The sequence below is a fragment of the Pleurodeles waltl genome, chromosome 3_1 (assembly GCF_031143425.1).
Source record: "Pleurodeles waltl isolate 20211129_DDA chromosome 3_1, aPleWal1.hap1.20221129, whole genome shotgun sequence".
Lineage (NCBI taxonomy): Eukaryota > Metazoa > Chordata > Amphibia > Caudata > Salamandridae > Pleurodeles > Pleurodeles waltl.
The window spans coordinates 216,744,348-216,816,436 of NC_090440.1; positions in this window are offsets into that span (position 1 = coordinate 216,744,348).

Below are 72,089 nucleotides of genomic sequence, written 5' to 3' on the forward strand. Positions count from 1 at the left end.
AGCACGTGCAGAAGGATGGCAACAGTGTAGTATGATGAACGACCGGTATACCAGAGCAGGCGCATAAAGAGGGCAGCACTGTAGCAAGGCGAGTGACTGATAAACCTGAGCAGGCGTAGAAGGATGGCAGCATTGTAGCATGGTGAGTAACCAATAAGCGTACAGACAGGAGGTAGCAGTGTATTATGATGATCGACTGATAGACTTGAGCAGAAGCAGCAGTGACGTATGACTGGTGTACCAGGGAACGTCTACATCTGATTGGATCAGCTGTCCCATCACGCTGTGTCGTCATTTCATTGAAGTTTCCAGAACCATAGCACACTCTCATCGCATGGGCCCATAGTGTGAGACATGAAGATCAAGTTCATCATGATTCAGAATTATGTCCCCTGTACTCTGTTAGTAACACAGGCGTTGGCCTTTGCACTATAGTAATAATGTTTGATTCTGTGTTTTCATTAATACACTTCTTCAAAACTGCATGTGTTTGTGTGTCGCGTTTATTTTCAGTGCATAACATGGTGTAAGAGAGGAGTTCCTAAATCATTGAACTCGGGCTGTTGGGAAGATAGATAAGGAGAGTATAAGTGGGTTTGGGTGAGCCTCCTATTTATGACCGCCTGCAGTTGGCTTACCTGGTGTGTAGATTGACAGCCACGTAGGCATGGAGGGAGTTGGCATAGTTAAGTTCGGCCTTCATGAGAGAGACCAACAAGACTTGGAGTTTGGAGGAAACACAGATTTTGTTTTTGAAAGGTGGCAGAGTAAACATTCTGGTCCATCGGCAGTGGTGTTACCGCGCTGGTGCATGTGCAACTTTTTTAAAACAGATGCCTAGATATTTATAGACCGTCAAGTATATGGCTACTCTCAGCATCTTCTAAACCAGAGGACATACATTATAGCACATAGAAAGGTGGGTATTCATTCATAAAAAAGTGTATATCAGTAAATTCTAAAACTATTGCACCTCGATTATTAGAGGATCTCACAAAACGATCTTCTTGACCAAAGAGGATCAGAGATGGGGACGGGTTATCTCATCAGGTGATGTGGAACATCTTTAGTCGATCCACGTAATCCGTCCCTCCAAAATCTGCAGTCTTCTGGGCCCTGGAATGGAGACCACAGTGTCATTGATGAAGACAAAAGGCCTGAAATAGAACTAAGCGGATGGGTTCCTCTGTCACAAAATTGACAGATATCCCATCTGCCAAAATCTAAATCCCATTATGTCCTCTGGGATTTAGATGTTAGTGGACAGGATATCCATCACAGTTGTGAAGGAGTAACCCATCCGCAGAGTTCTAAACCAGGCCCATAGTCTGTCTCAGAGTGGTATCATGAACAGCAGCAAAAAGTTTTGACAGTGGATATCAGTATACTCTTCAATAGTCTGGGGCAAGAATGAATACTAAAAACTGCTAGCCACATTTACTACAAAGTGGTGCAGCACAACGGTACACCACATTTGGCAGCGCCAGGCTGCATCACTTCAGAAATGCAGGGATGTACGATATTTAGGGCAATATAGTGTACCTCTGTGTTTTGCCTAGTTCTGGCACTAAATTTAGCTGCCTAGCGCCAATGGAAAGAAAGCGAAAAGGAGGAAATAAAAGTATTTCTCCTTGTTGCTCTGCCTCAGGTTTCTGATTTCTCGTCAGTCTGGGTCAGCGTCAAAATACAATGGGTGTTGCAGTGGAACGTCCACAGCAACACCCATTGCATGTTAAGTGATGCATATAAAGGGGCTCTATTTACATGGCAGCGTTAATTCACAAAAAGTGGCTTAATGCTGCGTTGTAAATATGGCGCCCTACAACAACTGGAGTTGGAAAAACTGAACTAAGCCTGAACTAAGCCTGAACACTGTCCAAAGCCCCTGTGTACTGTGTCAAAGGAGCCAGGAAAATGTATGGTATAGTGTTATCAAAGGAGGCTGTCAGATCTAGACTATGATGGAGACCAAGATGAACACAGTGCCCTAATTTTGGAGGAACTTAATTTCTTTTACTCTTTCTAATTTTCTGCTATTCTATTGATTCATCTACCAGCATCAATTAATGAATCTGTGTCTCAATGACTGCTCTTGACATTGTTTGAGGCCAGCTTGATTGCTGTCTTCCATGAGCTCCGTGTTGCTCACTGAGTGCTAGCAGCGAAAATACTCCTCCTCCTACAGCCTTTGGTTCAAGGCCACAGGCAGGTGTTTTTGTGGAACATGTTTTCGACCTCGGGTTATTCTTGTGTCTCCCTCTCTCCAGACACAAGGACACAACAGGACAATTTCCCAAAGAAAGTCATAAATCTACCTTCCTATATTTACTACCTCGTTGAATGGAGATTTACTACTTTCTGAAATTCACAAGAATGTCCATAGGTATGCCTGGAAAGCTATTTTGAATGATATTTTAAAGAACATGCACAAATACATTCACACAAACCAGTTCCAATACCCCCCAGACGGTTTCTCCCCCTTCCCATCATGGAAAGTGTTTTATGCATTCCCTTGGCTGTGAAAATGGTGTAGGATGGTTTGTGTACACCCACAAATGAGTACATTTTGGATATGTGCAATAGTCCTGGGCATTTCTGCCCTGGAATGTGCACCACACCCTCAGAAGTAGAATTTCTCACACATACACTGATATGTTAGTAAATCTGTTTACAGGCTTGAAAACCACATTTTTCAATTTGAAGTTTGGTTAAGCAAATAGTAAAAACCTTTTTGTGTTTTAAGCCAACCTTGCACACGCAAATAGCTATGTCAGTCAGGACAAATATATTATTGTCTTTTTGAAGTGGAGATGGAGATGGAGTATAGGATCTGCAATCAATCTACTCAATTCATCATTGGAAAAATCGAGGGTGATCTGGTATGTTTCTAGCTTCCTTCTATGGATACTAGTTTGTCAATCTTTATACATTTTATTGTTAAAGGACTCTTGCATTTTTATTACAAGCTGATTTTCTAGCCTGGGATAAAGAATGTGTGCATGCCTTTTTAGGGTCGCATGCGCTTGCGCATGCATATCGCTAGCGAGACACTTTAGGAATTAGAAAAGGGCTCCGAGCCCCGTCCACGCCACGTCAGTGTCTTTCATTGGTTCATGGGCTTGCCGGTTAGAATCTGCCTGCTTTCATTAGTGGAAGGCACACCTTTTCTGGTGGTTAGCCCTCCTCGAGCGCAGCGACCAAATCCAGAAAACATGCGAGGCTCGCTGTTTCCCGTCAGGTTTGTGGACTACTTTTTCTCTATTTTCACAGCGCAAGCTCGCTTGGCAGAAGTTGAGTGCTTTGCATAATATCGACCCTGTTACACAGTTAATTGCACTTTTACCGGTTATGTACATAATTGCCCTTTTGCCGATAGGTTTAATTATGAGTGAACTGTAGCACCACGATTGCACAGTTTTTTTCTTTTAATGTGGCAAAAAAAATCCGGTTGGGAGTTTACAACTGGTAATAGCTGTAACTCGGACAAATGCGAGACCCGTTGCTTTGCAAAAGCTTGTTTCAAATGGGGTTCTGGTTGGCTAGGGTATGCACCTAAGCCAGGCAGAACCCACCACTCTAGTCAGGGCAAGTAAGCTACACACCAAAGATAACTTGTGCTCATCCTCGTTAGCTTGGCACAGAGCAGTCAGGCTTATCCCCAGAGGTCATATGTAAAGCTTTTGCACCACTCACTCACACCGATGACACAATAAATACACCACAGAAGTGACTCCACATAGGATGTATAAACATATTTTTCTGTTTAGTAAATATATTACCAGACCAAAAGGACATAAATTAGAAACCTGGTGCACATTATGTAAATACTGACATAGTATTCATTAACTTGGATTCTAGGAGAACCAAAATGGCATGGATTAACAATATTCAAGGCATAAAATGCAGCAGAAAAGAATATGAATCATCACAGTTTAAAAGACAGCATGAATCACCTGCAATCAGATTAGGCCTAATACGGTAATCTCTACTCGAGTCTTCAAGCAATTTGTTTGTTAAGAATGACCTTGTGCCATTCTTGAGGTCCTCTGCAGAGGTTTCCCCTGATAGCGTCAAGAGACAGGAATGCCCCCCGCAGTCCCTACTCCAAGAAAGAAGAGTGGAAGCACAACAGCAGCACCACGTGGAGAGACCTTGTTCTGTTACCCACAAGTTAGATTTACAACTGCTGTGGCACAGGAATGCGTGGTATCTTGTAAGCAGGGCTGTGCCTGCTGGAGACATCAGTGGACCTTGCCCATGGAGCCCAAAGCACGAAGGCAGGACTAGGGTAAGTCATGGATGGTGCCGACACGCCTCAGTCATGGGACCGTGTCTTTGTAAATGAAGAGTTACATTATTACATGGCTCCTTTGGGCTGACAGCGGAATTGAAGGGGGATGACGGCTGGTGTCAGTGGGCATCAGCTATGGGCGCACATGTTTGTAGCAGGAGTGTGGTACAGTTGCCCCTTAACCAGGCAGTGGCAGTTGCATACGCTGGGTCGGTGTGGTGTCACAATGCACTCCCTGTTGCCTGGGAAACCCAGACAGGGGGTGTCTGTGAGTCCATTGCTCTGACATCTCGGATTTAGTTCCAGACACGGTGCGGTGCTGCACGGAATGAGTTGCTGAGGAATGAAGTGCTGCAGTCCTTGCGGGTAATCAGATAGACTCCTCACAATGAAGCGCTCAGCAGGGTACAACAATTCCTGTGCTATGGGGGTGGAGACAATGTGCAGGTAGCAAGGTTTTTTTCATCCTTGTAAAGCACAGGGGGGCAGACAGACAAGCTTTTGGAGGGCGTTGGGGCACAGAGCAGGGCGCAGGCAGGTCAACATAAGGGTCTTCTTGGAAAAGTGGCAGGCCTCTCAGCTCAGCCGGCAGCAAGTCAGCACTACAAAGCAAGTAAGTCCAATTGCAGTTCCTCCTGGCAGTCCAATAGTGCTTGTGACCTACAGTCAAGGAGCAGCTTGCAGCAGGGCCACAAGCAGAAAAGCAATCTGGGGAGTCCTTTATGCCACCCAGCAAGTAGTAGGCAGCAGCGCAACAAGAGAAGAGCAGTCCAGATGAGTCCTTTGGTGCAGCACAGCTGTCCTACTGACAGAGGATCAGTCCCAGTTCCAAAAGTGTTGTAAAACCATGGTGTCAGAGCCCCTGTATTTATACTCCAAAATGTCTTTGTTCAGGGGGTGACTTTAAAGGTACCCTTTCAAGTATAACATAACTCCTTTCAATGCAGCCCTAGCTCCAGACATCAGTAGGGGGTATATCAGTCCATTGTGTGCGGCATGGACACAGCCTATACAAATATAAGTGCACCCGCCTCCCTGTCTTCAAGCCTAGGAAGGGTATCAGTAGGCAGATGAATGCAGATACCTCTCTTGTCACGCCTAGCCCATCTGTTTTGTGGCTGCCTGGAAAATATTCACAAGTAGTAGTGTAGCTGTCACTCTGCCTTAGACGTGGATTGGTATCAGGCTTCAAAGCACATAGAGTTAGAAGCACAAAGAAATGCCCATTTTCTAAAAGGGCCTACCTCAAGGATGATGTAGGTATAGTAAAAAAGGGAGTTTAGGTCTTGGCAAGTAGTTTAAATTGCCAAGTCAATGTAGCAGTAAACTGCGCACCCAGGCACTGCAGTGGCAGGCCTGAGACAAGTTTGAAAGGCTATTTCTGTGGGTGGTGCAATCAGTGCTGCAGGCCCACTAGTAGCATTTAATGCACAGGGCCTACATATATGGTATACCACTTTATAAGGGGATTACAGGTAAATTAAATAAGCCATACAGGTGTAAGCCAGTCATACCAAGTTTTAGGGAAGACACCATGGCCCTCATTCTGACCCTGGCGGTTCCCTACCGCCAGGGCCAACGGGGGCGGGAGCACCGCCGACAGGCCGGCGGTGCTCCCTTGGTCATTCTGACCGCGGTGCTTTGGCCGCGGTCAGAACGGGAAAACCGGCGGTCTCCCGCCGGTTTTCCACTGACCCTTAGAATCCTCCAAGGCGGCGCAGCTCGCTGCGCCGCCGAGGGGATTCTGACCCCCCCTACCGCCATCCTGTTCATGGCGGGAAAGCCGCCATGAACAGGATGGCGGTAGGGGGGGTCGCGGTGCCCCTGGGGGCCCCTGCCGTGCCCATGCCCATGGCATGGGCACGGCAGGGGCCCCCTAACAGGGCCCAACTAGGCTTTTCAGTGTCTGCGATGCAGACACTGAAAAGCGCGACGGGTGCTGCTGCACCCGTCGCACGCCTTCCACTCCGCCGGCTCGATTCCGAGCCGGCTTCCTTGTGGAAGGCGCTTTCCCGCTGGGCCGGCGGGCGATCTGAATCAGATCGCCCGCCGGCCCAGCGGGAAAGTCAGAATACCCCTCGCGGTCAATTGACCGCGGGGCGGTATTCAGGCGGATTCCGACGGGCGGGCGGCAACCGCCGCCCGCCTAGGTCGGAATGACCACCCATATGTCCTTTAGCACTGATTAGCAGTGGTAAAGTGCCCAGAGTCCTGAAGCTAACAAAAAGAGGGCCAAAAATAGGAGAAGAAAGGCAAAAGATTGTGGCTAACCCTGTAGAAAGGGCCATTTCCAACAATGCCTCAAACTCTTGTTGCTCAAATCCTGAGACACCTTTCAGAATTTGTTCACCTAGCTGTTTATCTGAGGTTTTCCTGCAAAATGACATAAGCCTCATGAGTACTTTGCAGAAACACAGTGTTATTGACAGAGTGATCAGCATGTTTTTAGAGGACACGGGTCCAGCAGGGCCATAGTGGGACACATAGCACATATGTCTTGAATGTGACTGAAGCAGTTCAGACCACAATGGACTTTCATACTCAACATGTAATTAGAAAGTGCCTATGTCTGCTGCCTTTGTCTGAGACTTTATGTTAAAGACTGCATCTTCAGTTACCTAGACTCTTTGTCTTTGCCAGTGGGATGTATGTCTGTGTTCATACCCCACATGATGTGCTATTCAACAGAAAATGGAGGTAATTTGGCACCAGAATGAATGGGTTGTTTCAATTGTGTTTTTCAGCCCAGTGCTGTGCATTTAAGATAGTACATGTTTGTTCATACTCCTGTCTTATCTCTTGGTTCTTCTTGACCTATATGCTTAGCTCTCCCTTCAAGCTTAAATTACATTCAAGACTAGCAGCATCAACTACCAGGCCATCCACATTGGCACCCCTTCCTATCTGGTTGAGAAAACCTCAGGCTGGCACCACCAAACCATAATCTAGGACACCCCCAGGTTCAATTGAAAAAACACATGAAAGAAACAACTAGAAGGCAAGCGTTTTCTATGTATCCAGGATCGAGAATGACATCTGAACCAACATCAAAAGAGCTCTACCCTCCTGCAGTTTCGAAAGAAATGTAAAACCCATTTCTTCAAAAAGCTCTACCTGCCCATAAACAGCATGCCTCCTGTAAACTATCTTGAATCTTACTCCTGGGATCACCTCCAATGTTCTGTGTACATTTCTTCTCTGGCTAGGATATTGTTAAAGAGGTATTTCATCCCACATATTTACTCAATTCTATGAAACATCCAAGGCGCTGTTGGCAGATTAAGCAAATACAGTGAATATAGCACTCACCTACAGTGATACCTCTTGCTGATCACTGAGGTTGAGGCTGCATAAGAGACCATTAAACAAAGTCTACTAAAGGCCAAGAAAGTCTGTGGTTCACTGACAATAATGCTTGTGAAATCACTTGAGAGACATCACATCACAAAGAGTCACTTCAAAGTGTTAATTGGGAATGGAATATCGATGGAAGTAATAGAGCTCAAATTTTACTCATACATTAGTGGCATAGAAGTTAGTATATTGTGACTTATAAACCTTCATTTAAACGTCGTACAGACAAATTACCACTACATGTAAAATATGCACATTTAAACTATGGGCGACAATGTGGCCTTCATTCATATTTGCCATCATGTTTTAACATGAAATATATAGTCCATTTATATTCGAGTGAACTACTGACATGTATTTATATTTAAAGTATTATTTTTTAGAGAAACAGTAGAAACGAAGTAGATTTTCTGTATTAAATTAACATAAATTAATCGTACTTATGTGGTAACATGAGTTACATGGGTGCAGAAAAATAAATGCACGTTTACACTGTTTCTAATATGTCGTGAATAATGTTTGCAATTAAATAATTTGCTTTACATATTTGATTCTAATTGTAAGGTGCTCAGTAGGTTTTATAAGTGTTAATTGTATTAATGTGAATTTGGACTTTCTAGCTAGTCTATGCCTGAAGATTAATTTTTGCATCAGTAGAGGAATATTACTTGTTTATTCTGATTCCCTCTGATCTGAATTATTTTCTAGGTTGCATGTTGTTGAATGTCCTGTTGTACTAAAGACAGAGAACATGTCTTTATAAATTATAAATGTAACAGTATTTGTTCTAGCTATCAAAAAAGACAGGAAGCCTTATTAACTTCATATGAGAACTGGAAATTTATGGACACTTCTAGTTAGGGAGAGACTTTTGAAATGTGCAGTCAGTCGAGTTAGTTAGTTTGCTGATGACCCTTGGTGTGGTGCTGCTCTCTCTCTTCTCCTCAATCCCTAAGATTCTTAGAAGTCCTATGAAGAATAAAAGCTATCTTTTCTAATTTCCCATTCACCTATGCAGTTCAGTACTAATATGCCCAAATAAATCCTGAACTGCAGACCTGTCCTATGTGCAGCCTGAGTGCTGCACTGTCCTGATGCTGCTGTCTTCTGATATTGTGCAACAGTGAACGCTCTTCTTGATTAAACTTTCCTGTCTGCTATTCCATGAGAAGAGACATAAACTAAATGTGTTTTTTTGTTTCCTTTTCAGCTCAGATAATTACGCCAGTGTATTTTTTTAGTGAGCCACCCTAGATAGATGATTTTTCCAAATTATATTTGTCTTTTCTTTGTTTTGCCTGCATTAGTTAGCCCGTTACTACACATGCTAATCCAAATTTGTTTTAGAGATTAGGATGGCCCAGCTCTGACTTTTGATGAAATCTGACTTTAATGTGCATATTATAGTCATGTTAATCTGTGTTATACTTTTGGAGTGTTTAATAGAAGTGATGTTTGTTAGACTTAGGGGCATATTTATCATGCTGTAGAGCCACCTTGCACCACATTAACATCATTATTTTTTACGGTAATGTGTCCCCAAAAACCTGAAATCCCTGCTCTGTATTTACAGGGTGGGGCAATGCATACATTGCACCACTCTGTAACCCTTTGCGCTACATTATGCCTGCGCCAGGCATAATGTATGCAAAGGGGGTGTTCCCCAGATAATGGAGCCGGAAAAATAGCGTAAGGAAATCTATGGGATTTCGTTGTGCCATTTTTTATGGCACTTTTAATGCCTGCTCAAGAGCAGGCGTTAAAAGGGGACTTCCATTCTTAGAATGGTGCCCTATGTACTCTTCAGGAGTAGCCCCAATATTTTGGTACTACTCCTGCAGAGTACATCAATAGCGTCATGAGAAATGATGCTATTGCCCCCTACCTTGCACCATGGTGCGCTGTATTTTAAATATAGCGCACACATGGTGGCGGTAGGGGGGTGCTAAGGGGTGCAGGGAAAGTGGCGTTTCACTCAGTGCAGCGCCACTTTCCATAAATCTGTCCCTTAATCTCTTTAGACATTTTGGTTAGCCTATGGTTTTCATGTATGTTTATAAGTTAGTTTTGCATTGCAAGCTCTGAAATTGTATCCAGTTTTGGAGTTTTGTCTTATGGTTAAAATTGGTTATGGTGTTTAAAGTATTTCTGTTTTTTGTGTTATTGATTTGTGATAAATGAACCAAAATACCACACTCCTTACTGAGTCCAAATTGCCAGTCGACTTGCGAGTGCTTGTGGTTTCTGATCCCAAGGTGGTAAGAAGACCTCAGTTGACACTCCAGCAGAAGGAAGTAGGAAGAAACTGAAGAAACAAGTGAGGGTAGAGGAGAGGGAGGAAGGAAAAGATGCAAAGGAGGGAAGAAAGAGAAGAAGGTGAAGAGGAATGAAAGAAAAGGAGAATTTTCCAAGGGCGCAGAGCACATAATGTTACGTCACAATGGCACCAGTTTCAAGCATGCATTGCTGGTTTAATAATTTTTCAGTTGAACAGGAAACATTGAATCCAGCATGTGTTTCAATTTCAGGCATGGTGAAGTCATACTTTTATCCTTCCTGGGTAGATAAAATGTCAGTTTTCTACTTGAACGACTGGACATGAACCCAAATATAGAGGACTAGTTCTAGCCTTTGTCCTTCCTTTCACCATCAACGACAAGGTGATGGATGGAATGCTTGAGTTATCAGGCTTGACTGTTCCCATGAGGAGCACGTCAAGACTGATTTGCATTTGGCTGGGTCTGTACTGAGGTGGCTTGGTGGGTGAAAAACAATGGATTGGGGTGCAGCCCAAGTGATTGCCAGTGGCTGAGATTAATTCAAGCATTCCATCCATCAGCTTATTGTTGTTGCAGTTGACGTCCTTTCACCATGGCCATCCAGAATTGGGCAAGTTCTCTCTCAATGGATGGAATAAGAAGAGCCACAGTGGGGTGAGATGCTGTCTGTGGGTTCAATTTGCCAAAATAACATATTTTTAAGTTTGTCATGTTGGCAAGTAACCATATTCTCCACTAATGATAGTCTCCAAAAAATAGATGATATGCGTTTTACCAGTGCATCAGCAAAATTTGTTGTCTAAGAACAGTGCACAGATCTTATCAAGGCCTGGGGAATTTTTTACTTATGCCGGATAATTGGAATCATTTCAGCAATTACACATAACTCTTTTGATGCAAAATTACCAAAACTATGTGATTACCGCAGCTTGAATAACTAAGAGTAATTTGGGGAAAAATCCTAAGGCAGGAGCATAGCATCAACGAACAAAGAGAGAGTGACCAGCATCTGTTTGTGTCTTGTGGCTTTTGGTGCTATTTTCGTAGCCTAAAGTACATCCTCCGGCACATTTTGGACGCAAAAGTGCATTTTGCACTGAGAGATAAAATGCTAAACGCTCGATTACGCTTACCACACAATTACGCATAATTTTGCAGTAATTACGAAAAGCTACACCAGAGGGAATTACGCCAGTTATGCCCACCCCTAATCTTATCCCATGTACATAGTACTCAGCATAGCAACAAGCTAAATATCTCATTCTAACCTCTCTTCCGACTGTCTTGCACTGTACGGCTGTGTCACGAGTCATGCATAGTCAGGTCAATCCACACTCAAGTTGACTATAAAATAGAACATGGCTGAGTATACCATAATCTTTAACTGCTATACATTGGAGTCTGAAGCAGTGATCTAAAGACCTGCGTCACATTCGCTGTCTATTGTCAACATACTTACCTGTAGCGAGAAATGACATTATTACTATACTTTAATAACCTAATACATATGCGCTCTGATGTCTCAATGCATGGACCAGATACCGCAGACTATTGAAAGCACCTTCCTGTCCACAAAAGCAACTGTTATGTTTGCACTTCATTTTATTTAATTTATCACTTTTTTCACATTCTTTTAGTGTGAGCATTCCTTTTCTGATAGGCCACAGCCAATACGTGGCAAATAGACATTCAGTGCTTCTGGTTAGTCCTCTGAGCATCTCACCATAAGTAAATAATGATAAGTAGCTGCCATTGAAAGCTACCTACATTAGCAGGCTCAGTTTGACACAAGCCGTAAATGCACATTTCTGTTTTTACACCTACATTACCAATACAGCGTCATTTATAGGTTCTTCTTCCTACAGCTCTTGCATTAGAGAGAGCAATAAAGGCGGGAGCGAGTGGTCCCTGTGTATTCCAAAGTACTCCGTAGGTCAAAAAGAATATTTCACGTACCGTGGAGTTCAATGGTAGTAATAACAACATGAACAAAAGCCTCTTTCCATCGAGTCTGATCTTGAAAAACTCAATACATTTTCTTCTGCCTCTGCTCTTGATCAATGTCCAGTTAAAACTTTGAAACACTGGGTTCCATTCATTGCCTTCATCGTCCTTCAGATTGAAACCTGTCTTTTCTGGGCTTGTACCTTACTCCTAGAAACAGGCCTTAGTGAGATTTAATTGAAACCTACCATCTTCTTGATCACCATCAATCTGGTTTCCATCCCTCCACTGCAGGGCTTATTTTGAGCTGGTGGTTGCAGGTGGTCTCCACCTGTATTCCTTTCTGGTTGGCACTAACTTTCCTCAGCAGCCTTTGATCCAGAGAAAGACAAATACAGAAAAGGTAGAAAGAAGGAGGAAGGTAAAGATGGAAAACCAGTGCCAAAGGGAAAAGGAGGAATGAAAAAGAACCTTCAAGATTGGCAAGAGAGTCTCTTGGCATCTCCTGTGCTGCCCCTCAGGGCTCATCCATCAGTACAGACTTATTCAGTGTTTACGTAGCCCTACTTGCTTTACAGACTTGTTTGGACCCTCTTGCTTTCCCTATGCACACAAAATAAAGCTCATCTTCGGGCTTGATGATGATATTGTGTCACTTCAATCTCAATGCCTCTCAGCCACTGTGGTTGGGATGAACAGCTATTCCATATGTTGTAATTGTTACAAAACAAAAGTCATCATATTTTGCCCACGTTCAATTTGGGACTACCACTGGTAGCCAGTAGATCTAGGTCCTACCCCTTCACCTGCCCCTGCTGCCCTTAATCTTGGGGTGAGTTTGACTATAAAGTTTCCTTTGATAGCTATATCTCCAATTGACACAAACTCGTTAGGGTCGAGCCTGCGTTGCATGCGCTCGCGCATGCGTATTGCAGCGAGACGCTTTAGTATTTAGAAAAGGGCTCGGAGCCCTGTCAACTTCACGTCTGTGTTTTTTATTGGTTCATGGGCTTGCCTAATAAAATCTGCTTGCTTTCATTAGTCGAAAGCACGCATACGTCATGCCTTTTCCGGTAGCTAGCCCTCCTCGAGCGCAGCGACCAAGTACAGAAAACATGCGAGGCTCGCTGTTTTCCATCGGGCTCGTGGACTTCTTTTTCTCTAATTTACGAGCGCGATCTCGCTTGGGAGAAGTCGAGCGCTTTACATACTTAATTTCACTTTTTCGGGTTATGTACATAAATGCACTTTTGCCCGATAGGTGAAAAGTCGGGTTAGGAGTTTACAACGCGATCAGCTCTAACATGAGCAAACGCGAGACCCGTTGCATTGTAAATGCTTGTTTTTACTCTTGAAATGGTTAAGGAAAACTCTTACTTATTTCCCCTTCTCTATTGTAAAACTCTTGTCCAGGTGCTGCCTTTAATACTACAATTTATTTTTTCTAGGGCTTCCCTAATGTTTGCATATAGCAACCCACTTCACACTGGGCTTAGAGAAGCACTGCTATATTTCTCCTCATCTTTGATCTCTGTATTGGCCGTCTATCTCCAAACACTGTCTTTTCAAAGCCCACTGTCTCTGAGATCAAGCTTTTCATTCAACTGGTCCCATGATTAATCTGAATCTTTTTACTTATTATCACCAAAATACAAATGGCCAAAGCTTGGAGGTTCATCTTTTGTGGTCCTCCCCTCCCAGGTCTCGAATTCTCTTCTATTTTCTCTCCTCTCTGCTCCTCCATCAAAGACATCCATAAGCTACCTAAAACTCATCTATTCATAGTGCCTCTGGGTAGTCACAGACTTCATAATTATCAAACAATTTTTGAAGAAAGATGTATCAGCAATGAAGTTAAGTTGTGTGTATTTATAAAGCATGCTATCACCCACAAAGGTATTCTGCCAATGAGCAGGTGTGTATGTCAGCCCTGCATATGGGAGGTTAGTTAATTGAAAAGCAAGGTATGCAACTTCTTGTGGAATTCAATAAGAGAGGAGGAGGATCTGATGTGTAGTGGGGAATTGTTCCATGCATTAGGAGCTATGTAAGAGAATGCCTGTCCCGCTGATCTGGTTCGGTGTATGCACGGGAGGTGTGCGAGTAGGAGGCATGCAGAGTGGAAGTGTCTGAGTGGCTGGCAGGAGATGCACCTGTTCAGGTAGGTGGGGCCTGAGTTGTGTAGTGCCGTGAATGTGTGTGCAAACAATTTGATTGATTGTGTTTGTGTATTTGGAGCCAGTGTAGATCCCTAAGAGGGATACACATCACAAGAAAAATCCCACCAACTTAGAAAAATAGAATACAATCCTTGAGGCATTCTGTAGATGAGTTTGCAGGCTTCTGAGGAGGAAGGTGTCAGACTGATAACTTGTGTTCTATCCGTTGGGAAGGTGCAGATCTATTGGAGAGCGTGTCCTTGGTAGAGGTGGGCTGAATTTAATGAGTTCTACTCCATGGAATTTCCGTGGAGTTATTTTTAGAACTGGGGTCTTTGGTTGACAGTCAGGTTACCCCCTGTTTAAGCAAGGACCTTCACTCTAGTCAGGGTAAAAGAGAATCACCCTCAGCTAACCCCTGCTTACCCCCTTGGTAGCTTGGCAGAGCAGTAGGCTTAACTTCAGAGTGCCAGGTGTAAAGTATTTGTACCAACACACACTGTAACTTAATAAAAACATTACAAAATGACACAACACCAGTTTAAAACAATTGGAAATATTTATCTAAACAAAACAAGACCAAAATGACAAAAATACACAATACACAAGTCAAGTTATCAATTAAAAAGTAAAAAGAGTCTTTCTGTAGTTTAAAACACACACTAACACTGATAGCATGAAAATGTACCTTGGGTGCGTCAAAAATAACCCCGCACGGGCGATTGTGCATCAAAAAGGGCTTGCGATGCATCAAGTTCACTCATGAGCGGGACCTTGCGTCGTTTCTCCTTTCGTCGGGTCGGGGCCCACTGTTTCTTCTCTCCGCAGATGAGCGATCCGGTCAGCACTCTCGGGTCCGGGCAGGCCTTGCGTTGTTTTTACATGCCCAGCGGTGTTTGCATTGGAAATCCAGCCGCACGATGATCCAAAAACCACGCAGTGCAGGTTGCGATCTTCCAGCCTCCGTCAGCGATGCTGCGCGTCGTTTCTTCTGCTCCGTGCGCTGATTCTTCGGTCGCGTTCCTGGCAAACGTCGATTTTCAGCCGCGGAGCCGGCGGCACGTCGTTTCTTCAGCCGCAGATCGGAGTTGCGTCGATCTTTTCCCCACACAGTGCTCTGTGCGTGGAATTCCTCCCCTTAGGCTGCCAGCTTCTCCTTTCAGGGTCCCAGGAACTGGATGGGCACTACAGGGCAGAGTAGGAGTCTCTCCAGGGACTCCAGGTGCTGGCAGAGAGAAATCTTTGCTGTCCCTGAAACGTCAAACAACAGGAGGCAAGCTCTAAATCAAGCCCTTGGAGATCCTCACAAGAAGGAAGGCAACACAAAGACCAGTCTTTATCCTCTAGCACAGGCAGAAGCAGCAACTGCAGGATAGCTCCACAAAGCACAGTCACAGGCAGGGCAGCTCTTCTTCCTCAGCTCTTCAGCTCTTCTCCAGGCAGAGGTACCTCTTGGTTTCCAGAAGTGTTCTAAAGTCTGTGGTTTTGGGTGCCCTTCTTATACCCAATTTCTCCCTTGAAGTAGGCCTACTTCAAAGTAAAGTCTCTTTTGAATGTGAAATCCTGCCTTGCCCAGGCCAGGCCCCAGACACTCACCAGGGGATTGGAGACTGCATTGTGTGAGGCAGGCACAGCCCTTTCAGGTGTGAGTGACCATTCCTCTCCTCCCTCCTAGCACAGGTGGCTCATCAGGATATACAGGCTACTCCCCAGCTCCCTTTGTGTCACTGTCTAGTGTGAAGTGCAACCCGCCCAACTGTCAAACTGACCCAGACAGGGAATCCACAAATAGGCAGAGTCACAGAATTTCTAAAAGTGGCATTTTCAAACACACAATCTTAAAATCAACTTTACTAAAAGATGTATTTTTAAATTGTGAGCTCAGAGACCCCAAACTCCACATGTCCATCCGCTCCCAAAGGGAATCTACACTTGAATCAGAAAAACGAATTTAGCAATATTTCACTGTCAGGACATTTAAAACACATTACTATATGTCCTTCCTTAACCATACACTGCACCCTGCCCTTGGGGCTACCAAGGACCTACCTTAGGGGTGTCTGACATGTAAGAAAAGGGAAGGTTTAGGCCCGGCAAGTGGCTACACTTGCCAAGTCGAATTTACAGTTAAAACTGCACACACAGACACTGCAATGGCAGGTCTGAGACCTGATTACAGAGCTACTTATGTGGGTGGCACAACCAGTGCTGCAGGCCCACTAGTACCATTTGATTTACAGGCCCTGGCACCTCTAGGGCACTTTACTAGGGACTTAGTAGTGAATCAAATATGCCAATCATGGATAAGCCAAATACATACACATTTTGTAAAGGAGCACTTGCACTTTAGCACTGGTTAGCAGTGGTAAAGTTCCCAGAGTAACAAAAACAGTAAAATCAGAGTCCAGCACACATCAACAACCTGGGGAACAGAGGCAAAACGTTAAGGGAAACCACTCCAAAGATGAAAAGTCTAACAGTTATCTAAAAACTCCCTGAGATTCCGCAGAGTTCTGCATGCAGCAGAATGCCACCTAGTCCTCATGTCCTGTGTCCATTATCATATGAAGTGTGGAAATGGGGAGCTGGAGGTGCATATTTAATGTTTAAAAGAACAAGCAAGGGGCATCTGTACACCAGGGAACCAGGGAACACGGCAGAGATATAGAGTGGAACCAATTCTGCAATTTAGTACCAAGTGTTTGTTTGAAAGCAGCATGACATTACCATTTTAATTTAATACTACTTTTTTTGCTAATTTGTACACAAGTCATTCCATCACCAGTCCATGAGGAAATCTTTTTATTTCTGAAGCAACATCTGGATTTCTTGCAGTCCCCCATTTGATCATTCACCCTCCTGGGCACTGGCTGAAGACTATGAGGGTCATTCCGACCCCGGCGGGCGCCGCCCGCCGGGCGGAGACCGCCAGAAGACCGCACTGCGGTCAAATGACCGCGGCGGTCATTCTGACTTTCCCGCTGGGCGGGCGGGCGACCGCCAAAAGGCCGCCCGCCCGCCCAGCGGGAAAGCCCCAGCAACGATGAAGCCGGCTCCGAATGGAGCCGGCGGAGTTGCTGGTGTGTGACGGGTGCAGTGGCACCCGTCGCGATTTTCAGTGTCTGCTAGGCAGACACTGAAAATCATTATGGGGCCCTGTTAGGGGGCCCCACGACACCCGTTCCCGCCATCCTGTTCCTGGCGGTTTTTACCGCCAGGACCAGGATGGCGGGAAGGGGGTCGGAATCCCCATGGCGGAGCTGCTTGCAGCGCCGCCGTGGAGGATTCTCTGGAGCAGGGGAAAACCGGCGGGAAACCGCCGGTTTCCGTCAGAATTGCCCCTGAAGCACCGCCAGCCTGTTGGCGGTGCTTCCTCCGTCCCCGGCCCTGGCGGTCCATGACCGCCAGGGTCGGAATGACCCCCTATGTGCGGGAGACACCTGACAGCAGCAGTGCAAGGAAGGCAGCAGAGGAGTAGAAGGAAGCCAAAGGTGGTGCGAGCAGATGTCTCCGGTCATTTACATTGCCAGCATGTGGACCCCGGTCTCAGTTTCCCCTCACTTCTCTGCTGTTCTCCTGGTGGTAGAAAAACAGGAGGCACTTTGCAGCCGACAATGAAACCTTGGCAGTTAATTACAGCTCTGGGAGATGCCCTTCAGGTGGGTCAGGAGACGGAAGCTTTAAACATTGTGATGGAGGGCGGGGAGTAGGGAGAGGACGAGGCACAAATGATGCAAAGTATATGCAGTGACAGGGATGCTGGGATAGAGGACATGAGGCAGGGAGGGTGATACAGGAGGAGAGGAATTGATATATTTGGCTCCTGTTATTGTGTGGCTGCCTCCAGAGCTGCCCAAAGTTAATGCAGACATCTCCATGTTTGATTGGAATAGGGATTGAATGTCTGGTGGCTAGGGACACAACTCTATTGTCAGGCTGAGCCTCAGCAACACCCTAGCTCAGCTCCCTTTAATTCATTGACCCGGAGGCTACACTCTGGAGTTGCACTGGAAGCTCTGAAACCTACCTTTTTTTCCAGAAGTATTGTCTGAGAGCAGCCTAGGGCAGTTACCTTCCCCTCCAGTGCCTTAACCCACAAGAACTCAATCGGAGTCAAATGTAAAGCCCAGTCCACGTAAGAGTACGTTCCCTACCTCTTACCATAGTACCCTGTGTCACATGCATCTCTTCTCTGCTGAATAGTTTTCTAAATGCTTTTAGCAAGTGGTGTGGTGAGAGTGAGACCCGCGGCCATCTATGATTCTCAGCTCTCTCACCCTGCTGTGTCATGGGATGGGATAACATTTTCATCTCTTTCACATTCAGAGGGATAGATGATGGCTGACTCCAGGCTTCAATGGTGAAGGCAAGGCCTGAGCACAGGTAAACTCCGCCACGTGGTATAGGCAGAGTTTTTGTCAAACTGAGTGGCAAAACTCCAGCGGAGTGGCACTTACCGCCGAGGCCTAGATCTTGAATACCAATCTCACGCAGGCAAGTGATAAGAATGCGGTGTGCAACTGAGTCCGATACTGCAGAGAGGTCCAGGAGAATGAGGGCTGTCATGTCTTCTCTGTCAAGGATAATGGGCTGTCATCTATAGAGGTGGGAATGAGTGCTGTTTATATACTGTGGTTGGGCCTGAATCTGCACTGCGTGGCATTGAAGAGCTGGTGATTGCTGAGGTGGTCCATGAGGCACCAGTTTATTAGTTTTTCTAAGACCTTTGCTGGGTGTGGCAGGAGGGAGAGGGGTCTGTAATTAGAAAGCATGGCTCGGTTAGTGGATGGGTTCTTGAGTAGGGGCATTATGATGGCATGTTTCCAGGTGTCCGGAAATGTGGCTGAGTTGATGGAGGCACTGAGGATGGGTATAAGTGCTTTGCTGATTGGTAGGAGTCCTTTGGAGAAGGGGTTGTGGAGCAAGGGTCAGATTGAGCCACCGAGTGGATGATCTTCATGGTTGCAGTGATTTTGATGGTGTTGACAGCTGGCAATGAGGTCAGTGTTCATTTATTGGCAAGATGAGAAGCAACAGTAATGGAGTCCAGTTGAGAATCGAAGTTGTTGAATATGGAGGTGATTTTGTTACAGGCAAATTCAGAGATTTCAGAGAGCTTGTTGCAATCCTCCTGGTATTGTGTGGTGGTGATGCTGCTGGAAGAGCAGGAGGTGTGGGAAAATCATTGATGGTGGCAAAGATTTCCTTGCTGGCATTGATGTGATCTGCAACAGCTGTGGGCTTGGCATTCCACATCTGTTGGTGGTAGCATCTTAGGGCTGATTGAAGTTGTCTTTATCTGTGGCATCTTAACTTTTTCTCCATTTGTGCACGAGTTGTTGGCAGTGGAATTTCATCAGCTTGAGTATCTCTGTGTACCATCTGACCTTTGGTTGGGCTCTTCCTGTTGGGTTGTGCTTGAGGGGAGCCAGGGTGTTGGTCCATGCATAGATTCAGCAGTTGATCTTTTTGATGGCTTTCAGCAAGTTACTGGTTTGTGTGGGGTGGTGCTTGGAGAGGGTGGAAGTCCATTCCTCTTCAGAAATGCTTTTCCAGTTGTGGTGGGTGGTTCCATGATGGTAGGTCTGTGATGGTGCCACATGGGTTCCGAAATTGATGATAGTGTGGTCTGTCCAGGTCACATTTCTTGGTTTGTTGACTGTGATGTTGCAAATTGAGGAGAAAATCAGGGCGAGTAGGTGTCTAGCGGTGTGGGTGGGCTCAGTAACATGCTGGGTGAGACCAACATTTCTAAACTTTTCTAGAAGAGTTTCTAGGTGAAAGTTAGGGTTTCCAAGACGAATGAAGGTGCTGATGAGGATGATGACTTCCTACCAAGTCTGTGATGTTGCTGGCAAAACAGTTGCAGGGTCCAGGTGGTCAGTATAGAGGGGTTCTGGCAAGGAAAAAGTTGTCAGTGATGTGTATCTTGAGCGTAAGGTGTTACATGTAGCTGGTGGGGGTATCTGTATTGGTGGTGCAGTTGGTGTTATCTTTGAATGTGATGTCAACTCCACCTCTGGGCTTCTGACGAGTCTTCTAGCTGGTGGGGATGGCTCCAGGTATGCTGATCAGGTCCACAGCGTGGTCACGCAGTATATCTAATTTCTCTGTGGTGTGTTTGATGACAGAGAGGGTGTTGAGGAGCATCCATGCAAGTGTGGCGTATTCTTTGGGTGGTGTTTGATTTGTGTGAGCATGAGCAGGTGGCTGGTTTGTGTGAGTGGGAGTGAGTGGGGTGCTGTATGCTGTTGGTGCGCTAGTGATTAGTGTAGGGTGTGGTAGAAAGCATGAGATCCTGCAGGAGGCACATGTAAACACTCCCTCTGTATTGTGTTGTGTGGCGTGGCAGCAGTCTGGTGAGCATCTGTTCGGGTTAGGAGCATGGAGGAGTTCAGTAGGGTATCATGGGTAGGGTGTGAACTGGTGCTGGGTGCCATCCAGGTGCAGTTGGGCATACACAGGCTTGCATTTGACATGCCTTTGGTGTGCCAGTGGGGCATCTGCGCTGCAGCCGCCATTATAGGGATCCAGAGAGGAGGGAGGAGCACATGGTACAGAAGGTAGGCAAACAGTAATGTCACTTCCTGTGCAGATATATGATAGGAAATCTAGTGATGTCACTTTCTGTGCAGGTGAATGATGGGGAATCCAGTGATGTCACAGAACTCAGCACAGAACTTTAAAGTGAATTCGCTTCTCGAATGGAAACCAATAGAGATCATGAAGGAGCATGGAAGTGGAAGTATATATATAGAGGGTGGAGTAGTAGTCTGATGGTGCCTAAGTTAAGCCTTGGAGAACCCTGATAAAGAATGTTGCCATAATCCAACCTGGAGATAATCAGTACCTTTATTACTGTTCTTTGGGCAGAGGCGGGAAGGCTCCTCAGGACACAGACCAGTTCTCAACATCAGTAGCAGCAACTGGACTAGTGGCACTGGTACAGGACACACAGGAGACCAGCACCCCGACCCATGCAGCCCAGCACCAGACCCTCCAATGGTCCCTCAGACCCAGATATGGCACAGGAACACCTGCCACGACCAAGGCCCCCACTAAGAAGTGACTCTGACATGGACTGTCTCCAAAGTGTGCCACTGTGCTATCATCCTCACTCGCCAATAGCAACTTAACAACTTGCAAGGGACATATGGACCTATACCCACTGCCACCAATCGCTGAGCCCATGTACCTAGTATGGACATCCACCATTAGCCCACTCTCTATCACTGTACAGTTCACCAATGCATTTGTGACACCAAATAAAACACATTTACACCAATTTGTATGTCCCCTGTCATTATGTAGAATCAATTGTAAATGTGAATGCATATGCCAGTCAATTCCATAATCAGACCTTTCTTTCAGGAATGGTACCCCATGCACAACATTTTCTGGAGTAAACCAAAATTTACACCATGTATGTGTCCATTGCACCTGCCACCTAATTCTGCAGGTCACAGTGTCAATGACTACAGACACCACATCACCAAAAACATAAGTCAGACAGACATTATGCAGTGCAGAAGACATCAGTGAACAGTACCCCATAGTCCCTGAAAGTATAGTTGGATCAGCTGATTCCTGTAGTGGACATCTTCCCCCCTCTTCATCCTCACCATCACTCTCATCCACTCTCAGAGGTAGCAGGTCTGGATGTACAGCACCCTCCTCCTCTAGAAGGGGGATAGCTCTCCTCACAGCCACGTTGTGCAGCATGCAGCAGGCCACCACTATTCTACACACCTTCTCAGGGCCATAGCACAGGGAACCCCCAGAGAGATGGAGGCAACGGAATCTAGCCTTCAGGAGACCTATAGTGCACTCAATCACACTCCTAGTACGTCCTAGTACGTCCACGGGCCTCATTATAATTCCTCTCTGCATCTGTCCTGGGATTTCTCAGATGTGTCAGGAGCCATTGCATGTTGGAGTAGCCAGAATCACCTGCAAAAGTGGTTGAAACAGGACTGTAACAAACTGCCATTACTTGCAGACAGCCTGGCTGTGAGCTATGTACTGATCAAGTGTCATACACACCTACCTATGAGCCATCCTCTGTCCCCTTGTAGTTGTTCCATCATGTGTGGCACACTGCTGTTCCTCAGGACAAAGGAATCATGAACTGATCTTGGAAACATGGCATTCACATGTGAGATGTACTGGTCAGCAGTACACATCAATTATATGTTCATTGAGTGGAAGTTCTTCCTGTACACATGTTCATTCACTCTTGGGGGGACGAGGGCTATGTGGGTGCCATTATTGGCTCCTATCACATGCGGAATGTTAGCAAAGGCATAAAATTCAGACTTGATGGCAGGGAGTTCAGCCCTTTGGGGAAACTTTACATATGTCTGCAGGTGTTGTACAAATGCATCCAGGAATTTGGACAGGATGAGGCTAAACATTGGCTGTGAGAACCCTGCACCCATGCCCACTGTCACCTGAAATGAGCCCATAGCCAAAAAATGGAGTACAGAGAGCACTTGCACTTGAGTAGGGATGGCATGCTGATTCCGATCAGCCAATCTCAGTACAGGATCCAGTAATCCACATAGGTCATGGATTGCTGTACGATTGACTCTGTCAGTGACAATGATGTGACGTTACACCATGGTATCCAAATCAACAAGAGGTCTGTACACAAATGGGGCCCTCCATCGCCACATGGGGAGGAGAGAACACATGTGAGGGACACACATACACATGCAAAACATGTTGTGTAAGAATAACTGCTGCACAATATGCAGGTTACACAAACAGGTGATGTGTGATGTACTATGTTAGGGACATGTATGCAGTTATATCTCCGGACTGATGTGAGTAACAGACACTCATGTGGGCGACTAAGGGCTGGGATTCATAGGGCCTGAATGGGGCCTCTGACCATGAAATATTTACGTGATGCTAGCAAAATGGCAGCCTCCTGCCATCCAGATATGTAGAGTGGAAGTGACCTCATTCCGCTGGCGGTTGTTGTCATGGCGTAAGGTGGTCTTCACCACCGTGCACGCATTCATTGGTTAACATGGTTGTCAGTGGGAAACCTGGGCCTATCATGATCGCTGCTGGTGATGACGGTGCACACTGCCGTGGAGCGTACGCCATGTTGTCACCCTGATTTCACTTGACTCCCGGATACAGTCCATGGAAGTACTCCACTGAGTGTGCTGCTGTTTCCTGACTCTGGTTACTCAAATGGAACGAGTCACGGGGGAAAGGGCCCCGGCCTTCACCACAGAGGAGCTCGAAACACTAGTGGACGGGGTCCTACCCCTGTATGCCAAATTATATGGGCGACCAGAGAAGCAGGTGAGTAGGCGGTTGCCTTGCATGGATGTGTGTGATGGTGGCGGATGCCTGTATGCATGTGTGGTCGATATGAAACTGCACAGGTGTATAATGTGTGGCAAGTACTGTGAGCGAGGTGGTGAAATTATCTTGTGAAGTGTCCATCCCATAGGGGATGTGAAGTCAGCTATATCATATGGACATATCCTGAACTCAGGGGTCTACAACCGGTGTAGCACCCACTGCAGGAAGCGGTGGGAGGACCTGCGGCACTGGACCTGGAAGACCTGCGAGGGCCAGCTGGGGAAGGCCTCCCAACGAGGAATGGGTGCCCGTCGGACCCCGACCCTCCTAATGTGTCACATTCTGGCAGTGGCATATCCAGATTTGGATGGACGCTTGAAGGCAGCACAGCAGACATAAGGGGGTGATTACCAACACCGTTTCATGCCTCTTTGATGGATGTCTGGGGTGCTGTTGTATGTATGCTGTCTGGTGCCAGGAACTCTGAGAGGTGTCTACCAGTAGTCCTGCCCCTTATGGACACAGAGATGATTTGGGCAGGTCTAACAGTTCCTCAGCTCCTTGTGTCATGTGGGAAATAAGTTGCATGCTGGGGTAGTGGCCACTAGTCAGGGACATAGTCATGACTATCATTGTAGGTGCTGCGTGTAGGTGTGTAAGCTGGGTGTGTGTGTGTGTGCACCAAGTATGTAATCCATTCAGGTATTTACAGATTTCTCTCATGTTTTGTCTCCCCAGCCCTGTGCTCTTTTGTTCTTTGTGTACATCAGCATCATCTGGCGAGGGAGCAGTGGCACCGAGGAGTGGGGATGAAGCGGCCCACGGTTCCAAGGAGGCAGAGCCTACCGACACCAAAGGGACCAGTGGGTTGGAGGGCTAGGGTAGTACCACTGGCAGTAGTGACCGTGATTCCTCCTCTGATGGGAGCTCCCTGGAGGTGGCGGACCATAGTGGGCCCACCCATTCTTTGCCACCTTCCGCCATCTCCCTTACCATCACCACCCTCCCAGTTGCTCCCTACCCAGTTGCCTGTGCCCGCTCACCCAGAAGGTTGGGTGTCTCCTTCACCCCAGGCACCTCATTTCCTGCCCCAGTCAGCCCTGCTGCTGTCACGGAGGAGACTATTGACCACCTGAGGATCATCTCTTTAGGGCACACAACCATGGTGAATGCCATCCAAAGGCTAGCATCCCAGATGCAGCAATGCAATGCAGACCTGGAAGGCATGTCTGGCCTACAGAGATCTTTTCAGGCTCTGGCCTCCTCTTTGATGGCAGCCAGTGTCCCAGGTCTTTCCGTCCCCCCTCCAACCACCTCTACCCCTTCCAGCACCCCACTCTCTTCACCTATCCCAAGCACACGTTCAGACAGCCATGCACACACCTCAACACACAAGAAGCACACACAGAAACACAAACACCACACTTCCCAATACAAGCATACACACAGCCAACATATAAAGGCACAAACAACAACATCCACTTCCCCCAGTGTGTCCACTTCTCCCGCCTCCCTTTCTGTCACCTCAACATGTATACCCACAAGCACTGCACCCTCAGTCACTGTTGCTGGCCCCATCCTTGCAGTCACCACAACATCAGACATCTAGTCATGCACCCCAGATACCACACCTGCACTCATCACAAACAACATTGACTGTCACATGCGGCACACTCACCAGACCTGCAGACACCCAGACAACATCCATGTACAGTTGCAGCCTGTCTTGTCCCACTGTGTCCACCCCCCCTCCTCCCAAAACATTTAAACGTTCCCAGACACCCACCCAACACACATCATCACACCTCAGCCTACTGTACAGGCACCTGCATCGACGTCCAGCACACCTACACCAGTTACAAGCACTCCCTCTACCTCCACTCCCACACCTTCCTCCATGTCCACCCCAACTGCCCCTAAAAAACGTTTCCTGTCCCGTGTTGAACTATTCGAACCCACTGGCCCACCCCATGTCGTCCCTAAACGTGCCCACCTCCTTGCCCTGTCCTCTCCTTCCACGTCAAAGTCCACCCCAGTCCACCCTTCTCATTCCAGTGCCCCTTCTCCAGAGAGGAAGAAGCCCCGTGCTGGCCCTGGTCCACCTGTCACCCCCCAGTCCAAGCCCACTCCACCACGTCCCCAAGGGCAAACCCAAACCTCCTCCGCCTCCCAAATGTAAGCCCAAGCCCCCCCTCCCAGACGTAAGTCCCCACCCCGCCACCCCATTCCCCTGTTCTCTGAGGTGCCTGACTGTCCCATAGATGTCCCTTTATGGTGGAGTACTATGTGCACACGTGGGAGTCAAGTTCGGGCCATTTGGGCCCTTCAGCCTGTTACACATGGACTGGCCAATGGCCTTATTTGGACATTGCATTTTTCTTTATTTATTAAAGTTTGTGTGCCCAGTGTTGCTGTTGGCACAATTTGGAGACGTGGTTCATCGTTTCATTGTGGGGGTGTGGTGTGCACATGTGTGTACTTTGGCCAGGTTGTTTTGGCCTTGTGTGGGGTAAGTTCCTCTTGTTCTGGTGTGTATGGCTTGTGATGGTGTGAGGGGTTGGGAGTGCGTTGCATGGGTGTGTAACTGTGCCCTTTGTTTCCTTGTTTACTAGGTTGCAGTACTTACCGTCGTCGTCTTCGTCGGCGGTCACGGTCATGGAGGTATATTGCAAGGAGCATGACTGGCATTATTTGCAACTCTCTCTCCATGTCTGCTTCAGCGTGTTGTGTGTGCCTACAGTGAGTGTTTCCTTTTATTTGGTTCATTTCCATTCCCGCCCCGGAACTGACAGTGGTCTTGTGCTTCATTATTTGTTGGGCAGGTGGGGCCTTTCCGTCGGCCTGTGGGCGGCCTCTTCGGTCGCTGTCGACACTCCTACACTGGCGGTGTGTGGATTTCACGCTGGCTGTTTCTCATGTGCTTCATTATTTGGCAGTCTGGACCGCCAGCCTGTTGGTGGTAGTTACCGCCACCTCCGGTGGTGCGGTGTTTACCGCCATGTTCATAATGTGGGCCTTAGATCTCTGGTGGTGCCTTACCTGCCTAATCATTCTCTTCGATCATGCAATAGTAATCTCTAAAGAGTTCCCAGAGTGAGGAGAACTCATCAAGGAGGCCAGTCCTTCTCCTACTTGGGTTCCACGTTGTGAATACCTTGTCTGCTTCTATGAGGTCCTGCTGATCTTTATCAGTTTTCCAAAAGCTTCTAAAGACCTGGCTCTTCTTAATTAGTGTGTGCTGTTAGACCTTGTTGGTATACCTCAAAGTGCTCAGCACTGGAAAACTCTATTTTGGGGAGTTATGCACTTCCTGTACAGATGGATGAAGATGGTTTACTGTGTATCTAAGTTTAAAATAAACTGTACATACTCTACTTATGCTGTTTATCTATGGCTTAGGGGTTTTGAGTCTTCGGTTTATAGCATACAGTAAGGAGAGGATATTGGTTTGCACTTGTATTTAATAGAACATTAGGTGAGCTTTCTCTTGGACGTATCCTTTGAATTTCTTTGTGCGATGAAGGCTGTTTCTAAATCAGCCATTATAGTTCTGTGCACATTGACGGCTATAGAATAGTCTTAGACATGAAGGTTATGAATTCCTTGAAATCCATTGTAAGGATGGTGGCTTTGTGAGACGTTTATCCCACTTACACCTGAAAGGTGCCACCTCTGTATATGTATTCATCCACTGACACAACAACACCTAAGAGTCTGCACAATGGGACTTAATTTTCATTTTTGTGTGCTGCCTTTCAGCTTCGCCTCACCCAAAGTTTTGACTCCTCTGGTGGGCATTCTTCACAAAAGAGGTCTTTCTGTGTTTCCTTAGTTGAATTACTGGCTAATATGTGTAGCTTCTTTTTTAAAGGCATGTGGGACTGTTGTAAAAGTGTGCAGGCTTTTCCAATCCCAGAGATATATTTGGACCTTTTACATCACATCTCAGAACTTGCAATTTATAGAGGGTCTTTTCAGAACAGATCTGGGGTGAATGCTTCTACCTCCAGTTCATCAATTGAAGATCAAATGCTTGTTCATGCCAGGAAGCATCAGCCTGCAATTGCCAGGGGTTCAGTGGAACGTAACTGCTCACCTTCTCCTAGTCCTTTGTCCATAAATGTATCTGCATGACCCGGTTCAACATCTGGGATCCAGCCCATCAGAATAATAAACTATTATCCGAGTTGCACCTCAGGTCAGCCAAAAACCTTAGTGGTGGTTATTTCCTGATCATCTGATGAGTGGGTCCCTCTCCCTCTATCTCCTCCCTCTCTGTTAATAGTGATAACAGTAATACCAGCAGTCAGGTTTAGAGAGTAATGCTAAGAGATCTGTCTGTCCAGGGACAGTGGTCATTAGGGGAGGTGGGAGATTCCTCCAACTGGAGGGCTCAAGCTCCATTATTTGAGCACTTCTTTAGTTTAATCTGTTCTTGCAGAATTAATCTGTATAGATCCGCCAAGGCAACCAGATAGTGAGAGCTTTTGTAAACTGACAGCGGAACGATAGTCCCAGCTCTTGCTCTGCTTGTTCAGCAGACTGATGTCTGGCGGACCATAGTGGGCCCACCCATTCTTTGCCATCTTCCGCCATCTCCCTTACCATCACCACCCTCCCAGTTGCTCCCCACCCAGTTGCCCGTGCCCGCTCACCCAGAAGGGTGGGTGTCTCCTTCACCCCAGGCACCTCATCTCCTGCCCCAGTCAGCCCTGCTGCTGTCACGGAGGAGACTATTGACCACCTGAGGATCATCTCTTTAGGGCACACAACCATGGTGAATGCCATCCAAAGGCTAGCATCCCAGATGCAGCAATGCAATGCAGACCTGGAACGCATTCACTGTGCCATGTCTGGCCTACAGAGATCTTTTCAGGCTCTGGCCTCCTCTTTGATGGCAGCCAGTGTCCCAGGTCTTTCCGTCCCCCCTCCAACCACCTCTACCCCTTCCAGCACCCCACTCTCTTCACCTATCCCAAGCACACGTTCAGACAGCCATGCACACACCTCAACACACAAGAAGCACACACAGAAACACAAACACCACACTTCCCAATACAAGCATACACACAGCCAACATATAAAGGCACAAACGACAACATCCACTTCCCCCAGTGTGTCCACTTCTCCCGCCTCCCTTTCTGTCACCTCAACATGTATACCCACAAGCACTGCACCCTCAGTCACTGTTGCTGGCCCCATCCTTGCAGTCACCACAACATCAGACATCTAGTCATGCACCCCAGATACCACACCTGCACTCATCACAAACAACATTGACTGTCACATGCGGCACACTCACCAGACCTGCAGACACCCAGACAACATCCATGTACAGTTGCAGCCTGTCTTGTCCCACTGTGTCCACCCCCCCCTCCCAAAACATTTAAACGTTCCTAGACACCCACCCAACACACATCATCACACCTCAGCCTACTGTACAGGCACCTGCATCGACGTCCAGCACACCTACACCAGTTACAAGCAATCCCTCTACCTCCACTCCCACACCTTCCTCCATGTCCACCCCAACTGCCCCTAAAAAACGTTTCCTGTCCCGTGTTGACCTATTCGAACCCACTGGCCCACCCCATGTCGTCCCTAAACGTGCCCACCTCCTTGCCCTGTCCTCTCCTTCCACGTCAAAGTCCACCCCAGTCCACCCTTCTCATTCCAGTGCCCCTTCTCCAGAGAGGAAGAAGCCCCGTGCTGGCCCTGGTCCACCTGTCACCCCCCAGTCCAAGCCCACTCCACCACGTCCCCAAGGGCAAACCCAAACCTCCTCCGCCTCCCAAATGTAAGCCCAAGCCCCCCCTCCCAGACGTAAGTCCCCACCCCGCCACCCCATTCCCCTGTTCTCTGAGGTGCCTGACTGTCCCATAGATGTCCCTTTATGGTGGAGTACTATGTGCACACGTGGGAGTCAAGTTCGGGCCATTTGGGCCCTTCAGCCTGTTACACATGGACTGGCCAATGGCCTTATTTGGACATTGCATTTTTCTTTATTTATTAAAGTTTGTGTGCCCAGTGTTGCTGTTGGCACAATTTGGAGACGTGGTTCATCGTTTCATTGTGGGGGTGTGATGTGCACATGTGTGTACTTTGGCCAGGTTGTATTGGCCTTGTGTGGGGTAAGTTCCTCTTGTTCTGGTGTGTATGGCTTGTGATGGTGTGAGGGGTTGGGAGTGCGTTGCATGGGTGGGTAACTGTGCCCTTTGTTTCCTTGTTTACTAGGTTGCAGTACTTACCGTCGTTGTCTTCGTCGGCGGTCACGGTCATGGAGGTATATTGCAAGGAGCATGACTGGCATTATTTGCAACTCTCTCTCCATGTCTGCTTCAGCGTGTTGTGTGTGCCTACAGTGAGTGTTTCCTTTTATTTGGTTCATTTCCATTCCCGCCCCGGAACTGACAGTGGTCTTGTGCTTCATTATTTGTTGGGCAGGTGGGGCCTTTCCGTCGGCCTGTGGGCGGCCTCTTCGGTCGCTGTCGACACTCCTACACTGGCGGTGTGTGGATTTCACGCTGGCTGTTTCTCATGTGCTTCATTATTTGGCAGTCTGGACCGCCAGCCTGTTGGTGGTAGTTACCGCCACCTCCGGTGGTGCGGTGTTTACCGCCATGTGCATAATGTGGGCCTTAGATCTCTGGTGGTGCCTTACCTGCCTAATCATTCTCTTCGATCATGCAATAGTAATCTCTAAAGAGTTCCCAGAGTGAGGAGAACTCATCAAGGAGGCCAGTCCTTCTCCTACTTGGGTTCCACGTTGTGAATACCTTGTCTGCTTCTATGAGGTCCTGCTGATCTTTATCAGTTTTCCAAAAGCTTCTAAAGACCTGGCTCTTCTTAATTAGTGTATGCTGTTAGACCTTGTTGGTATACCTCAAAGTGCTCAGCACTGGAAAACTCTATTTTGGGGAGTTATGCACTTCCTGTACAGATGGATGAAGATGGTTTACTGTGCATCTAAGTTTAAAATAAACTGTACATACTCTACTTATGCTGTTTATCTATAGCTTAGGGGTTTTCAGTCTTCGGTTTATAGCATACAGTAAGGACAGGATATTGGATTGCACTTGTATTTAATAGAACATTAGGTGAGCTTTCTCTTGGACGTATCCTTTGAATTTCTTTGTGCGATGAAGGCTGTTTCTAAATCAGCCATTATAGTTCTGTGCCACATTGACGGCTATAGAATAGTCTTAGACATGAAGGTTATGAATTCCTTGAAATCCATTGTAAGGATGGTGGCTCTGTGAGACGTTTATCCCACTTACACCTGAAAGGTGCCACCTCTGTATCTGTATTCATCCACTGACACAACAACACCTAAGAGTCTGCACAATGGGACTTAATTTTCATTTTTGTGTGCTGCCTTTCAGCTTCGCCTCACCCAAAGTTTTGACTCCTCTGGTGGGCATTCTTCACAAAAGAGGTCTTTCTGTGTTTCCTTAGTTGAATTACTGGCTAATATGTGTAGCTTCTTTTTTAAAGGCATGTGGTACTGTTGTAAAAGTGTGCAGGCTTTTCCAATCCCAGAGATATATTTGGACCTTTTACATCACATCTCAGAACTTGCAATTTATAGAGGGTCTTTTCAGAACAGATCTGGGGTGAATGCTTCTACCTCCAGTTCATCAATTGAAGATTAAATGCTTGTTTATGCCAGGAAGCATCAGCCTGCAATTGCCAGGGGTTCAGTGGAACGTAACTGCTCACCTTCTCCTAGTCCTTTGTCCATAAATGTATCTGCATGACCCGGTTCAACATCTGGGATCCAGCCCATCAGAATAATAAACTATTATCCGAGTTGCACCTCAGGTCAGCCAAAAACCTTAGTGGTGGTTATTTCCTGATCATCTGATGAGTGGGTCCCTCTCCCTCTATCTCCTCCCTCTCTGTTAATAGTGATAACAGTAATACCAGCAGTCAGGTTTAGAGAGTAATGCTAAGAGATCTGTCTGTCCAGGGACAGTGGTCATTAGGGGAGGTGGGAGATTCCTCCAACTGGAGGGCTCAAGCTCCATTATTTGAGCACTTCTTTAGTTTAATCTGTTCTTGCAGAATTAATCTGTATAGATCCGCCAAGGCAACCAGATAGTGAGAGCTTTTGTAAACTGACAGCGGAACGATAGTCCCAGCTCTTGCTCTGCTTGTTCAGCAGACTGATGTCTGGGTAGAGTCCAATCTCTTATCAGTGCTTAATTTGTAGAAATAGAAGTGCCAGGACCCGAGGTATTTCTCTTGAGGCCACTGAGTTTGGCACTGCCCGCTGTCCTATGCCAGCACTGTCAAATACTAAATATTACACAATACAAGTGTGATGTTTTGTATCATTTCAGGTCACCTCAAGCTGAAAGGACAGCCTGGGCCTCTGGTTTTTCTTTTTTTTTAAAAAAAAGCTAAACACTGTAGTGATCAGCACTGCTCAAACATAGAGAGACAGCACCATCACGTGGTAGACTGTCTTAAAAAGTGCTGGTATTTAGTCATAAATGCCTATACCAAGCCTTGACAAACACCAGAACAAATTAAGCACTGTTTTACTACATTTGATAAATAACAATTTACCCAAAGTAGTGTATTTTTTAGTGCAGCAAGGACACATCTCTCTTTTTCAGGGTATTGATTCTGGAAATTTGCAATTACTCATTTTGTGCTGTATTGAAAGCACCACATTTTGCATTTCGTGCCTTTATTACAACATGCATTTTGTCTTGCCCTAAATCTGCCACAATCTATCACTAACCTTGCAGGCATACAGTGGTTTACTGCTGGTTTTCAGGAATTTACAAAGGGGTGGGAGCTCTCCTCTCCACGTGGAATCAGGACCATAGCCATTATTTTACTTAAATTGCTGTCTTTTTCTCAAGGCTTGTAAAAATATTGGGAAAACCAACAGCTGTTATATTCCTCTTGAATTATAATTTTGATGTCACCTTTAACACCATTGTAGGAAGTTGGCTCTGTATGTGCTATTTCAAAGTAAGGAATAGCATGCACAGAGTCCAAGGGTTCCCCTTAGAGGTAAAATAGTGGTAAAAAGAGATAATACTAATGCTCTATTTTGTGGTAGTGTGGTCGAGCAGTAGGCTTATCCAAGGAGTAGTGTTAAGCATTTGTTGTACATACACATAGACAATAAATGAGGTACACACACTCAGAGACAAATCCAGCCAATAGGTTTTGTTATAGAAAAATATCTTTTCTTAGTTTATTTTAAGAACCACAGGTTCAAATTTAACATGTAATATCTTGTTTGAAAGGTATTGCAGGTAAGTACATTAGGAACTTTGAATCATTTCAATTGCATGTATACTTTTCAAGTTATTCACAAATAGCTATTTCAAAAGTGGACACAGTGCAATTTTCACAGTTCCTGGGGGAGGTAAGTTTTTGTTAGTTTTACCAGGTAAGTAAGACACTTACAGGGTTCAGTTCTTGGTCCAAGGTAGCCCACCGTTGGGGGTTCAGAGCAACCCCAAAGTCACCACACCAGCAGCTCAGGGCCGGTCAGGTGCAGAGTTCAAAGCGGTGCCCAAAACGCATAGGCTAGAATGGAGAGAAGGGGGTGCCCCGGTTCCGGTCTGCTTGCAGGTAAGTACCCGCGTCTTCGGAGGGCAGACCAGGGGGGTTTTGTAGGGCACCGGGGGGGACACAAGCCCACACAGAAATTTCACCCTCAGCGGCGCGGGGGCGGCCGGGTGCAGTGTAGAAACAAGCGTCGGGTTCGCAATGTTAGTCAATGAGAGATCACGGGATCTCTTCAGCGCTGCAGGCAGGCAAGGGGGGGGTTCCTCGGGGAAACCTCCACCTGGGCAAGGGAGAGGGACTCCTGGGGGTCACTTCTCCAGTGAAAGTTCAGTCCTTCAGGTCCTGGGGGCTGCGGGTGCAGGGTCTGTTCCAGGCGTCGGGACTTAGGTTTCAGAGAGTCGCGGTCAGGGGAAGCCTCGGGATTGGAGGTGTTGGATCTCCACCAGCCGAGTCGGGGTCGCCGGGTGCAGTGTTGCAAGTCTCACGCTTCTTGCGGGGAGCTTGCAGGGTTCTTTCAAGGCTGCTGGAAACAAAGTTGCAGCCTTTCTTGGAGCAGGTCCGCTGTCCTCGGGAGTTTCTTGTCTTTTCGAAGCAGGGGCAGTCCTCAGAGGATGTCGAGGTCGCTGGTCCCTTTGGAAGGCGTCGCTGGAGCAGGATCTTTGGAAGGCAGGAGACAGGCCGGTGAGTTTCTGGAGCCAAGGCAGTTGTCGTCTTCTGGTCTTCCTCTGCAGGGGTTTTCAGCTGGGCAGTCCTTCTTCTTGTAGTTTGCAGGAATCTAATTTTCTAGGGTTCAGGGTAGCCCTTAAATACTAAATTTAAGGGCGTGTTTAGGTCTGGGGGGTTAGTAGCCAATGGCTACTAGCCCTGAGGGTGGGTACACCCTCTTTGGGCCTCCTCCCAAGGGGAGGGGGTCACAATCCTAACCCTATTGGGGGAATCCTCCATCTGCAAGATGGAGGATTTCTAAAAGTTAGAGTCACCCCAGCTCAGGACACCTTAGGGGCTGTCCTGACTGGCCAGTGACTCCTCCTTGTTATTCTCATTATTTTCTCCGGCCTTGCCGCCAAAAGTGGGGGCCGGGCCGGAGGGGGCGGGCAACTCCACTAGCTGGAGTGTCCTGCGGTGCTGTGACAAAGGGGTGAGCCTTTGAGGCTCACCGCCAGGTGTTACAGTTCCTGCCTGGGGGAGGTGTTAGCATCTCCACCCAGTGCAGGCTTTGTTACTGGCCTCAGAGTGACAAAGGCACTCTCCCCATGGGGCCAGCAACATGTCTCTAGTGTGGCAGGCTGCTGGAACTAGTCAGCCTACACAGATAGTCGGTTAAGTTTCAGGGGGCACCTCTAAGGTGCCCTCTGGGGTGTATTTTGCAATAAAATGTACACTGGCATCAGTGTGCATTTATTGTGCTGAGAAGTTTGATACCAAACTTCCCAGTTTTCAGTGTAGCGATTATGGTGCTCTGGAGTTCGTGTTTGACAAACTCCCAGACCATATACTCTTATGGCTACCCTGCACTTACAATGTCTAAGGTTTTGTTTAGACACTGTAGGGGTACCACGCTCATGCACTGGTACCCTCACCTATGGTATAGTGCACCCTGCCTTAGGGCTGTAAGGCCTGCTAGAGGGGTGTCTTACCTATACTGCATAGGCAGTGAGAGGCTGGCATGGCACCCTGAGGGGAGTGCCATGTCGACTTACTCGTTTTGTCCTCACTAGCACACACAAGCTGGCAAGCAGTGTGTCTGTGCTGAGTGAGAGGTCTCCAGGGTGGCATAAGACATGCTGCAGCCCTTAGAGACCTTCCTTGGCATCAGGGCCCTTGGTACTAGAAGTACCAGTTACAAGGGACTTATCTGGATGCCAGGGTCTGCCAATTGTGGATACAAAAGTACAGGTTAGGGAAAGAACACTGGTGCTGGGGCCTGGTTAGCAGGCCTCAGCACACTTTCAATTGTAAACATAGCATCAGCAAAGGCAAAAAGTCAGGGGGCAACCATGCCAAGGAGGCATTTCCTTACACAACCCCCCCCCAAACGAAAGAGGATGAGACTAACCTTTCCCAAGAGAGTCTTCATTTTCTAAGTGGAAGAACCTGGAAAGGCCATCTGCATTGGCATGGGCAGTCCCAGGTCTGTGTTCCACTATAAAGTCCATTCCCTGTAGGGAGATGGACCACCTCAACAGTTTAGGGTTTTCACCTTTCATTTGCATCAGCCATTTGAGAGGTCTGTGGTCAGTTTGAACTAGGAAGTGAGTCCCAAAGAGGTATGGTCTCAGCTTCTTCAGGGACCAAACCACAGCAAAGGCCTCCCTCTCAATGGCACTCCAACGCTGCTCCCTGGGGAGTAACCTCCTGCTAATGAAAGCAACAGGCTGGTCAAGGCCATCATCATTTGTTTGGGACAAAACTGCCCCTATCCCATGTTCAGAGGCATCTGTCTGCACAATGAACTGCTTAGAATAATCTGGAGCTTTTAGAACTGGTGCTGAGCACATTGCTTGTTTCAGGGTGTCAAAGGCCTGTTGGCATTCCACAGTCCAGTTCACTTTCTTGGGCATTTTCTTGGAGGTGAGTTCAGTGAGGGCTGTCACAATGGATCCATATCCCTTCACAAACCTCCTGTAATACCCAGTCAAGCCAAGGAATGCCCTGACTTGAGTCTGGGTTTTTGGAGCTACCCAGTCCAGAATAGTCTGGATCTTGGGTTGGAGTGGCTGAACTTGGCCTCCACCTACAAGGTGGCCCAAGTAAACCACAGTTCCCTGCCCTATCTGGCATTTGGATGCCTTGATAGAGAGGCCTGCAGATTGCAGAGCCTTCAAAACCTTCTTCAGGTGGACCAGGTGATCCTGCCAGGTGGAGCTAAAGACAGCAATATCATCAAGATAAGCTGTGCTAAAGGACTCCAAGCCAGCAAGGACTTGATTCACCAACCTTTGGAAGGTGGCAGGGGCATTCTTTAAACCAAAGGGCATAACAGTAAACTGATAATGCCCATCAGGTGTGGAGAATGCTGTTTTCTCTTTTGCTCCAGGTGCCATTTTTATTTGCCAGTACCCTGCTGTCAAGTCAAAGGTACTTAAGAATTTGGCAGCACCTAATTTATCTATGAGCTCATCAGCTCTAGGAATTGGATGAGCATCTGTCTTGGTGACAGAATTGAGCCCTCTGTAATCCACACAAAACCTCATCTCTTTCTTTCCATCTTTGGTGTGAGGTTTGGGGACTAAGACCACTGGGCTAGCCCAGGGGCTGTCAGAGCGCTCAATTACTCCCAATTCCAGCATCTTGTGGACTTCCACCTTGACGCTTTCCTTAACATGGTCAGACTGTCTAAAGATTTTGTTTTTGACAGGCATGCTGTCTCCTGTGTCCACATCATGGGTACACAGGGGTGTCTGACCAGGGGTTAAGGAGAAGAGTTCAGGAAACTGTTGTAGGACTCTCCTACAATCAGCTTGCTGTTGGCTAGAGAGGGTGTCTGAGTAGATCACTCCATCTACTGAGCCATCTTTTGGGTCTGATGACAGAAGATCAGGGAGAGGTTCACTCTCTGCCTCCTGATCCTCATCTGTTACCATCAACAGATTCACATCAGCCCTGTCATGGAAGAGCTTAAGGCGGTTCACATGGATCACCCTCTTGGGGCTCCTGCTTGTGCCCAGGTCCACCAGGTAGGTGACCTGACTCTTCCTTTCTAGCACTGGGTAAGGGCCACTCCATTTGTCCTGGAGTGCCCTGGGAGCCACAGGCTCCAGAACCCAGACTTTCTGCCCTGGTTGGAACTCAACCAGTGCAGCCTTTTGGTCATACCAAAACTTCTGGAGCTGTTGGCTTGCCTCAAGGTTTTTGGTTGCCTTTTCCATGTACTCTGCCATTCTAGAGCGAAGGCCAAGTACATAGTCCACTATGTCTGGTTTAGGCTCATGAAGAGGTCTCTCCCAGCCTTCTTTAACAAGAGCAAGTGGTCCCCTTACAGGGTGGCCAAACAGAAGTTCAAAGGGTGAGAATCCTACTCCCTTCTGTGGCACCTCTCTGTAAGCAAAAAGCAGACATGGCAAGAGGACATCCCATCTCCTTTTGAGTTTTTCTGGGAGCCCCATGATCATGCCTTTTAATGTCTTGTTGAATCTCTCAACTAAGCCATTAGTTTGTGGATGGTATGGTGTAGTGAATTTGTAAGTCACTCCACACTCATTCCACATGTGTTTTAGGTATGCTGACATGAAGTTGGTACCTCTGTCAGACACCACCTCCTTAGGGAAACCCACTCTGGTAAAGATACCAATGAGGGCCTTGGCTACTGCAGGGGCAGTAGTCGACCTAAGGGGAATAGCTTCAGGATACCTAGTAGCATGATCCACTACTACTAGGATGTACATATTTCCTGAGGCTGTGGGAGGTTCCAGTGGACCAACTATGTCCACACCCACTCTTTCAAAGGGGACCCCCACCACTGGAAGTGGAATGAGGGGGGCCTTTGGGTGCCCACCTGTCTTACCACTGGATTGACAGGTGGGGCAGGAGAGGCAAAACTCCTTAACCTTCTGGGACATATTGGGCCAGTAGAAGTGGTTGACTAACCTGTCCCACGTCTTGGTTTGTCCCAAATGCCCAGCAAGGGGAATATCATGGGCTAAGGTCAGAATAAACTCTCTGAACGACTGAGGCACTACCACTCTCCTAGTGGCACCAGGTTTGGGGTCTCTGGCCTCAGTGTACAGGAGTCCATCTTCCCAATAGACCCTATGTGTTCCATTTTTCTTGCCCTTGGACTCTTCAGCAGCTTGCTGCCTAAGGCCTTCAAGAGAGGGACAGGTTTCTTGTCCCTTACACAGCTCCTCCCTTGAGGGTCCCCCTGGGCCTAAGAGCTCAACCTGATAAGGTTCAAGTTCCAAAGGCTCAGTTCCCTCAGAGGGCAGAACTTCTTCCTGAGAAGAGAGGTTCCCTTTTTCTGACTGTGTTGCAGTTGGTTTCCCAACTGACTTTCCTTTTCTCTTGGTAGGCTGGGCCATTTTTCCAGACTCCAGCTCTACTTTTTCACCCTGTGCCTTGCATTGTGCTCTTGTTTTTACACACACCAGTTCAGGGATACCCAGCATGGCTGCATGGGTTTTTAGCTCTACCTCAGCCCATGCTGAGGACTCCAGGTCATTTCCAAGCAGACAGTCTACTGGGATGTTTGAGGAGACCACCACCTGTTTCAGGCCATTGACCCCTCCCCATTCTAAAGTTACCATTGCCATGGGATGTGCTTTAGTTTGATTGTCAGCATTGGTGACTGTATAAGTTTTTCCAGTCAGGTATTGGCCAGGGGAAACCAGTTTTTCTGTCACCATGGTGACACTGGCACCTGTATCCCTCAGGCCCTCTACACTTGTCCCATTAATAAAGAGCTGCTGCCTGTATTTTTGCATGTTAGGGGGCCAGGCAGCTAGTGTGGCTAAATCCACCCCACCCTCAGAGACTAGAGTAGCTTCAGTGTGGACCCTGATTTGCTCTGGGCACACTGTTGATCCCACTTGGAGACTAGCCATTCCAGTGTTACCTGGATTGGAGTTTGGAGTGGAACTTTTCTTGGGACAGGCCTTGTCTCCAGTTTGGTGTCCAGACTGACTACAGTTTCGACACCAGGCCTTTTTGGGATCAAAGTTTTTACCCTTGTACCCAGGATTGTTTTGTGAAGAGGCTCTGGGCCCACCCTCCTGTGCAGGTTTTTGGGGGCCTTTAGAAGACTCTTGACTATTTTTATTTTTGGCTGTCTCACCACCTTTCCCCTGGGGAGGTTTTGTGACCCCTTTCTTTTGGTCACCCCCTGTGGAAGTTTTGGACACCCTAGTCTTGACCCAATGGTCCGCCTTCTTTCCCAATTCTTGGGGAGAAATTGGTCCTAGGTCTACCAGATGCTGATGCAGTTTATCATTGAAACAATTACTTAACAGGTGTTCTTTCACAAATAAATTGTACAGCCCATCATAATTACTTACACCACTGCCTTGAATCCAACCATCTAGAGTTTTTACTGAGTAGTCTACAAAGTCAACCCAGGTCTGGCTCGAGGATTTTTGAGCCCCCCTGAATCTAATCCTATACTCCTCAGTGGAGAATCCAAAGCCCTCAATCAGGGTACCCTTCATGAGGTCATAAGATTCTGCATCTTGTCCAGAGAGTGTGAGGAGTCTATCCCTACACTTTCCTGTGAACATTTCCCAAAGGAGAGCACCCCAGTGAGATCTGTTCACTTTTCTGGTTACACAAGCCCTCTCAAAAGCTGTGAACCATTTGGTGATGTCATCACCATCTTCATATTTAGTTACAATCCCTTTAGGGATTTTCAACATGTCAGGAGAATCTCTGACCCTATTTATGTTGCTGCCACCATTGATGGGTCCTAGGCCCATCTCTTGTCTTTCCCTCTCTATGGCTAGGATCTGTCTTTCCAAAGCCAATCTTTTGGCCATCCTGGCTAACTGGATGTCCTCTTCACTGGAGTTATCCTCAGTGATTTCAGAGGTGTTGGTCTCTCCTGTGAGGGAACCAGCATCTCTGACTATTATTTTTGGAGTCAGGGTTTGAGAGACCCTGTTCTCCCTAGATAGGACTGGTAGGGGGGAATTTTCCTCCAAGTCACTATCCTCTTCCTCTGAGTTGCCACCCTCAGAGGGGTTGGCCTTTTCAAACTCTGCCAGAAGCTCCTGGAGCTGTATTTTGGTAGGTTTGGGGCCCATTGTTATTTTCTTTATTTTACAGAGTGACCTTAGCTCCCTCATCTTAAGATGGAGGTAAGGTGTGGTGTCGAGTTCCACCACAGTCACATCTGTGCTAGACATTTTGCTTCTAAAAGTTGGAATACTTTTTAAGAATCTACAACTGGTTCTAGAATCTAATTCAAACTTTTACAAACTTTTAAACTCTAAAAGAAATGCTAAACAGGATCTAACACAAGGCCCTAGCAGGTCTTTTAAGAATTTAGAAAACTTTTCAAATTGCAAAAATCAATTTCTAATGACAATTTTGGAATTTGTCGTGTGATCAGGTATTGGCTGAGTAGTCCAGCAAATGCAAAGTCTTGTACCCCACCGCTGATCCACCAATGTAGGAAGTTGGCTCTGTATGTGCTATTTCAAAGTAAGGAATAGCATGCACAGAGTCCAAGGGTTCCCCTTAGAGGTAAAATAGTGGTAAAAAGAGATAATACTAATGCTCTATTTTGTGGTAGTGTGGTCGAGCAGTAGGCTTATCCAAGGAGTAGTGTTAAGCATTTGTTGTACATACACATAGACAATAAATGAGGTACACACACTCAGAGACAAATCCAGCCAATAGGTTTTGTTATAGAAAAATATCTTTTCTTAGTTTATTTTAAGAACCACAGGTTCAAATTTAACATGTAATATCTTGTTTGAAAGGTATTGCAGGTAAGTACATTAGGAACTTTGAATCATTTCAATTGCATGTATACTTTTCAAGTTATTCACAAATAGCTATTTCAAAAGTGGACACAGTGCAATTTTCACAGTTCCTGGGGGAGGTAAGTTTTTGTTAGTTTTACCAGGTAAGTAAGACACTTACAGGGTTCAGTTCTTGGTCCAAGGTAGCCCACCGTTGGGGGTTCAGAGCAACCCCAAAGTCACCACACCAGCAGCTCAGGGCCGGTCAGGTGCAGAGTTCAAAGCGGTGCCCAAAACGCATAGGCTAGAATGGAGAGAAGGGGGTGCCCCGGTTCCGGTCTGCTTGCAGGTAAGTACCCGCGTCTTCGGAGGGCAGACCAGGGGGGTTTTGTAGGGCACCGGGGGGGACACAAGCCCACACAGAAATTTCACCCTCAGCGGCGCGGGGGCGGCCGGGTGCAGTGTAGAAACAAGCGTCGGGTTCGCAATGTTAGTCAATGAGAGATCACGGGATCTCTTCAGCGCTGCAGGCAGGCAAGGGGGGGGTTCCTCGGGGAAACCTCCACCTGGGCAAGGGAGAGGGACTCCTGGGGGTCACTTCTCCAGTGAAAGTTCAGTCCTTCAGGTCCTGGGGGCTGCGGGTGCAGGGTCTGTTCCAGGCGTCGGGACTTAGGTTTCAGAGAGTCGCGGTCAGGGGAAGCCTCGGGATTCCCTCTGCAGGCGGCGCTGTGGGGGCTCAGGGGGGACAGGTTTTTGTACTCACAGTATCAGAGTAGTCCTGGGGTCCCTCCTGAGGTGTTGGATCTCCACCAGCCGAGTCGGGGTCGCCGGGTGCAGTGTTGCAAGTCTCACGCTTCTTGCGGGGAGCTTGCAGGGTTCTTTCAAGGCTGCTGGAAACAAAGTTGCAGCCTTTCTTGGAGCAGGTCCGCTGTCCTCGGGAGTTTCTTGTCTTTTCGAAGCAGGGGCAGTCCTCAGAGGATGTCGAGGTCGCTGGTCCCTTTGGAAGGCGTCGCTGGAGCAGGATCTTTGGAAGGCAGGAGACAGGCCGGTGAGTTTCTGGAGCCAAGGCAGTTGTCGTCTTCTGGTCTTCCTCTGCAGGGGTTTTCAGCTGGGCAGTCCTTCTTCTTGTAGTTTGCAGGAATCTAATTTTCTAGGGTTCAGGGTAGCCCTTAAATACTAAATTTAAGGGCGTGTTTAGGTCTGGGGGGTTAGTAGCCAATGGCTACTAGCCCTGAGGGTGGGTACACCCTCTTTGTGCCTCCTCCCAAGGGGAGGGGGTCACAATCCTAACCCTATTGGGGGAATCCTCCATCTGCAAGATGGAGGATTTCTAAAAGTTAGAGTCACCTCAGCTCAGGACACCTTAGGGGCTGTCCTGACTGGCCAGTGACTCCTCCTTGTTATTCTCATTATTTTCTCCGGCCTTGCCGCCAAAAGTGGGGGCCGGGCCGGAGGGGGCGGGCAACTCCACTAGCTGGAGTGTCCTGCGGTGCTGTGACAAAGGGGTGAGCCTTTGAGGCTCACCGCCAGGTGTTACAGTTCCTGCCTGGGGGAGGTGTTAGCATCTCCACCCAGTGCAGGCTTTGTTACTGGCCTCAGAGTGACAAAGGCACTCTCCCCATGGGGCCAGCAACATGTCTCTAGTGTGGCAGGCTGCTGGAACTAGTCAGCCTACACAGATAGTCGGTTAAGTTTCAGGGGGCACCTCTAAGGTGCCCTCTGGGGTGTATTTTGCAATAAAATGTACACTGGCATCAGTGTGCATTTATTGTGCTGAGAAGTTTGATACCAAACTTCCCAGTTTTCAGTGTAGCCATTATGGTGCTGTGGAGTTCGTGTTTGACAAACTCCCAGACCATATACTCTTATGGCTACCCTGCACTTACAATGTCTAAGGTTTTGTTTAGACACTGTAGGGGTACCACGCTCATGCACTGGTACCCTCACCTATGGTATAGTGCACCCTGCCTTAGGGCTGTAAGGCCTGCTAGAGGGGTGTCTTACCTATACTGCATAGGCAGTGAGAGGCTGGCATGGCACCCTGAGGGGAGTGCCATGTCGACTTACTCGTTTTGTCCTCACTAGCACACACAAGCTGGCAAGCAGTGTGTCTGTGCTGAGTGAGAGGTCTCCAGGGTGGCATAAGACATGCTGCAGCCCTTAGAGACCTTCCTTGGCATCAGGGCCCTTGGTACTAGAAGTACCAGTTACAAGGGACTTATCTGGATGCCAGGGTCTGCCAATTGTGGATACAAAAGTACAGGTTAGGGAAAGAACACTGGTGCTGGGGCCTGGTTAGCAGGCCTCAGCACACTTTCAATTGTAAACATAGCATCAGCAAAGGCAAAAAGTCAGGGGGCAACCATGCCAAGGAGGCATTTCCTTACAACCATCTTTCTTATTCCTAAGTATCTTTGACAAACCCAACCTGTCTGTGAATCCTCGTCGTTGTCTCTTCTCACTCCCAATCTGCATTTGCACTTGCTCTTGCCTACTTCTTCTCTAATGGACACTGTTCATCAATGTAGGAACCATTTGAACAAAGACCAGAGATTGCAGGGTGGCTAACATATACAGACCTGCAGCTTACTTTGGTGTTTTTTCAGGCTGGACACACTATGAAACTTTTCTCTGTTTTTGGGGTAGCATTCAACTCATCGACCTAGTGCAAAAGTGACTACACCTAGATCCATTTCTGACTCTCAGGCCAGAAGCTTATCACTCACTTACATAGGTCAAGTGATAAGTGCTCCTGGGGCACTTCACATCACTAATCAGTGCTTACTTTGTAAAATAATAAGTGCTAGGCCCCCTAGTATGTCTCAGGAGAGTACTGCTGCTTGCACCACCAGGGCTATACTAGATGCAGCCTGAGTACTATGGTATTATTATTTTTTTCAATTGTAATTTGAATTTATAAGCACCTTTGTCAAGCGCTTTTTTTTAAAAATAGATTGACAGCGTCACTATCTTTTGGGCTGTCATAAATATGTGTCAGTAGTATGAAGTATTGCCAGTGCCAAGCTCCAGCAAACACAGGCAAAAATTAAGCACTGACTCCTATCCATTAGAGTAATTTATGCTCAAGAGAAGAAAAATAGGCATGTCAAGTATCTGAGTAAGACTTTTCCATCCCCAAGCTCTCTTTGTATTTTCCCTCTTCTTTGCATGGCCTATTTGAGACCTTCAGTCCTCACTGGCTAGACTTTGCTTCCCCTCAAAGTGTGCTACTTGCTCAAATCTGGTCTCTTCTTCCTGATCAGGATGAGAAAGCAGTAGATACAATTTCAGTCATTTGGCTCAGAGGTCTCTTGTCCAATGCCCTTGTTGGGCAGGGGACTCAGGAAGATCAGGGATGAGCGGGTAGAAGTCCTTGTGACGGATCCTACTAGACGTGGAGACATAGGTTTTCTCTTCTCCTCCAAAAGATGGTCCATCCTCATTGAATATCCCTAATCTCTCCTTATTTCTTTGAGATCCACGACTGTCAGAGATATCAATTCAGGGGTTGAAATTGGTGGCCTGGAGCTTGAGAAGCGGATTGTAAAGTTGATAGTTTGCTCAGAGGAGGTTGAAACTTGCTAGATCTCTAGATCTATATGTACGTTGAAATTATTTGCCCAGCATTGGCATTGTTATTTGAATTGGAGCTGCTTTATGAGAGTCAATGCAAGTTCTTGACTTCTTGATAGATGGTTTTGAACTGGGGGGTTAGCAACCTCCACTCCCAGAAACCAATGGCCAGCTATTCCTACCACTAGAGGCTCTCAGCTTCCACAGATTCAGACGCTGGTCGTTCAGAAGTTTTTTTTTTTTTAATTAAAAGCGGGCCATGCTTCAGTCTCATCTTGGTGTGTCCTTTAGTGCTTCAGTTGCTTCAAAAAGCTTTAGGTGAGCCTTTAAAGACTATCAGCCTAAAATCCCTTAGTCTTGTGTTTTTTTATTGGTCACCTTAACATCTACGAAACCTCTAGGGAAAATGGGAGCATATTTATTCCATTAGCCCTTCCTTTGTATTTTCTGACAGAGTTAAATGACATCCAGACCCTAGCTCCTTCTATAAAGGTATAGCCTCAGTGTGATGTCCTATACCACTAATGACGTCTCTCTGCAAATGCCTTTTGAGCAAGGGGAAAATTAAGGGGTTTAGGGGCCCCTGATGAAACTAATGAGGCCAACCACAATGGCCATTGAAGAAGAGCACACAGAGGTGTGCTTCTTTGTGCTTTTGTGTATGTGTGAGGTGTAATACCTCTGTATAATAAGTAAGCATAGCAGCACTGCCCTCAACACATTCTTCACACTGTGGGTCTCATTCTACATAACCCGTTCTTCTGCAACCCTGGGAAAATGGCGAATCAGAATTAAAACTCAGGAGCTCATAGCACAAGTGAAGCGGACACTATTTTCACCAGTTCAAATGTAGCGTAAGTGACCACATTACACGTATTCCCTAGTTTTTGCATTGCAGAACAGAGGCAGACACATGCTATGAGCATGGTATCTCATCGTTCGAGAAATTAGACTCTGAATGGTGAAGTAACTGCGCTCCTTGTAAATTGCACATCTGGCACTATCAATATTTATGAGGAGTGTAATTACTAACTGGTATTGTGTAATATGTAGAATGAGCACTTGTATCTTTTCAATAACTTTGTATCTTTATGTACATGCTCACTTAGAACTATTAATGATTAGCCTACACCCTTCCTCTACTGTCACACACATAAAGTGATTCACAGATATTGAAGGCACATTTATACCCAGTTGCGTTAAATTTGATTTGAGACAAGAGTTTAGCGGTGGCGTACTATTTTTTGAGTGACAGTGGCATCTGCAGGCTAGAATGTGCCATATGGCACTGACACTCAGTGACACAATTTGATAGATAAAAAACATATTTTATATGTGTTGGCACTGCGTGACATATCTGGGCTTTAAAGGCCTTACTCGCACCCAAAAATTACACGTTAGCTCTGTTGGTGGAAAAGCCAGCTTGGCATCACGTGTGTGTATGTGTGTGTGTATATATATTTTCACTGAAAAAAACAAACGTTACAGGGGGGTTTTGAATCAACTCGTAGAAAACCATAGGAAGATAGAGTTATTTCAAGTAACTATGGGGGTCATTACAACCCTGGCGGAAGGCGGAGAACCGGCGGTAAGACCGCCAACAGGCTGGCGGTCTTACCTTGTGGAATTACCGCCATGGTCATCCGCCGGTTCTCCGTTCCGCCTGCCGGCCTGGAGACCTGGGTCTCCAGCCCGGCGGCCGTCACTATACCGCAGACGGTATTTGGACCCGGCTTACCGCCGTGGATTTCCAGTGGTTTGAACCGCCATGAAATCCATGGCCGTAAGCACTATCAGTGCCAGGGAATTCCTTCCCTGGCACTGATAGGGGTCTCCCCCACCCCGCCCCCACCCCGACTCCCTCCCGTACCCCCTCAACACCCCTGCCTCCCCCCAAAGGTGGCAGGGCCCCCCTCCCCACCCCGACCCCAACATCACTTCACCCATACCCACACGACACGCATGCAGGCACCACCTACATACTTACACGCACACACACCGACATACATGCCTACATCCACACACACAGTCATACATGCACACCCACATTCAAACATACACGCACACATCCATACAGACATACCCACAGACATACATGCACTCATTCCCATATACACAACATCCCCGCAGGCATACACGCACTCACACCCCCCCTCTACATACACACACGCACACCCCCATGCACCCACACAACACACAACACCCCCCACCCTCCTCCTCTCATGGACGATCGACTTACCTGGTCCAACGATCCTCCGGGAGGGGACGGGAGCCATGGGGGCAGCTCCGCCGACACCACACCGCCAACAGAACACTGCCACAGTGAATCACAGGACGTGATTCGCTGGGCGGTGTTCTGTTGGCGTGGAGGTGGAGCAACCTCCACTTCCCCGCCTCCCGCCAGTATGGCTGTTGGCGGCTCTCCATCTGTAAAAGGATGGAGAGCTGCCAACGGTCATAATAGGCCGAGCGGCCAACCGCCACCAATGGCGGTCTTCCGCACGGCGGTCCCTCTGCGGTCTTTAGAAAAGACCGCTGAGGTCAAAATTACCCCCTATAACTCACGCCCTATAGTAACCATAACTCGGGCCCTTGCCATGCACATCAATAACTTCTCATCAATAATTTTGTTGCAAATGTTGTGGTGATAATGTCAAAGATGGCAGAGCAGATGTCATCAATGATATAGTATGTAGAGCCATTAGCTGTGCATGGCGAAGGCACGAGTTATAGTTACCTTAGGATGTGAGTTATAGTTAATTGAAATAACTATAACTATAACTGCAAAATTTCGATGATTTTGTAAATTCAGATCCTAACTATAATGTCACTGTAACCTTTGTTTTTTTCAGTGAATTACTATGTTTTTTTAATGTAATTTTAATTACTATGGGGGTCATTACAACCCTAGTGGAAGGCGGAGAACCGGCGGTAAGACCGCCAAGAGGCTGGCGGTCTTACCTTGTGGAATTATGACCATGGCGGTTAGCGCCATGGTCATCCGCCGGTTCTCCGTTCTGCCCGCCAAGGCGGAGACGACCGCCGGCCTGGAGACCTGGGTCTCCAGCCCGGCGGCCGTCACTATACCGCCGGCGGTATTTGGACCCGGCTTACCGCCGTGGATTTCCAGCGGTTTGAACCGCCATGAAATCCATGGCGGTAAGCACTATCAGTGCCAGGGAATTCCTTCCCTGGCACTGATAGGGGTCTCACCCACCCCCCACCCGACTCCCTCCCCTACCCCCCCAACACCCCTGCCACCCCCCAAAGATGGCAGGGCCCCCCTCCCCACCCCGACCCCCAACATCACTTCACCCATACCCACACGACACGCATGCAGGCACCCCCTACATACTTACATGCACACACGCGACATACATGCCTACATCCACACACACAGTCATACACGCACACCCACATTCACATACACGCACACATCCATACAGACATACCCACAGACTTACATGCACTCATTCCCATACACACAACACCCCCGCAGGCATACACGCACTCACATACCCCCTCTACATACACACACGCACACCCCCATGCACCCACACAACACCTCCCCACCCCCCTCACGGACGATCGACTTACCTGGTCCGACGATCCTCCGGGAGGAGACGGAAGCCATGGGGGCAGCTCCGCCGACACCACACCGCCAACAGAACACCGCCACGGTGAATCACAGGACGTGATTCACTGGGCGGTGTTCTGTTGGCATGGCGGTGGAGGTGGAGCAACCTCCACTTCCCCGCCTCCCAACAGTATGGCTGTTGGTGGCTCTCCATCTGTAAAAGGACGGAGAGCTGTCAACGGTCATAATAGGCCGAGCGGCAAACCGCCACCAATGGCGGTCTTCCGCACGGCGGTCCCTCGGTGGTCTTTAAAAAAGACCGCCGAGGTCAAAATGACCCCCTATAACTCGCGCCCTACAGTAACCATAACTCGGGCCCTTGCGATGCACATCAATAACTTCTCATCAATAATTTTGTTGCAAATGTTGTGGCGATAATGTCAAAGATGGCAGAGCAGATGTCATCAATGATATAGTATGTGGAGCAATTAGCTGTGCATGGCGAAGGCACGAGTTATAGTTACCTTAGGATGTGAGTTATAGTTACTTGAAATAACTATAACTATAACTGCAAAATGTCTATGATTTTGTAAATTCATATCCTAACTATAATGTCACTGTAACCTTTGTTTTTTTCAGTGAATTACTATGGTTTTTTAATGTAATTTTAATTACTATGGGGGTCATTACAACCCTGGCGGAAGGCGGAGAACCGGCGGTAAGACCGCCAACAGGCTGGCGGTCTTACCTTGTGGAATTATGACCATGGCGGTTACCGCCATGGTCATCCGCAGGTTCTCCGTTCCGCCCGCCAGGGCGGAGGCGACCGCCTGCCTTGAGACCTGGGTCTCCAGCCCGGCGGCCGTCACTATACCGCTGGCGGTATTTGGACCCGGCTTACCGTCGTCGATTTCCAGCGGTTTGAACCGCCATGAAATCCATGGCAGTAAGCACTATCAGTGCCAGGGAATTCCTTCCCTGGCACTGATAGGGGTCTCCCCCACCCCCCGCCCCCACCCCAACTCCCTCCCCTACCCCCCCAACACCCCTGCCACCCCCTAAAGGTGGCATGGCCCCCCTCCCCACCCCGACCCCCAACAGCACTTCACCCATACCCACACGACACGCACGCAGGCACCACCTACATACTTACACACACATGCCGACATACATGCCTACATCCACACACACAGTCATACACGCACACCCACAATCACATACATGCACACATCCATACAGACATACCCACAGACATACATGCACTCATTCCCATACACACAACACCCTGCAGGCATACACGCACTCACACACCCCCTCTACATAAACACACGCACACCCCCATGCACCCACCCAACACACAACACCTCCCCACCCCCCTCCCCTCACGGACGATCGACTTACCTGGTCCGACGATCCTCCAGGAGGGGACAGGAGCCATGGGGGCAGCTCCGCCGACACCACACTGCCAACAGAACACCGCCACGGCGAATCACAGGACGTGATTCACTGGGCGGTGTTCTGTTGGTGTGGCGGTGGCGGTGGAGGTGGAGCAACCTCCACTTCCCCGCCCCCGCCAGTATGGCTGTTGGCGGCTCTCCATCCATAAAAGGACAGAGAGCTGCCAACGGTCATAATAGGCCGAGCGGCAGACCGCCACCAATGGCGGTCTTCCGCACGGCGGTCCCTCGTGGTCTTTAAAAAAAGACAGCTGAGGTCAAAATTACCCCCTATAACTCGCGCCCTACAGTAACCATAACTCGGGCCCTTGCCATGCACATCAATAACTTCTCATCAATAATTTTGTTGCAAATGTTGTGGCGATAATGTCAAAGATGGCTGAGCAGATTTCATCAATGATATAGTATGTGGAGCAATTGCTGTGCATGGCGAAGGCACGAGTTATAGTTACCTTAGGATGTGAGTTATAGTTACTTGAAATAACTATAACTGTAACTGCAAAATTTCGATGATTTTGTAAATTCAGATCCTAACTATAATGTCACTGTAACCCAGAGGTCTTCAAACTTTTTGATGCCGGGACCCCCTGTTAAAAAAATTTAGGTGAAAGGACCCCCTTCTGATAAAAATTTCTAGAACCTGGTACTCCTCATCATCAACAACAATAATAAACGTCCCCATTTCCCACAGCAAATCATTTTTACTGTGAGGAAATAATATTAAACAGTGTTTAGCAAACCAAAGGTCAGTGAGTGTGGGGGCGTTGTCAAGGGTGTGACTAAAAACAAAGGTACTCATTTATGAGGATTTGGCATAGGACAGTGCCACAAGTCTTCTTGCTACACTGCCCCACGCCAATACAAAAGGGCAGGAACGCACTGTATTTATGAAATACAGTGCATTTCTGTCCTTTCCCCCCGCTCTGGCGCACAATTGTTGCCTAGCGCCAATATAGGCAGGATTGTATTTGTGCAGGAAGGGACACCTTCCGGCACAAAAACAATCCAGAGAGGCATTGTGCCTCTTTCTATGTGTGCGGCAGATAGCAACACGCATGGAAAGAGGAAAAAACAAGGAGAAATGAAAACATTTCTCCTCAGTACGCCTGCTCTGGGAGGCGTAAGGTTTTGGCACTGCTCCAGTTTACGTGATTTTGTAAATCTGGGGCAGTGTCAAAATCCATGCGTGTTGCATGGGAACACCCACCACTACTCCCATGGAACACCTCTTCGACGCAAAGTTAGGCAATGCAGCTGTTTTGCCTTTCTCCATATTTACAACGCCATTCAAAGCCACTCAGGAAGGCTTTGCGTCACCTCATAGGTATGACTGAGAGGCTTGTGCCACTGGAGCATCAAAAAAAAGTGATGCTCCAGCAGCGCAAGCCTCCATAAATAAACTAAAAATATTCTCTACGTTTTTTTTTAGGTCTTTCACTGTCAGGTAGCTACATATAAAATAACAGCCAGCTTAAATGAAAAATACATTAAAAAAAGTTGTTACTCATTGTTAAATGCACTGTAGTGCATTATGAAACCTCCATTAGTTAATGTACTGCAGAGGTCTGCGTGTAACCAGAGAGCGACAGAACTAAATCTTGGTTAGTGCAATTGAGAATAGTGACTTGTGTATTTTTAGTGCCATGAGGTCACAGCCTGTGACAGAAAGCACTGTGAATATGTGAGGCATTATTTTATATTTGCACTACACACAGTATAAGATAGGCCCAACTTATACTCTCCCTCACTAAGGACCCCGCCAGCGCCAAGACCAACCTACAAGAGGGTATGAAGGACGTCACAGATTGGATGAGGCTCAGCCGCCTAAAGCTGAATTCTGAAAAAACGGAAGTCCTCATCCTCAGCAACACCCCCTCCGCCTGGGACGACTCCTGGTGGCCCCATGGCCCTCGGCACCGCACTGGCCCCCGCAGACCACGCCCGCAACCTCGGCTTCATCTTGGACCCTCTTCTCACCATGACCAAGCAAGTCAACGCCGTGTCCTCCGCCTGCTTTCTCACCCCCCGCATGTTCCGCAAGATCTTCCGCTGGATCCCCGCCGACACTAGAAAAACCGTGACCCACGCCCTCGTCACGAGCCGCCTGGACTACGGCAACACCCTCTACGCTGGGACCACAGCCAAACTCCAAAATCGCCTGCAACGCATTCAAAACGCCTCGGCCCACCTCATCCTCGACGTACCCCGCAACAGCCACATCTCCGCACACCTGAGACACCTGCACTGGCTCCCAGTCAGCAAAAGGATCACCTTTCGACTTCTCACCCACGCACACAAAGCCCTCTACTACAAGGGACCGGAATACCTCAACCGACGCCTCAGCTTCTACGTCCCCACCCGCCTCCTCCGTTCCTCTGGCCTCGCACTCGCTTCCGTCCCTCGCATCCGCCGCTCCACGGCGGGTGGGAGATCTTTCTCCTTCCTGGCGGCCAGGACCTGGAACTCCCTCCCCACCAGCCTCAGGACCACCCAGGACCACTCCGCTTTCCGGAGACTCCTAAAGACCTGGCTTTTCGAGCAGCAGTAACCCCCTCTTTCCCCTAGTGCCTTGAGACCCGCACGGGTGAGTAGCGCGCTTTATAAATGTTAATGATTTGATTTGATTTGAAAGATAAAACCCTTTACATTTGCAGATGAGCTCGTAGAGCACATTTGCATTTCATTCAGGAAGCAGACGCCCTGGGAAGGCCTCCTTAGCTGTCTGTGCAGCTTTCACAGCACAGGAGACTCAAAGTTCATCTGAGGCATTTTGAGGATTGCTGTGGGAATGCGGGACCCCCTTTCCAGGACTCCACGGCCCCCCTGGGGGTCGCGACCCCCATATTGAAGACCTCTGCTGTAACCTTTGTTTTTTCAGTGAATTACTATGGTTTTTTAATGTAATTTTAACTACTATGGGGGTCATTACAACCCTGGCGCAAGGCAGAGAACCGGCGGTAAGACCGCCAACAGGCTGGCGGTCTTACGTTGTGGAATTATGACCATGGCGGTTACCGCCATGGTCATCCGCCGGTTCTCCGTTCCGCCCGCCAAGGCGGAGACAACCGCCGGCCTGGAGACCTGGGTCTCCAGCCCGGCGGCCGTCACTATACCACCGGCGGTATTTGGACCCGGCTTACCACCGTCGATTTCCAGCGGTTTGAACCGCCATGAAATCCATGGCGGTAAGCACTATCAGTGCCAGGGAATTCCTTCCCTGGCACTGATAGGGGTCTCCCCCGCCCCCACCCCAACGCCCTCCCCTACCCCCCCCAACACCCCTGCCACCCCCCCAAAGGTGGCAGGGCCCCCCTCCACACCCCGACCCCCAACATCACTTCACCCATACCCACACGACACACACGCAGGCACCACCTACATACTTACACGCACACACGCCGACATGCATGCCTACATCCACACACACAGTCATACACGCACACCCACATTCACATACACGCACACATCCATACAGACATACCCAGAGACATACATGCACTCATTCCCATACACACAACACCCCCGCAGGCATACACGCACTCACACACCCCCTCTACATACACACACGCACACCCCCATGCACCCACACAACACACAACACCTACCCACCCCCCTCCCCTCACGGACGATCGACTTACCTGGTCCGACGATCCTCCGGGAGGGGACGGGAGCCATGGGGGCAGCTCCGCCGACACCACACCGCCAACAGAACACCGCCACGGCGAATCACAGGACGTGATTCACTGGGCGGTGTTCTGTTGGCGTGGCGGTGGAGGTGGAGCAACCTCCACTTCCCCGTCTCCCGCCAGTATGGCTGTTGGCTGCTCTCCTTCCGTAAAAGGACGGAGAGCTGCCAACGGTCAAAATAGGCCGAGCGGCAAACCTCCACCAATTGTGGTCTTCCGCACGGCGGTCCCTTGGTGGTCTTTAAAAAAGACCGCTGAGGTCAAAATGACCCCCTATAACTTGCGCCCTACAGTAACCATATCTCGGGCCCTTGCCATGCACATCAATAACTTCTCATCAATAATTTTGTGGCAAATGTTGTGGCGATAATGTCAAAGATGGCAGAGCAGATTTCATCAATGATATAGTATGTGGAGCAATTAGCTGTGCATGGCGAAGGCACGAGTTATAGTTACCTTTGGATGTGAGTTATAGTTACTTGAAATAACTATAACTATAACTGCAAAATTTCGATGATTTTGTAAATTCAGATCCTAACTATAATGTCACTGTAACCTTTGTTTTTTTCAGTGAATTACTATGTTTCTTTAATGTAATTTTAACAACTATGGGGGTCATTACAACCCTGGCGGAAGGCGGAGAATCATCGGTAAGACCGCAAACAGGCTGGCGGTCTTACCTTGTGGAATTATGACCATGGCGGTTACCGCCATGGTCATCCGCTGGTTCTCCGTTCCGCCCGCTAGGGCGGAGACGACCGCCAGCCTGGAGACCTGGGTCTCCAGCCCGGCGGCCGTCACTATACCGCCGGCGGTATTTGGACCCGGCTTACCGCTGTGGATTTCCAGCGGTTTGAACCGCCATGAAATCCATGGCGGTAAGCACTATCAGTGCCAGGGAATTCCTTCCCTGGCACTGATAGGGGTCTCCCCCACCCCACGCCCCCACCCGACTCCCTCCCCTACCCCCCCCCAACCTCCCCTCCACCCCCCCAAAGGTGGCAGGGCCCTCCTCCCCACCCCGACCCCCAACATCACTTCACCCATACCCACACGACACGCACGCAGGCACCACCTACATACTTACACGCACACACGCCGACATACATGCCTACATCCACACACACAGTCATACACGCACACCTTCATTCAAACATACACGCACACATCCATACAGACATACCCACAGACATACACACACTCATTCCCATACACACAACACCCCCGCAGGCATACATGCACTCATACACCCCCTCTACATACACACACGCATACCCCCATGCACCCACACAACACACAACACCCCCCCAACCTCCTCCCCTCACTGACGATCGACTTACCTGGTCACAGGACGTGATTCGCTGGGCGGTGTTCTGTTGGCGTGGCGGTGGAGCAACCTCCACTTCCCCGCCTCCCGCCAGTATGGCTGTTGGCGGCTCTCCATCCGTAAAAGGACGGAGAGCTGCCAACGGTCATAATAGGCAGAGCGGCAAACCGCCACCAATGGCGGTCTTCCGCACGGCGGTCTTTAAAAAAGACCGCCGAGGTCAAAATGACCCCCTATATGTTGTGTCCGTGACAGCAGGGGTGGGCCGCAGGGCCCGCAGCCAAGCTCCTATACCCACCCAACCCCATGCCATGCATGGCCTTTGGCTGTGCGCAGCGGGGGTTGGCCACAGAGCCTGTGTCTGTTAGTGGATCTGTGAGTGGGTGCGTAAGTCTATGAGTGGGTCTGAGTGAGTGCATGAGTGTCTGAGTGTGTGTTTAAATGGGTGTATGAGTCTCTAAGTGCATGTATGAGTGAATGAATTAGTGTATGAATGAGTCTGTGAATGTTTTTTTTTCAAATCCTTAACTATCATTGAACATTCAAGGATGTTTGAGGATATTTGTGAATATCATACACAGTAAAGAAAAAACATTTTAAACCCAGAATTTGACCCTAAAAAACCCCATAAATCTCATGGCTGGGCTCAGGGTACCTTCACCCTGACCCCTTATGCCACTTTCAAATTGGATTTTCATCCCCAGGGACCTTGTCCAGTGAAATAAAACGGCAGCTGCAACTTTCTAGTCAGGTTGGGGCAGCCAATGACATCGCTTCGATTTTGCTAATTTTCACAATTTATTCACGGCCAGAGAAATACAGATTTATTTTCCCTTTAATATCTCAAAATCCACCGAGCAGATATACAACAAATAAGCAAAATCGTGATCTGCATACAGAAAGCTAACTATGATCTTGTAGCATTTGTGTAATATTTCTGATATTCCCCTCTCCACTCTGAGTGGGCCTGGGCCACCCTCTTCCCCCGGGCTGTGTGATTTATTGAGGTGTTACTTAATAAGTTAGACCAGTGATTAATCGCACACTTGGTGGGAAGGATGCAGTGGAAGCAATGCCAAGTCAGTGTGCAGGATCTTCATTTGAGTTCACCTAGGTAGAGTGGGACCTCGCTTCCGATGCCTTCACTGTTAGTGCACTAGCATGCTACTACTACACCACCATGACTCCTTGGAAAATCATGCAGCCGTCGGTTCATCTATTCAGGTAAGAGAACTGTGGAGCAATGCTGTACTTTTAGTTTAGGCAACATGTACTTTTAGTTTAGACAATATAAAAGATAATGGCAAATCTCTCCTCCTTATGGTTCAAGTATAGTTTCACAATGCAGTGCAGAGACTAGCAGATTAGTAGAAGAAGGTTACCTAACTCCATAATTAATTGTTATACACTATCAGAAAATTTTAAAACATGCTTCACTAAAAGAAATTCACTTTCAGCGGATTGTAAAAACATGCTGCGCTAAAAGGCAGCAGTGCGAAGTAACACCCTATGGCTAAACTTATTTTAGGCATCAATAACAATAAATAAATATTTATTAACGCGTTTGTTGGACTTTTGCCCTTTTGCAGGGTCACTCCCAATCTTTTTGCCTCCTGCCTCCTATTTTTTCTGATCTGTTGCTGTTGACTTTTGAACTCTGAGCACTTTTCCACTGCTAACCAGTGCTGAAGTGCATATGCTCTCTGTGTAAATTGTATGGTTAATTGGTTTATCCATGATTGGCCTATTTGATTTACTGGTAAGTTCCTAGTAAAGTGCACTAGAGGTGCCCAGGGCCTGTAAATCAAATGCTACTAGTGTGCCTGCAGTACTGGTTGTGCCACCCACATAAGTAGCTATGTATTCATGTCTCAGATCTGCCACTGCAGTGTCTGTGTGTGCAGTATTAACTGTAAATTCGACTTGGTAAGTGTACCCACTTGCCAGGCCTAAACCTTCCCTTTTCCTACATGTAAGGCACCCCTAAGGTAGGCCCTAGGTAGCCCCAAGGGCAGGGTGCAGTGTATGGTAAAGGTAGGACATATAGGGGTTCATTCTGACCTTGGTGGTCCATGACCGCCATGGCGGAGGGCGGCGGAAGCACCGCCAACAGGCTGGTGGTGCTTCCTGGGCGATTCTGACCGCAGCGGTAAAGCCGCGGTCAGAAAAGGGGAGCCGGCGGTTTCCCGCTGGTTTCCCGCTGGCCCAGGGAATCCGCCATGGCGGTGCTGCTTGCAGCACCGCCATGGGGATTCCGACCGCCTTCCCTCCAGCCTGTTTCTGGCGGTGTCCACCGCCAGAACCAGGAGGGCGGGAACGGGTGCCGTGGGGCCCCTGGGGGCCCCTGCACTGCCCATGCCGCTGGCATGGGCAGTGCAGGGGCCCCCTAACAGGGCCCCACAGAGATTTTCACTGTCTGCTGTTCATTGTTCAAGGGGCTGTCCCGCTGGGCCGGCCGGCGGTCTTCTGGCGGTCGCCCGCCGGCCCAGCGGGAAAGCCGGAATGGCCGCCGTGGTCTTTTGACCGCGGAGCGGTCTTTCGGCGGGAACCGCTTGGCGGGCGGCGACCGCCGACCGCCGCGGTTAGAATGACCGCCATAGTAATGTGTTTTATATGTCCTGACAGTGAAATATTGCTAAATTCATTTTTCAATGTAGCAAGGCTTGTCCCTCTCATAGGTTAACATGGGGGCTGCATTTAAATATGATTAAAGTGTAGATTCCCTTTGGGAGCAGATGGACATCTGGAGTTTGGGGTCTCTGAACTCACAATTTAAAAATACATCTTTTAGTAAAGTTGATTTTAAAATTGTGTGTTTGAAAACGCCACTTTTAGAAAGTGAGCATTTTCTTGCTTATACCATTTCTGTGACTCTGCCTATTTGTGGATTCCCTGTCTGGGTCAGTTTGACAGTTGGGCTGGTTGCACCTCACACTAGACAGTGACACAAAGGGAGCTGGGGTGTAGTCTGCATATCCTGATGAGCCACCTGTGCTAGGAAGGAGGGGAGGAATGGTCACTCACACCTGAAAGGGCTGTGCCGGTCCTCACACAATGCAGTCTCCAACATCCTGGTGAGTGTCTGGGGCCTGGCCTGGGCAAGGCAGGATTTCACATTCAAAAGAGACTTTGCTTTGAAGTAGGCCTACTTCAAAGGAGAAAATGGGCATAAGAAGGGCACCCAAAGCCACAGACTTTAGAACACTTCTGGAAACCAAGAGAAACCTCTACCTGGAGAAGAGTTGAAAAGCTGAGGAAGAAGAGCTGCCCTGCCTGTGACTGTGCTTTGTGGAGCTATACTGCAGTTGCTGCTTCTGCCAGGGTAAGAAGGCAAAGACTGGACTTTGTGTGCCTTCCATCTTGTGAAGATCTCCAAGGGCTTGATTTAGAGCTTGCCTCCTGTTGTTTGAAGTCTCAGGGACAGCAAATACTTCTCTCTGCCAGCAACTGTACTCTCCTGAGAGACTCCTACTCTGCTAAGTGGTTCCCATCCAGTTCCTGGGACCCTGAAAGAAGAAGCTGGCAGCTTAAGAGGAAGAAATCCACGCACAGAACGCCGTGCGAGGAAAAGATCGATGCAACTCAGATCTGCGGCTGAAAATTTGACGCGCCGCCGGCTTCGTGGCTGAAAATCTACGCTCGCCTGCAAAGCAACTGAAGAATCGACGCACGGAGCTGGAGAAACAAAGTGCAGCATCGCTGACAGAGGCTGGTGAAATCGCAACCGTGCTGCGTGGTTTTCGGATCATCGTGTGGCCGGATTTCCGACACAAGTATCGCTGGGCGTGTAAAAACAATGCAAGGCCTGCCCGGACCCTAGAGTGCTGACCGCATCGATGCATCGCTCTCCTACGGAGAGAAGAAATGACGCACCCGACCCGACTCACTCGTGAGTGAAATCGACGCACCACAAGCCCTTTTTTACGGACACTCGCCCGTGCGTGGTTATTTTTGATGCACCATAGGTACATTTTCACGCTAACAGTGTTAGTATGTGTTTACAATTACATGAAGACTCTTTTTGCATTTTAATTGATAACTTAATTTGTGTATTGTGGATTTTTGTTGTTTTGGTCTTGTTTTGTTTAAATAAATATTTTCTATTTTTCTAAACCTGTGTTGTGTCATTTTGTAGTGTTTTCATTAAGTTATTGTGTGTGTTGGTACAAATACTTTACACCTAGCAACCAAAGACCCCATTTCTAACACTGTTCCTTACAATAAGAATAGAAAGCCACCCCTTCCACCCACAACTGGCCCAACCCAAACCCAAAACAAATCTCCCTTTCCCCAACCAATGTCAATAAAAGTAACCTAAATGTCCAATTGTCCAAAAATAAAATCCAAAACTCTCGGTCCCAAAAACCCATTCCCATCCTCCACACACACAAGTCCCACTCAACTAAATAAAAGGGTAAAAAAGGGGCAGAAGAGGGCACTAACAGTGGGACAGGAGTTGTTTTAGGAACCATTCCATACTTGCCTACTTGGCTTCTATTTGCACCAGCCTTTTAGCGACGTGGCGTTGGATAGCGGTGTCCGGGGGGCAGCAGTGATGGAATGGTGGTGGGCGGCTACCCTGAAACTGCGGTGGTGGTGTTGAGCATGGGCTGGAGACGTTGGAGGCTGGCTCGGGCCCAGAGCATTGGCAGCAGCTAAAGTTGTCGCCTCCTCCTCGAAGACCACCAGATGCGGATGATTTGCCCTGATGGCTTACAGCTTCTGCTGATGCAGCCGGGCTGCTATTTTCTGCCATGATGGTGAACCAGCAGGAATAGCTATATCATGAAACAAAAAAGAGAAATTGTAAATAATGTTCTGAGCAAAACACTAGTTTAAAATCATGCAGTGGCACACTAGCATGACATTTGCTGGTCACCTCAGGCCATTCATTTTTTAAGTGATTAGAGTCACAGCCATTATGCACTATGGAGTATTTTTCTCTCTCCTGTTGTGCTAAATTAATGGAGGCGTGCTAGCTCAGCTGGCACCCTAGTCGTACTCGTTACTGTCTGCAGCTGGGACAGCTGTACTAGAAAATCATCTTATTCTAATAGCCCTTTTCTTCTCCTAAATAAATGCCTTTCAATTGTACCCAGACTACAAGGCAGATGAATACTAAGAATGAAACACACCACGTACTATAATAAAATCAATCATGCAAACATCCTGTCTGCCATAAGTAGATGGTGGGAAAAGTGATGTACTGTAGCATAGGGAAAGGATTAAGGAATGGGATATTATATATATATATATATATATATATATATATATATATATATATATATATATATATATATATATATCTCTCAAAACAAGGCCCTTTCAGAGTTAGAGTGACGCATAAATTATGCAAAAAACAAAGGAGAACTCTGAGAAGTTCCCAATTTTAGGTGGAGAGCAGCTCTAGTAAGAAGCACCCTGCAACACCAGTGACACTCTAGATTTGCTCACCTCAAATGTCTTTTTATCTAGCAAAGTTTTTAAGCATAGGATCAGCACAGTGCTACCCACGCCGAGCTAGATAAGTGACAAAGGGCCAGATGTATCATCACGGCCCTCTACGGTTCGGAAATAGCGTTTTTTAAGAAATCGCTATTTCCGACTCGCAAAGTGCCATGCATCACATTTGCAAATCGGTAATAGCGATTTCTTAAAAGTCGCGAATGCTATTACCGAATCGCAAATTGCGATACCGGCCCCATTCGCAGCTATGGGCCTGCCCATATCTGCAAATTTTTTGCATTTCCAAAACTGCAATTTCTGAACCAGAAAGCGCAATTTTGGAAATGCAAAACCCCAGAGTGCTTGGGGGCTAAGGCCCCCTCTGCTGCACCCCCAAAAAACATTTGGGGACATGTAAGGTACACACATGCCAAAAGGGCATGTGTGCATTAAGGTACAATTGAAAAATGCATTTTAAATGCATTTTAAAATTTTGCACCTGGTTACCACCTGGTTTCAGTTAATGGTATTTTGCATCTGCAAAATACCATTGTGCGAAAAACTGCAATTTGCGATTATTTGATGCATCTCTTTGCGACTTGGATTTTGCGCCTCGCAATTTCCTACTGGAAATACTGAATCGCAAATTGCGACTCGCAAAACCAGGTCGCAACGCAAAAAATCGCAATGTTTGCGATTTCTTATTTTTGGTCTGCGAATGCCTTTCATGCATGGCAAACCACTTTTTTGCACTCGCAAACGGCTGTTTTTTGCGATTCGCACCGTTTGCAAGTGCAAAAAAGTTTCATACATCTGGCCCAAAGTCTTTTGCCATTTGCACGGCAAAATCTTTAAGCATAGGATTGACACAGTGTCATCCTTGCCGAGCTGTGAAATGACAAAAGCCATTTACCACTCCAGGCACAGTATTACAGCTATGGACTGGTCAAATACCGTCCAAGCCATCCTGGAATGAGTAAAGCAACCCCTGACACGTGTTTCGCTCTCATTAGAGCTCTTCAGAGGGGTTTAGCTTTGTCCAGACACAAGGGAGCACCCAGTATACATCAAAACAAGGCCCTTTCAGGGTTAGAGTGATGCATAAATTATGCAAAAAACAAAGGAGAACTCTGGGAAGTTCCCAATTTTAGGTGGAGAGCAGCTCTAGTAAGGAGCACCCTGCAACACCAGCGACACTCTAGATTTGCTCACCTCAAATGTCTGTTTATCTAGCAAAGTTTTTAAGCATAGGATAAGCACAGTGCTATCCACGCCGAGCTAGATAAGTGACAAAGGCCCTCATTACAACGTTGGCGGTAAAAGCCACTTACCGCCGTGCAGAAGACCGCCAACACACCGCTGCGGCCGTGGAATTCCGCCACAGCTATTATGACCCACATGTCGGAATCCGCCAAAATTCAGACACCCACACAAGTCCGCCACACCAAAGGTCAGTGATAAACTGGCGAAAACAAATCCTCCACCGTCACGCCAACAGAAATACGCCCACACTATCGTGACACACGAATCCACGCGGTGGTCTTTCAACCGCGGTATTCCATTGGTGGTACACACCGCCGCGCTCAAAATACACACACTCTTACAAAACACAACCACATTGGACAATTCCAAATACACACACCTGATACACATACACACACCACTCCCACACACCCAATACAATATAAAACACACACCCACATCACCCACAAACCCCCACGACAAAAAATTCAGAGAGAGAGCACCAGCAACAACAACAGCATCCATAGGCACACAACACCATCACCCACAGAACTTCCACGCACCTCACACAACACACCACTACATATCACTACATATATCACCACAAACTCCACCCCACACATCACCTACACCACCCCATGGCACGGCAAAGACACCCCAGGTTCTCGGAGGAGGAACTCAGGGTCATGGTGGAGGAAATCATCCGGGTAGAGCCACAGCTATTCGGAGCACAGGTGCAGCACACTTCAATTGGAAGGAAGATGGACCTATGGAGAAGAATAGTGGACAGGGTCAACTCAGTGGGACAGCACCCAATAAATCGGGAGGACATCAGGAAGCGGTGGAATGACCTACGGGGGAAGGTGCATTCCGTGGTCTCAAGACACCACCTGGCGGTTCAGAGGACTGGCGGCGGACCCCCACCTCCTCACCCACAACTAAAACCACGGGAGGAGCAGGTCTAGGCGATTCTGCATCCCGAGGGCCTCGCAGGAGTAGGTGGAGGAATGGACTCTGGTAAGACAAATCTTAACTATTACAACCCCCACCCTACCTGCATGCTATCACATACCCCCATCCTCACCCTCACCCCTAGCACCCCAACTCCTCACATATGTCCCAACATCACAAACCACCCATCCCAACACCAAGCCCTGCATGCAACAACATAGCATGGACACCCATCACTAAAGCATGCCCACTGCACATACCCATACAACCCCCTAAACCATCCTCACACAAGGTCCCACACAGGAATGCAAACACTGGGGTACACGGTCACCCACCCATTGCACACCATGACACACACAGATGTAATAACCGTCCTTTTATACCCCTGCAGGACCCCTACCCAACTTCACCGGACAGGAGGGGCCACACAGGTCCACACCACCAACAAAAGAGGCCCACAGTGATGACAGCAGTTCTGTCCAACTGGATCTAGATGACAAGCCCGGCCCATCGGGGACCTCGGGACAGTCGGTTCCCATCACACAGTCACAGGCCACTACAGAGCTTCCACCCTCTGGAAACACCAGCACAGCACCCACCCAGCGGGCCCATACCTCCGTCCCCAGGACACGTCAATCAGCAGTGTGTCCACCACCACAGGGAACCCAGGATAACCCACCACCCCAACAACAACAGGGACCTGGGGGCAGTGGTAGTGGGCACACGGTCCAGAGGACGGAGGCCCAGGAACACAGGGGAACTGGGAGGGCTGCTGTGCGACAGAGGGCGGACAGGCCAAGGCAACCCACTCTCCACGAGGCCCTCTCCTCCATCATGGGAGCATACCACCACTCCCAGGAGACGATGGCAACGGTACTGGCCAAGTTTCAGGAGACCCAGCGGCAGCAGGAGGAACAGTATATGGGCTTCAGGGAAGAACTCAGAACCACCAGCTCCACCCTGGGCACCATCGTAGAGGTGCTGAAGGAAGTACTCAACACCAGGAGGGACACTATGGCACTACAAGGGGCCCCTGACACTAGCATGGACGATGAACTGCCCACCACCTCTGCCGGCACTAGTGGACAGGAGGCACCACCACAGGACCACCACACCAGCACCCCACCCCCCTGCAGAGGGAGAACCACCACGCAAATGGTCCCTGAGATCCAGGACAAAGACAGAGCACGATGCCAAGACCACCGCCAAAAAATGAGACCACCCTGATTGTCATCCTACTGTCCCACTTTGTCACCCTGTCCATACTTAAACTGCTCCAGCTCCACTTCCTATGCCCATTTGGGCAATGCACCTGTGAGACTAATAGACTGGACTCTGCCATGGACATTCCTCCGCCATCACCCCTCACCATTTCACTACCACCTCCAATATTGAGCACTTAAATAAACACCCATAAAGCACAAAACAATCTGGAGTCTGTCTGTGATTTCGAAATAGTGAATTAGCAATTACAGTGACAAAATACTCTTTCAAGTTTAATGACAACATACCTATGTCACACAGCTCTAGTCCATGAGGAATCTAAGCAGATGTCACACAGTGGGACCCACATCTGTGAAATCGTAAGGGAAAGTGACAACTCAGTGACCATACACTGGGTGAAAATGACAGACAGTAGAGAAGTAGTAGTGTTAAAGTACATGTAGTAGGCAGGTCTGTATTCTTACCTGTGTCTCACTGGAAATATTGCTGGATCACTGAGTCCCTGTTGTGCATGTCTTCTTCCTCTACTTCCTCGTCTTCACTGTCCACAGGCTCCACAGCTGCAACAACACCGCCATCTGGACCATCCTCCTGCAGAAAAGGCACCTGTCTTCGCAAAGCCAAGTTATGAAGCATACAGCAGGCCACGATGATCTGGCACACCTTCTTTGGTGAGTAGAATAGGGATCCACCTGTCATATGGAGGCACCTGAACCTGGCCTTCAGGAGGCCAAAGGTCCGCTCAATCACCCTCCTAGTTCCCCCATGGGCCTCATTGTAGCGTTCCTCTGCCCTTGTCCTGGGATTCCTCACTGGGGTCAGGAGCCATGGCAGGTTGGGGTAACCAGAGTCACCTGCAAATGGTGAGGGACAACTGTTAGACACGCACTAACCTGGAGGGATATCCCTAGACCCAGACAACCATTCCCACTGACTTGCTTCCAGGTGCTCACCTAATAGCCACACACGGTGCCTCTGGAGTTGACCCATCACATAAGGGATGCTGCTATTACGCAGGATGTAGGCGTTATGCACTGAGCCAGGGAACTTGGCATTCACATGGGAGATGTACTGGTCTGCCAAACATACCATCTGTACATTCATAGAATGATAACTCTTCCGGTTTCTGTACACCTGTTCACTCCTGTGGGGGGGTACCAAAGCCACATGGGTCCCATCAATGGCACCTATGATGTTGGGGATGTGTCCCAGGCCATAGAAATCCCCTTTCACTGTAGGCAAATCCTCCACCTGAGGGAAAACAATGTAGCTCCGCATGTATTTCAGAAGGGCAGACAACACTCTGGACAATACGTTGGAAAACATCGGCTGGGAAATCCCTGATGCTATGGCCACTGTTGTTTGAAATGACCCAATTGCAAGGAAATGGAGCACTGACAGCACCTGCACTTGAGGGGGGATTCCTATGGGATGGTGGATTGCTGACATCAGGTCTGGCTCCAACTGGGTACACAGTTCCTGGATTGTGGCACGGTCAAGCCTGTATGTGATAATCAAATGTCGCTCCTCCACTGTCGACAGGTCCACCAGCGGTCGGTACACCGGAGGATGCCGCCATCTCCTCACATGTCCCAACGGACGGTGCCTATGAAGGACAACAGCGAGCACAGAGTCAAACAACTCAGAGGTACGTACCCACAGTTTACACAGAACACCAATCATACACAAAAGGCGGCCCGTATGTGTGTTGAGTCTAGTCCTAGGTATGTGTGAAGCAATTGAAAATGAAGCTATGTGTAGCCCCTGACATGGCGGCTGCCTGACCTGTAAAGTGGGACAATGGGATGTAAGGTAACTGCGCTGGCGTTGTACACCGTTGCGGTAGGCGGTCAAAGACCGCGGAGCAATGCTGCATTGTTAACATTGGACCCTAAGGGTCCCAGGAGCCAATGGCGATGTACGCCAGCGGTGACGGTACGCACCGCCGCGGACGTGACCGACATTTTCTATCTGTTCAATCACTCGATACCTGATCTTCGACAGGAGAGGACCTACACTGTAAGTGCTGCTGTGACCTCGGTCTGGAAGAGACAATGGCTCGAGTGTCTGGGGAAAGGGCCCCTGCCTTCACATCGGAGGAGATGGAGCAGCTCGTGGATGGGGTCCTCCCCCAGTACACGCTACTCTACGGTCCTCCAGACAAACAGGTAACTACACAGGGAGCATGTTGTATGGGCTATGCCTGTGTGGAGAGGGCTGGATGTAAGAAGGAAGGTGGGAGAGTGCTGCGTGCATGAAAGACGGTGAATGCATGTGCCACATGGCAAGGGTAGGGATGGGGGCCAATCACTTTGACGGTGCAGTTGGTAATAACTTCTCTTTTTCCCCTGTACATTTCATGTAGGTCAGCACCCACCAGAAGAAAGATATTTGGCGTGCCATTGCCAAGGACGTCCGGACCCTGGGGGTCTACCACAGACGGAGCACCCACTGCCGGAAAAGATGGGAGGACATTCGCCGCTGGAGCAAGAAGACGGCGGAGGCTCAGCTGGGGATGGCCTCACAACGTGGGAGAGGTGCCCGTCGCACCATGACCCCCCTGATGTTCAGGATCCTGGTGGTGGCCTACCCTGAGTTGGATGGGCGCTTGAGGGCATCACAACAGCCACAAGGGGGTGAGTACACTCTCATTCTGCTGACTTTGGGCGCAATGGAGGTGTCTGGGTGGGGGAGGTGGGCTTTGTGTTTCCCTAGGCCAGGGCGAGTTCCGTAGGCAAGGCCCCTCCTTAAGGCAGGCCATGTGGCAACCCAGCCCACCTCTCTAGAGTGCCAAGTACACCTAGTCATGCCCCTGTGTCATCTATGTGTGCAGATGTCGTCCATAGCCTTGTAGGCCATTTCCCAGAAATTGAACAGTGGAGTCCAAGAGCGCGGCGTAGTGCAGGGGGCTTCTGTGTCTGTCGTGTCCGCCAACGGTATCGGTAATGCATGCACTCAATATGTCTTTCTTCTGTCTTCCCCCCATTTTTGTGGTCTCCCTGTTCTTGTGTGTATTAGCATCATCAGGCGGAGGAACAGTGGCACCGGAGAACATGGGAGATGCATCCCACATGGCCCTGGAGGGCGACACTACGAAGTCTGAATTCACCAGTGGGACGGAGGGCGAGGGGAGCTCCACGGTGGGGACAGGAGCTGAGACCAGCAACACGGACTCGTCCTCTGATGGGAGCTCCCTTGTGGTGGCAGCAACATCTGTGCCCCTCTCATCTACAGGTACAGCCGCCACCCCCCCCTACCGGCACCGCCCTCCCAGCAGCCCCTCAGCCTTTGCCCCGTGCCCGCTCAACTAGGAGGGTGGGCATCACCTTCGCCCCATGCACCTCAGGCCCTGCCCCAGTCACCCCTGCTGCCCTCAGTGAGAAGGCCATTGACCTCCTCAGGTCCCTCACCGTTGGGCAGTCTACCATTTTGAATTCCATCCAGGGTGTAGAGAGGCATTTGCAACAAAGCAATGCATTCCTGGAGGGCATTCATTCTGGTCAGGCAGCCCTTCAGTGAGCTTTTCAGACTCTGGCCTCAGTACTGATGGCAGCCATTGTCCCTGTCTCTAGCCTCCCCCCTCCAACTTCCTCCACCCCGACCCAATCCCCTGTACCTCAGCCTATCCCAAGCACACCTACTGACCAACATGCACACAGCTCAACACCCAAGGGGAGCTCAGGCAAACATAAGCACCGCACATCCCACAGGCACTCACGCAAGCATCACACACATGCAGACACAGCAACATCCACTGCCTCCACTGTGTCCCCCTCCTCCTCGTCTCCCTCCTCCCTCCCAGTCTTGTCTCCACTCACACCTGCATGCACTCTCCCGCCGGGCAAAGGCCAACTTCTGATGCTTCACAGGTGGGGGACTGTCTGTGCTGTGGCTCCGTGCCATTCTGGCTGCCCTGGTGGCCGGTGCACTCCAGATTCCGGTGACTACAGGCACCACTGGTCCCGGAGATGTTGTGGCTGAGGTGCTAGTTCAGGACCTATGAGATGGACGGGGTGGGTGAGGTGTGGAAAAGAGGTCAAGGTTGGTTAGGAAAAGTTTTTAGGACACACTGGGACGAGTAGCTGGAGGAGGTTTGGGAGTGGAGGAAGAAGTGGTGGTTGTAGGAGGTGAACGTTTGGTGACTTTGGGTGAAGGTGCATGCGCTGGAGGCTGTCGTGAGGTGGATGACTGTTGGGTGGGTGTGTGCCTGCATTTGTGTATCTTGGGAGGGGGTGTCACAGACACACTGGGAGAGGACACAGGGGACGTGTGAATGGTAGTGGGGGTGGTGACTGCACGTGAGCGGGGTGTGCTGGTTGGTGTGCTGGTGAGGGACGTAGTGGCTGTACAGGTTGTGCATGAAGGTGTGTGTGTAGACGAGACTGGGAGGGAGGAGGGAGACGACGAGGAGGGGGACACAGTGGAGGCAGTGGATGCTGGTGTGTCTGCATGTGTGTGATGCTTGCGTGAGTGCCTGTTGGATGAGTGGTGCTTATGTTTACAAAGCAAAAACAACAAGTGATGGACGGAATGCTGAACATTGTCAAACACTCATCCCCAGTCACAGATCTGGGTTTAATCCATCGTTCTTTTGCTCACCATGCCACCCCAGTTTGGACCCAGCCATATGCAAATCAGTCTTGACCCTGTTCCTCATGGGAACAGTCCAGCCCGAACTGCCAAGCCAGGTCCTCACTGGACCGGCAACAAGCATCCTGGGACCGGTTTCGGGGTTTCACCCCTCATCAGCCAGGCTAGCTTGAATCCAGTGGCATGGGAAGCACGGGACCCACGTCTGGGCATACCCTTCCCACTTAGGGCGACAAAGCAAAAACAACAAGTGATGGACGGAATGCTGAACATTGTCAAACACTCATCCCCAGTCACAGATCTGGGTTTAATCCATCGTTCTTTTGCTCACCATGCCACCCCAGTTTGGACCCAGCCATATGCAAATCAGTCTTGACCCTGTTCCTCATGGGAACAGTCCAGCCCGAACTGCCAAGCCAGGTCCTCACTGGACCGGCAACAAGCATCCTGGGACCGGTTTCGAGGTTTCACCCCTCATCAGCCAGGCTAGCTTGAATCCAGTGGCATGGGAAGCACGGGACCCACGTCTGGGCATACCCTTCCCACTTAGGGCGACAAAGCAAAAACAACAAGTGATGGACGGAATGCTGAACATTGTCAAACACTCATCCCCAGTCACAGATCTGGGTTTAATCCATCGTTCTTTTGCTCACCATGCCACCCCAGTTTGGACCCAGCCATATGCAAATCAGTCTTGACCCTGTTCCTCATGGGAACAGTCCAGCCCGAACTGCCAAGCCAGGTCCTCACTGGACCGGAAACAAGCATCCTGGGACCGGTTTCGGGGTTTCACCCCTCATCAGCCAGGCTAGCTTGAATCCAGTGGCATGGGAAGCACGGGACCCACGTCTGGGCATACCCTTCCCACTTAGGGCGACAAAGCAAAAACAACAAGTGATGGACGGAATGCTGAACATTGTCAAACACTCATCCCCAGTCACAGATCTGGGTTTAATCCATCGTTCTTTTGCTCACCATGCCACCCCAGTTTGGACCCAGCCATATGCAAATCAGTCTTGACCCTGTTCCTCATGGGAACAGTCCAGCCCGAACTGCCAAGCCAGGTCCTCACTAGACCGGAAACAAGCATCCTGGGACCAGTTTCGGGGTTTCACCCCTCATCAGCCAGGCTAGCTTGAATCCAGTGGCATGGGAAGCACTGGACCCACGTCTGGGCATACCCTTCCCACTTAGGGCGACAAAGCAAAAACAACAAGTGATGGACGGAATGCTGAACATTGTCAAACACTCATCCCCAGTCACAGATCTGGGTTTAATCCATCGTTCTTTTGCTCACCATGCCACCCCAGTTTGGACCCAGCCATATTCAAATCAGTCTTGACCCTGTTCCTCATGGGAACAGTCCAGCCGGAACTGCCAAGCCAGGTCCTCACTGGACCGGAAACAAGCATCCTGGGACCGGTTTCAGTGTCAAGACTGATTTGCATATGGCTGGGTCCAAACTGGCATGGCATGGGCAGCAAAAAAAACGATGGATTTAGGCCCAGATCACTGTACTGGGGGTGAATGTTTGACAATGTTCAGCATTCCGTTCATCACTTGTTGTTTTTGCATTTGGTGCTTATGTTTGCCTGAGCTTCCCTTGTGTGGCGAGGTGTGTGCAGGCTGGTCTGATGGTGTGCTTGGGATAGGCAGAGGTACAGGGGATAGGGTCTGGGTGGAGGAAGTTGGAGGGGGGAGGCTAGACACAGGGACAATGGCTGCCATCAGTGCTGAGGCCAGAGTTTGAAAAGCTTGGTGAAGGGCCGCCTGACCAGAATGAATGCCCTCCAGGAATGCATTAGTTTGTTGCAACTGCCTTTCTACACCCTGGATGGCATTCAAAATGGTAGACTGCCCAACAGTGAGTGACCTGAGGAGGTCAATGGCCTCCTCATTGAGGGCAGCAGGGGTGACTGGGGCAGGGCCTGAGGTGCCTGGGGCAAAGGTTATGCCCACCCTCCTGTGTGAGCGGGCACAGGGAAAAGGCTGAGGGGCTGCTGGGAGGGCGGTGCTGGTGGGGGGGGGTGGCGGCTGTACCTGTAGATGCAGAGGGCACAGATGTTGCCGCCACCACAAGGGAGCTCCCATCAGAGGACGAGTCTGTGTCGCTGGTCTCAGCTCCTGTCCCCGCCGTGGAGCTCCCCTCGCCATCCGTCCCACTGGTGAATTCAGAGTCCGTAGTGTGGCCCTCCATGGCCATGTGGGATGCAGCTCCCTCGTGCTCCAGTGCCACAGCTCCTCCGCCTGATGATGCTAATGCACACAAGAACAGGTAGACCACAAAAAGGGGGGGGGGCAGAATAAAGACATTTTGAGTGCATGGATTACCGCTCCCGTTGGTGGACAAGACAGACACAGAAGCCCCCTGCACTACGCCGCGCTCTTGGGCTCTACAGTGCAATTCCTGGGAAATGGCCTACAAGGCTATGGACGACATCTGCACATATAGATGACACAGGGGCATGAATAGCTGTACTTGGCACTCTACAGAGGTGGGGTGGGGGGCCACAGGGCCATGCCTTACGGAGGGGCCTAGCCTACGGAACTCGCCCTGGCCAAGGGAAACCCACAGCCCTCCTCCCCCACGCAGACAACTCCACTGCGCGCAGTCAGCTGAATGAGAGTGTACTCACCCCCTTGTGTCTGCTGTGATGCCCTCAAGCGCCCATCCAACTCCGGGTAGGCCACCGCCAGGATCCTGAACATCAGGGGGGTCATGGTTCGATGGGCACCCCTCCCACGTTGGGAGACCATCCCCAGCTGAGCCTCCGCCGTCTTCTTGCTCCAGCGGCGAATGTCCTCTCATCTTTTCCGGCAGTGGGTGCTCTGTCTGTGGTAGACCCCCAGGGTCCAGACGTCCTTGGCGATGGTACGCCAAATATCTTTCTTCTGGTGGGCGCTGACCTACATGAAATGTACAGGGGAAGAAGAAAATTAATTACCAACTGCCCGTCAAAGTGAGTGGACCCCATCCCTACCCTTGCCATGTGGCACATGCACCCACCGTCTTTCATGCATGCAGCACTCTGCCCCCTTCCTTCTTACATCCAGCCTCTCCACACAGGCATAGCCCATACAACATGCTCCCTGTGTACCTACCTGTTTGACCGTAGAGTAGCGTGTACTGGGGGAGGACCCCATCAACGAGCTTCTCCAACCCCTCCGATGTGAAGGCAGGGGCCCTTTCCCCAGACGCACCAGCCATTGTCTCTTCCAAACTGAGGTCACAGCAGCACTTGCAGTGTAGGTCTTCTCCTGTCGAAGATCAGGTATCGAGTGATTGAACAGATAGAAAATGGCGGTCACGTCCGCGGCGGTGCGTACCATCACCGCCGGCGTACATCGTCATTGGCTCCTGGGACCCATAGGTTCCAATGTTAACCAATGCAGAATTGCGCCGTGGTCTCCGACCGCCTACCGCGACGGTGTACAACGCCAGCACAGTTACCTCACATCCCATTGTCCCACTTTAGAGGTCAGGCAGCCGCCATTTCAGGGGCCCACATGGCCTCATTTTATACTGCGTCACACATACCTAGGCCTAGTCTCAACACACATACAGGCCACCTTTTGTGTATGATTGGTGTTCTGTGTAAACTGTGGGTACGTACCTCTGAGTTGTTTGACTCTGTGCTCGCTTTTGTCCTTCATAGGTACCGTCCGCTGGGACATGTGAGGAGATGGCAGCATCCTCCGGTGTACCGACCGTTGGTGGACCTGTCGACAATGGAGGAGCGACATTTGATAATCACCTACAGGTTTGACCGTGTCACAATCCAGGAATTGTGTACCCAGTTGGAGCCAGACCTGATGTCAGCAATCCGTCATCCCACAGGAATCCCCCCTCAAGTGCAGGTGCTGTCAGTGCTCCATTTCCTTGCAAGTGGGTCTTTTCAAACAACTGTGGCCATGGCATCAGGGATTTCCCAGCCTATGTTTTCCAACGTATTGTCCAGAGTGTTGTCTGCCCTTCTGAAACAAATGCGGAGCTACATCGTTTTCCCTCAGGTGGAGGATTTGGCTACAGTGAAAGGTGATTTCTATGTCCCGTGACATATGCCCAACATCATAGGTGCCTTTGATGGGACCCATGTGGCTTTGGTCCCCCCCCACAGGAGTGAACAGGTGTACAGAAACCGGAAGAGTTATCATTCGATGAATTTACAGATGGTATGTTTGGCAGACCAGTACATCTCCCATGTGAATGCCATGTTCCCTGGCTCAGTGCATGACGCCTACATCCTGCGGAAAAGCAGCATCCCTTATGTGATGGGTCAACTCCAGAGGCACCGTGTGTGGCTATTAGGTGAGCCCCTGGAAGCAAGACAGTGGAAATGGTTGTCTGGGGTCATCGCTACAGGTTAGTGTGTGTCTAACAGTTGTCCCTCGCCATTTGCAGGTGACTCTGGGTACCCCAACCTGTCATGGCTACTGACCCCAGTGAGGAATCCGGAATCCCAGGACCAGGGCAGAGGAATGCTACAATGAGGCCCATGGGCGAACTAGGAGGGTGATCGAGCGGACCTTCGGCCTCCTGAAGGCCAGGTTCAGGTGCCTGCATATGACAGGTGGATCCCGATTCTACTCACCAAAGAAGATCATTGTGGCCTGCTGTATGCTTTCCAACTTGGCTTTGCGACGACAGGTGCCTTTTCTGCAGGAGGATGGTCCAGATGGCGGTGTTGTGGCAGCTGTGGAGCCTCTGGACAGTGATGAGGATGAAGCAGAGGAAGAAGAC